The sequence below is a fragment of the Hevea brasiliensis genome, chromosome 8 (genome assembly GCF_030052815.1).
Source record: "Hevea brasiliensis isolate MT/VB/25A 57/8 chromosome 8, ASM3005281v1, whole genome shotgun sequence".
NCBI lineage: Eukaryota > Viridiplantae > Streptophyta > Magnoliopsida > Malpighiales > Euphorbiaceae > Hevea > Hevea brasiliensis.
Genome location: NC_079500.1, coordinates 92,331,974 through 92,404,062, shown reverse-complemented (window position 1 = coordinate 92,404,062; position 72,089 = coordinate 92,331,974). Strand labels below are relative to the sequence as shown.

Here is a 72,089-nt window from a genome sequence, read left to right as displayed (position 1 = left end):
TTTGTATTTGGTGATGGAGCTAGCATGCATTAATGGGCATCAAAAGGGTTCTCTGTTCACATTTCATTGTTCATATATACCCTATCAAAAGGGTTCTCTGTTCACATTTCATTGTTCATATGTACCCTATCATATACGGCAGCTAGTTTTCAAAAAGAGTCGTTTCGTTCCCATTTTAAAAATTTTCTTGTTTCCATTAATGGTACCCATTTGAATTTGATTATTTCTAAGTCTAACTTGGCTATTTTTTCTAATTCTAGAAACAAATGCAACTGATTTTATTTTGCAATCTGATTGAGATTTGAACTGAAGATTTCATAGTTTTATAAACGAAGTTTCCGATGCCACTGAATTAATTATGGATTAAATCTCATTTTCTTTAAATTTTAGTATGATTAGCACATAAATTACTCCAATAATAATTAAAATTTTCTTTAATTTGTGATTTGACTGAAAAATTAGATTTGTTATTAATAAAATAAGAAATAAATCTACTTGGGGATATTAAACTAACCCTAGGATTTTTCTTCTCTCCAATATAGTAAACATGTTTACGTAATTAATTAAGGTCTAAAATAAGCCCAACATAATAGAGCAGTGGCCAACAGCTTAAATTGGTTGACAATGGCTATCATAATGTAGTCAGCAGCTAGCTCATCAGATAATTAGAAATTTTAAATTTAATTATAATTCAATCAATAATCTAAATCAAACCTAATATATTCTCATCATGGACCAACTGCATCTTATATATCTATTCTATTGTACTTAAAAGTCAATCCACATGGAATGCAAAGCTTACTTTTATATTTTCTTTCAATAATTATACTATATATACCACTTTATTAATTAATTATAAGTAATTATTTTTAAGATTTTTCTTGGAGTAAGGAAGTAGAGACTCAAATCTGAATCCATCAAATGAGTAATATGCTTTTAATCACTAGATTAAGTCAAGTTAAGCAATTATTTTTAAGATTAATAAGTTAGTAAACACTTTATTGTACATGCGTGCCTAAAATGTTTTATTTTTATGATTCAATGATAATTAATTTAATTAATTATTAATGCTTTTGACCCTAATGAGTTAAGTCTATCAATTTAAAGAAGGAATTTGTAAAATGCTCTTCTTGACAAAAAGCATACATAAAAGAACAAATATAGTGGAAATTAAATTCTATAATCCACCAAATTAATATTCCAAGTCTACAAAATTAACTTGTAAATATCCTTTGCGTCATGGGTTTCAACAGTAATATTTTCTTGTTTACCAAGCTAGGAGTCCATAGTACCTCTCAACCCTCAAGTCTGTCACTGTTTCAACACTAATTAAGGCTTGCAATTTCTACTCTATTACGTATTTCATTTTCAAGGAGAAAAAAGAAATTAGAATTATAAATTTCATATGGAAAATATATGAGACAATAGTCAATAGAAGAGACACTGAAACAAATGATGGCAAAAAAAGAAAATAATTGGACAGTATTTTGCTAGAGTCAAGTAATTAGTTAGCTAAAATAATGAGAAAAAAGAACTAAAAATTTGTCTACTTGTTTGATTGTTTTTGTGGATTGATTTTTATTTTTCGTCATCATGAGTGACTTGGTAGAAATTAATTAGTTACCACATCATTATCAATCCCAGTTATAGGCAGCTTTTGTTGAAGAATTAAGGTGCAAATTTAGTGGGGGATGATGAAATTTATTCTAGCTAACAATGAAAAAGAAAATGGAATCATCATTTTATTGTCAATCTTATAATCATATGATTAAATTAATTAATTAATAATGATGATGAAAATTGAACATAATTAGACACCCATCATGCATTTAAGGAAGCATAAGGAAATGCTAATTATGTTGCTAAATTATAATTATGTATTTTATAATTACTATAATTAATGGAGAATACTTATACTTAATGAGTCTAATGTCATCATTAAGACTACGCGAAATAATTATCTATTAATAAGTTTTAATTAATTCATTAATTTTAAAATCATTTTAATTGAAAATTTTAAGCTCGAAAGTTGGAGTACAACACGGATTGCAATTAGTTTAATTGACTTAAAACTTTATATTACTCTTTTTTTTTTTCTTGTCGCTGATATTGGAATTCTACCATATTTCTTCTTGTTCGATAATATTAATTGTTTTAATAGTTATTAGCTATTTTTAGTGATTGTCAACTGTTAGATATTAATTGTTAGTAGTTAACTGTTTATATAGTGATTTAAAACAGAAGTACTCGGTAAAAATAGTTATTAAATTAATTATTAGATGTAAAAATAGTGTGATCATTTTGTTAATTTAATCAAAACGCTCCCTCAACTTTTAAAAGTTAGGATGATAACTTTTTATGAGCCACTCTCACAACCTTTAAATATTAATATGAACACTATGTCATCAAACATAATAAATAAGAGATTTCTACTTTAAAAGATGTCACAGAACAAGGTAAAAATCAACAAAATAACTAGATTTGTTGTGTTATCCTTGTCCCCTCTGTATGTTCATTATAAGAAAAGAAAGAAAGATTTGCCATGAAAATGGAATTAATAGCATTACGCGCAAAATTAATGAGATACCAAGGTATGAACTTAATTATGAAATTACTGTCCAGCTACTTTTTCACAGTTTCACACTTACCACCTAGCTATATACATAATAAAAGTTATGAGATATCATGGTATGAACTTAATTTGCATTTACATTGGTTGGCTGAGGAAAGTTAAATATCACTTTCCTACATGAATCCAAGAGAAATTTTAACCTAAACTCAGTTTATCATTTATTCAAAATATAAATGTGTAAGACCCACATATTTAATAGATAAGTCTCATAATATATCTTATATATTGAATCCATAATAGATCAAATTTAGGTAAAAAAAATTTTAAACCCAAAGAATACTGTGTGTATTGTGTAAACATGAGAATCTATCAAGAAATAAGCAATAGTATAAATAATAAATGTAGCACACCAACGAGGTTGGTATGAGCGGTAAAGAACTTTGTATCTTTTAAGCAAGGTTGAGTATGTTTAATCCTGGAGAAAATTTTCGCTAAGAGTACTTCACCTCCATAATGGATCCTCGACGCAAGTAGAATCAACCCTAATCTAATGGGTTAGGAGATACATGTCATTTACTTAAAAAAAAAAAAAATGCAACCCTATGGATTTTAATTCCATATTATCATGTATAACTACATGTTAAACTTGTAGTTATGGCCCAATTAATTAATGCAAGCAAACTTCATGGAAATGGTGATATGGACACATATACAGTTGCCCATCTTCAATGTTTTTGATTTTTACCTATAGGTCAAGCATATTGACTATTTTAAGCTACTCTCAATTTTTTTTTTCTACGTCGGGCAATTGAATTTTCACACCCAACAAAATAATAATGTAGCTAGCTAGCAAATTCTGACTTAATCTTGTATTTTTGCCTTCTAATTTCTCACATTATAATTGACTTAGAGATCAAAAGATATTTTCTTATATTAATATAGAGTAATATTTTGATTGAATATTTAAATTTGTGCACATTAACCAGAAATTATAATAAGAAATATGGAATTATTAATGAAAACTTGATCGTATTTATATTTATACTAAAACTTTAAGTATGTTGTCTGATTGTCTGTACTACAAGGCATTGGAATTTTTAACCCAAATTCAATCTCTGGTCCAAAATCTAGTGTTAATCTCCAAGAGATTCTCAAAAAATTTACGATGAGAATAATAAGAATGCTCAGAGAATGGCTTTTAGGCTTAGGAAAATACAGACAACTGAAATTGTGGGATATTTTTTTTATAAAATTTGTTTCGATTAAAGCTTAAATTTAAAATTTTATAATTATGAAAACGATTTCAATATTATTGAACTAAAGTTTTTTAAGAATTGGATCGGAAAAAATGGCTGGAACAGTATCTACATCAAATTGCCAGTTTTTCTACGATTGAAATACACATTAAATAAGTTGATTTGAACAAGTCCAAAACCATTTTAGAAGACACAGAGATCAATACGTGTATAGATAACATCTCACTGTTCATGCCCCTCTGCGACAGCAACATAGCGGTCGTCTACTGTGGCTTAGACTTTTCCATATACCCCCTTCTGTAATTTCTTCCTTTTTGTTGGATAATTTTTATTTTAAATTTATTTAACTTAAATATTCAATTTTCTTTCTCTTTCAAACAAAGAAAAAAAGAAAAAAGAAAAATATATATAAGGTTGTCCTGTTGTAGTGAAAAGATGCATGGTTGGAGTGCATCACAAATAAGCATCTTAGCATCCATTGTACATTTTTTTTTTTTTAATTGGACAAATTAATTGACCACAAATTTAATAGGAATTATTGTGAGAGAATTTTACTTAACTTATGAATATCATATTATCTTATAAGTATCTAATATTTATAAATTAATTTAAATTTATAAAAATTTAAAATTTTAAATAGTTACGTATTTGATTAATGTGCTTATAATTAACCGATAAGTAAATAAAATATTTAATAAAAAATAATTTATAAATATATTTATTATTAAAATGATTAAAAATAATATTAAATGAGATTTATAATGAAATTTTAAAAATTAAATGAAAATGATATAGTCAAAATATTTGATCAAATTAATTTATAAATATAATATTTATAAGCTCCAAAAATGAAAAAAATTAAATCTTTTTAATTTTTTTTAATTTATAAACTTAATTTATAAGAGTATTTTCGTAAATAGAATTAATTTAATGAGAATAAGAGTTGGGTGATGAAATTAAAATATGAGAATATGTATATATAAAATAGAGTTATTGTAAAGATATTTGGTGGATGTGAGGAGACAATGCACTGATAGGTTCTCCAGCTTTTAACGTAGAACATAAAAATTGTTAAATAAATGAACAAATATATAAAAGAGAAGAAGTGGTGCCCTCGCAACAACACCTTGTATTGTTTTGCTTACAAATCAATGCACACATGTGGGGGGCACGTGATATGATTAAAGTTATAAAGTTTTTCCTAAAGCCGCGCTTCATGTCTCATTTCCCTTTTTTTTTTTTTTTTAATATAACAATATTAATGAAGGATATATTAAAAAAAATTATTATTTTAATTAAATAATTATATTTTAAAATAGAAGCAAGTATTTTTTTATGAGACGTAATAATAATTAAACTTAATTTTTATATCTATTTTTTTTATAACAATTTTAATATTGATTTTGTATTATTGAGAGGAGGAAAAAAATGTCTCATAAAAGAGAAAAGTATTAAATGGTAAAGAATTCTTAGACACGAACAATTTGTAGCAAGAAGTCAAACCTCTTTTATGAAAGTGTTATTGCATCTAAAGTCTGTTCATGGAAAAATTGTATAGTCAACTATTTTATTATAATTACTGGTCGCGGTGAATTCATTATAATCGATAATTATAATTAAATTATTATATGTACAATGATTATATCATAATAATTTCACCCATTAACTTCAGTTACATGTACATATTATTAATAAATTTTAATTAAAAAATATTTAATTATTTTTTTCAATTATAAAATTTTAAATTTAAATCTAATTAAAAAAACAAAATGAAAAAATAAATATACACACATAATTAGGTTCCAATTAATGAGGAGGATAATAGTAAGTTGACGATTAGCGTAAAATTTAGTCATATCTCATAGTATAATTAAGTAATTAAATATAAAATTTATATGAGAAAAAGTTCCATAGAATTTTAATATATATGTAGTTTGATAGAAAAGTCACCAGCCTTCATATTTTAACCTGCATAGACTAGCATAATAATTAATTAGTAGAGTTAGGAACTTGTCTAGAATTTGATCTTTGTTAAGGAATAAAATTTCTCTTTTTAAGTATTACCATTATATCTTAATAAAGAAATAATTTAATTAATAATTGAATTTATTTTATTTTATATTACATTAAATTAGAAATATATTCTTATAATAAAATATTATATTACAAGATTTTATTGTTAGATGAAATATTTAAAGGAGAAATGACTAAGAAAGTAATAACAAATAAAAAGTTAGAAAATATAAACTTGTTGATCAGTTTAGTCAAAATTATTTATTGAAATTCACTTATTCTTAGAATATATAAAAGAAAATTAAGTTTTCATTCTTTCTTCTCATATGAAATTAATTAGTAAATCCATAATCATAGGATTATGGATTTAAAAAATAAATATGAATCTCACTTATTTTATATGTAATCTGATGATACATGTTTTAATCTTGGTTAACGATATATTGACAAAAATTTCCCAATAGAGGCAAACCATCCATCCCTAAAGACTGCATATATGCCATAAGTGAAATAAATTGAGAAATTGGTCAAGAGCTAGTTTGACAAGGAACTCATGAAAAAGACACACATACAAGATAAAATTAGGTCACCAATATATAAAAGTTCTTTGATTCAAGAATAATTAGAGCGCAAATCACCATCTCTCTCTCTATCTAGCTAGCATTAGCTCCTTTGTGTTATGAATATAAATATATGCCTCTCCTTTCCATACCTTAGAAAATTAATGAATACAAGTAAGAAAGCCGCCCCATCAACATCAGTTTCTTTTTCAAAGGTTTCCACTAGTCGATTTTAGACTAAATAGAAAATAATTACTGACTCATATCTAACCATAACTAATTAAATCGACTTTATTGAATATATTTGTTTTCTTGATTTTTTTTTTTTCAATTTCTCATACCCCTTTGAAGGATTTAAATAATTTTGTATTTTGTTCCTCTCTCTCATCATGTCCATAGAGGCTCCCAGGATGTGCCAAAATTGGTCTCATCTAGGAAACAGCTTGTATCAATATATTGTTGCTGCTGCAAAATGGGTTCTTGATGATGATGATGAGATTGAGTCATTTCCATGCAAATCAGAGCAACCAAATTGGCTTGTTGGCATTGCATGTTTGCTACCTCAGCTTGTGCCTTGGCCAGTTGAGCTTGAAGCTCATTTACTTGCCTTTGAAGCTGGCAAATTGCACCTGCACACCCATAAACTGGGTCTCTAATCCTTGCATTTGCTTCATAAACCATGCTGCTTACCGCATCTGCTCTCTGATATTCAGGGAGTTCCTGGAAAATAATATATATAATTAATTCTTGGAACCAAAATTAAAGAAATTAATAATTTGGAATAAGAATGCATGTTTTATGGTTACAGGACTATTGACTTTGAAATGTATTTTGTGTCATTTTTTCCATATTCTCATGTGGCTTGGACTAATTAAAACACATACAGGAACCCATGTGCAGGTTATGGGGTGGAATGATTTTCTTGTTTTTGGATTTATATATAAAGGAGAAGATAGGGATTTTACTTAATTCTGGACAGGAAGAATTTTTCTTAAATTGAGAGTTGCAATTATCAACAAACTGAAGTCTACTTAGAAGAAAGTATACATTAGCTACACCAGTTAATTATTTTTTTTTTTTTAGATAGAAACGCATACATTTCAATGACAGAAATTGATACTTATTAAAATCATAGTAATTTTAATAAGGTACTTATTCTTATATAAGCTAATTAATTAATTGACCTCTAATTTGTTTGGCCTTGGAGACTTCATTTCTGAAGTATGACCAGAAATAGTGATGAAACCCAATTCAACCTCTGAAGATGAACATTTTCTAATAAAGCTGGTGGAATTTGCTGTATTTTGAGAAAGTTACCTGAAAAAGAAATAACCTTTTTTCCCCATTTGACAAAGTTATATGTATATACGCACACACTTTTTCATGCCAACCTTTAAAGGATGGCAATTAGTTCACAGCAATGCAATATTGAAAAGAATAATTACAAAATTATAATATACCTGCAAGAACTTGATGATGTTACTGGCTCCAAAGACTCTATGAGCAATGGTGAACTTGTAAGGTTCGGTAGGAGGAAAATAAGGAGCTAGAACACATTTCTCGGCGCATCTCCGGCGAAGGATTTTGCATGCAGCACAAGGGCTGAGAACAACAGAAGGAGGAGGAGCAGGAGTTGGAGAAGACTGAGAAAGAGAAGGATCAAGACCAGGAGAAGACTGGGAAGATGGGGAAGGAGATGAACAAGGAGAATAAGAGAAAGGAGAAGCAACAGCAACCGGGGATATGGCTGCAATTCCTTTGTCAAGGTTTCCCATTTCGAGAGAGAGAGAGAGAGAAGAAAGAGAAGAGGACGTCGTGGTGGTGGTGGTGGTGGTGGTTGGTTTAGTTACCGCAAAGACCAAAAGTGTGTATTTATAGGAAGAGAAGGCAGACAGAGTACTATTAGTGTCAAGAATGGCTTACGCATTTCAGCTGTCACGGTTTGAATTCCCGTTCCAAGAGCTTGCGGCTAATTTTTCCTTTTTTCCTTACTCTAAATTAATTTTCTAATTTTATCCTTAAAAATTAATTTATTTCCATATTCTTATCAAGATTTTTTTATAAAAATACAAACATGATAAAAAAATTTATATAGCTGATTTCGATTAATTTAAAATTAAATTAATTAATCATTATTATTGAAAATATATACATACTATATATCAAATAATAAATGTTAATAGTTTAAAACACATGTTAGATACAGAGAAAATAAAAATTCTTAAATTTTGAATATAAATTTCAATTTTAAAAATTTAATTAAAAAAATTATTATTTAATCTTATTATTTTAACAAAATTAATTATTTAATCATTATATTTTAAAAAATATATTAATTAATTTTCATAATTATATTTTTTATTTTTTAATTTGTTTGTTTGGTTTAAATTAAGTTTTTGGTAGTAAATATATTTAAAGGAGAGAAAATTATTGAGGATTAAATAGATTTAAAATTTAAAAAATAAAGAGATTATATGAAATTAAGACTACCGTCTAAAATGGTTAAAGAGATTAAATAGTAAATGAAATAAAAATATAAAAAAATAATTAATATATTTTTTAAAAAATTAAATAGTTAAATAATTAGTTTTTTTAAATAAAAAATTAAAAAGTAGTTTTTCATTAAATAAAATTTTTTTTATTTAAATGGACTTAATAAAAAAGTTAAAAGATAATGAAAATTTATAAAGAGGTAACTCAAGTAATAATCCTACAATCTCATCAATTCATGTGAGTAATTAAAAAAAAATTGTTTAAAAAGGGCCCAGCTGGCTAGCTTTGAGTAATGTTGAATGTAGCATTTGGACACAAGTTAAAGGATTTTGAAAGAATTGGGACACTTGTCACCTTCATGCAACTGGAGACATCAGAGAATAAGGTGAAAAACAGACTCCCACCAGCTAGGAATAATTTTACAACAGAGAAATGTGGGGCTCACATTATTAATTTGTATTTAACATCTTAATTAAGGTCCTCTAAATATATATTAAGTATGCCTAAAATAATTAATATGCATATTATAATACTTTAAAATAAACTCTCCTTTGCTTGCCAATTAAATTTATTTAATTAGCCTTAAAAAAATAAAAATAAAAATCAAATTAATTGAATTTTGCTTCCTTAAGTACCTGTTTGAAAGGGGTAAGGAAATGATAAGTAATGAAAATGTAAAATCGGGAAAGACGGGTTGGATAAGTAATGAAAAGGGTAAAAAATGATAAAAAAGATTACAATAAAAAAAATTTCGTGTTTGGAAATGATTGAATTAATGGAAAGACAAGTTAAGGTAAAATATATTTTTTATAATTGAAAAGAGATGAAGAAAGGGTAAATTTAAGGCTATAAAAATAGAAATAGTTATAGCTCATACCTTTTCCTTTTTACCTCTCATTGTAAGAAAAATTGAGATTTGAGAAATAAGAGAAGCTAAAATATATCTTTATTTACCCTTATTTTTTATTAATTCACCGCTTTTTAAACTGAGAGTTATAACTCACTTATCTCTTCTTATATTTATTTATATCTCATTCACTCTTATTTAAAAAGACTCGAAATAAGAAATAATGAAATTTGAGAGATAAGAGAGTAAGATTTACGCAAAAGATAGTTTCAAAAGTAAATTTACATTTAATTATATAAATAAATTTGAGAATTACACAAATTAATTAACTTGAATAATTAAAGCAATGAACGTTGATTGTATTTAACCGGTAGGTAACTCTCCATCATAATAGAATTAAGTAGGTATGAGTCATCAAAAACTTCATGCCAACATTAGTCCAATCAAACGTACCTGAAGGTTAGCAGACACGATCAATGCTGATGCAATTACATTAATACATTGCGATGCACATTTGCTTTAGAATATTATTTTGTTGTTATATACTAGCAATTTTTATTTAGTGAAATCGATATACATATAATAATTTTATTGTAATTATTGATTATGATGAAATTTATGTAAAAACTATTATAATAAATAGTTATAATGAAATTATTGTACATGTATCAGTTTTATAATATAAATTTTTTTTTATAGTAAACCTAGCCATTGGTCGATTTTAGTAAAATCAATTTGTAATCATCAATTTTGGTTAATCTAAAAAGGTGAATTAGAACTAGAACTGTGAACCCTGAGTTGTTGGTTCTGATTTCAATTTCAGTTTGATTCGATCGTGTCCAAATTCAATAGTTCATATTTTTTTCATTTCTTTTTTAAATTTTAAATGAAAAAAATGGTTCAACCCTAAATAATCTTATTTGGTTCCGATTCCTTTATAGTTCGAGTTAAAGACGAGTTTGACCATTTCTGGTTAGCAAACAAATCACTTAAAAAAAAAAAATCCAATTCAATTCTCAAACAATCATATTATTTTTTTATTTTATTTTTTAAAAATAATTTTTATTAAAAATAATTAAAAAAATTTGAATTCTTTCAAAGTTTCCAAGCATGAGAATCAATATAAAAAATGAAATCAATTGAATTGAATTCTTATAAAATTCTAATTTTTAAATATGAGAAATATGTTTCCAATACCATGTGCTAGCTTCAACTTCTTAATTTTTAACCAGGAATTAACAAGCGACAATTTGAATTGGTGAATTATGTTGATATAGTTAAGATTGATATAAATACATAATGAATAATGCCAAAAATTTAAATATTAATAAATCTTTTATTATACGAGTTATATAATATGACATGATTGATTTCAAATCATACAAATTAATTTGATATAATATGACTTATTTAACATATGACTTATTTAACATAATTTAATGTACATTTGATACGATTTGACACACAAATTAACATCATTCATGATATGTTCACCATAATTCAATACTTTCAATTTTTATAAATAAATATATTACATAATATTTATATATTAATTTAAATTATATAATTTAATACTATATAAAAATATAAAATCTAAGCATCAAATAAATAAGTAATATTTTAATATTTAATTAATTAATACTTTAATTAAAAATTTTAAAAATAATTATAAAACAATATAATTTTCATCTTAGTTCATAAGTTAACAAACAATATAAATTTTAATACAAAAATACAAACTAATTATAATAAAATAATAAAATTTCAATATAATAAATAATTAAATTTATATTTATTAATTGATATTTTTTAATAATATTTTTGTGAGTTAATAAATAAAAAAATTAACAATTGGCATGTCTATGCATATTACAAATAATAAAGTATATCATAAGCATGCTAAATTAATTGAATTAGCAAATTAATATGTGACATAACCCAATTATTAACGTATTATAAATGAATCAACACAATTTATTTCGACATAAATATAAATAAATTTAACTCTAATTCTATATTTTCATATTGTGTTGAAATTGAAAGCCTGGGATCTAAGATTTAGGGGCCGTTTAGTACTAGGTTAACAAGTTAATTATTATTCTTATAACTTTTAATTTTTTATTAATATTGTTTAAATATTTAAAGAGAATAGGTTAACTTTTCACTTTACTAATATTTATATTCGGATAAATTTTAACAACCATTTTTGAATTGATATGGTCATTTATTACAGTCTTTCAACTAAAAAACATAACATAACCCTCCCCCTCAACTTTCAAATTTTGCACAATAAGATTCTTCTAACCTACAATCACTAGTTTTCCAGTTAAATACTGATTTGGACAGTTCCAACGTAATCCTTAATCAACATTTTTCTTTCCTCTCTCAAGTTATATATAAATTAAATTATTCTCCTCTCTATAAAAAAAAATAAATTTTCACATGTAAAATAAAATAATTTTACACTGTACACAAGAGAGTTGAGAAAAATGCTGATTAAGCACTACGCTGAATCTGTTCACTTCAACATTTAATTAAAAAATCAGTAATTAAAAGTTAGAAAGATTTTACTATGCAAAATTTAAAAGTTGAGGAGACTTTATATTATATTTTAAAGTTAAAGAACTGTAATGATATAATAATATAAATTCAGAGACAGTTATTGACATTTATCCATTTATATTCTCTTCAAGACTTTAGAGGACTAAATTAATTAATCATAAAAACTTAAACCTTATAAAAATAATATTTAATCCTTTATTTTTTTTTTTAACATTTTACCAACATATCCTTATATTAAAGTTCGCATAATCAACTACTGTTTAGTAATGTATTGTGCTACACACAATTTTGTTGGTACATATGTTTCCAATTAGCATACCATGCATGTCTATCATGTGCTAGCTTTTAACTTCTTATTTTTCACTTTAAGACTTATATCAAAGTTGGTCCAATTGAGAAAACACATATTCCTTCCATCTCTTTACAAATTATGTACATGAATGGGAAAGCATTTTAAAATTAAACAATCAATATTTACAGTTCAAGTTAAAGATGGATTTGACAGTTTTTGATTTTGAACCAACCCTTAATTGGGTGCAGTGTATGGCAAACAAATCATTTAAAAAAAAATATCCAATTCAATTCTCATGTAATTATTTTTTTTACTTGATTTCATTTTTAAAAAAATAATTTTTATTAAAAATAATTAAAAAAATTGAATTCTTTCAAGATTTCCAAAAATGAGTACAATCAATTAAATTAAATTCTCATAAAATTCTAGCTTCCAAATATGAGAAATATATTTCCAATGCCGTGTGCTAGCTTCAAGATTTCCAAATATGAGTATAATCAATTAAATTAAATTCTCATAAAATTCTAGCTTCTAAATATGGGAAATATATTTCCAATGCCGTGTGCTAGCTTCAACTTATTAATTTTTACCAGAAATTAACAAAGTAGCAATTTAAATTGGTGAATTATGTTAACATAGTTAAGATTGATAAAAATATGCAATGAATTATGTGAAAATTTTAAATATTAATAATATTTTTATTATATGAGTTATACAATATCACGTGATTAATATCAAATCATATGAAATTAATTTGACATGACACAGTTTATTTAATATAATTTAATATGATCAATTCATTTAATACTATTTGATATTTGATTCAACATCACTCACGACATGTTTATCTTGATTTTATATTTTTAATCATTATAAATAAATATATTACATAATATTTATATATTAATTTAATTATATATAATTTAATACTATATAAAATCTAGTATCAAATAAATAAGTAATATTTCAATATTTAGTTAATTAATACTTTAATTAAATTTTTTTAAAATGATTATAAAACAATATAATTTTCATCTTACTACACAAGTTAACAAATAATATGAATTTTAATAAAAAATACAGACTAATTATAATAAAATAATAAACCTCTAATATAATAAATAATTAAATTTATATTTATTAATTGATATTTTTTTAATAATATCTTTTGTGAGTTAATAAATAAAAAAATTAACAATTGGCATGTCTATACATATTACAAATAATAAAGTATATTATAAGCATGTTAAATTATTAAATTAATTGAATTAACAAATTAATCCGTGATATAACCCGAATATTAATATATTATAAACGAATCAACTCAATTTATTTCCTCATAAATATAAAAAAAATTTAACTTTAATTCTCTATTTTCATATTGTGTTGAAATTGAAAGCTTAGGTGATACTACTCGCCCAAAACTCAAGTCAAATAATTAAATTTTCACTTGAATGTCCAACGTGGCAATCAAAAAGTCAGACACTGTTTTAGATGGTCAAGAGGTTAAATGAGCTGAATAAAAATAAGAACGAACAAAACTTTGTTCTCCCAATAAGGCAAACAAAAGACGTATTGAGCAATAATCACGCTAACAATCAAGCAAAGAGCAAATTTCATGAAGACAATCTCAGAGATTAAGCCAAGATCACCTTCATAAATGAAGCAACAACTATTTCCTTAAAAAGCTTATAAATATCAATCAAGTAATCAGAAATGGGTATGCATATTCTTATTCTTAAAAATCTCACTAGAGTTCTCTCATTATTCACACATCAAGTTCTCTGACTTAAGCGTCGAAGTGGCCTACCAGAAGACCATCCACCTCATCCTCTTTTGTCTTGCAGGTTTACGTGGCATTAGGACTAGGTCCCTGGAACTCCTAATAGCATCAGTGGCACCGCATGTGGGAAACTCAGATTACCAACTAAAAACTTACATATGAGATCATTCTTTTTCCTTTTAACATTTTTTTGTGCTACCAGCAAGTTTTGATCCTTGGTCCTAATTGTTTTTCTTGATTGTTTGTGTTTTTGTCTTTTTTTTTTTTAATGGTTGCAAATTTAAGAACACCAAACAAAAGTATTATATTCATCACCCCCACACTGGGAGGAGACCCGCCTACAGCAACAATGACTCCAAATGTGGCCACACCCACAATCCCATCTGGTGCACAAATTCCACCACACAATGTTATAATCCTAGATTAATAAAAACCATTCCAAGGGATGACATTAGATCAAGTGTGCTAGCACATCTAAAAGATGGAGGCCCAAATCGCTTTCCTCAAAGGTTTGATCCCAGGGACCAGTGCCCCACTACGGATCGACAAATAATAATTCAGGTAGAAAAAAATGAGCAGGTCACGATGAGCGAACAAGAGGAGCAGTCTGATGAATCACAGTGACCAAAGGTAAACTGGGGTTTGGTAAAAGCAGTACAGAAGTTCCAGAAATAGGTGGAGGAGAAAAACTTTAGAATGGGAGATGAATCTCCACTATCTGGGCCAATCTTAGCTGAACAGTTCCCATCAAAGTTCAAATTGCCCATGCTGGATAAATATAGAACAACGGACCCGAGAAGCCATGTGGTAAATTTTTGAACAACAATGATGCTCCAAAACATTAATGACTATCACCTGTGCTGAGTATTATCTCCCAAACAATAATGCTGGTTGGGTTGGTACAAAAATGGTACCAGCGCCTTAGGCCTGGATCGATCCAAAACTTCCACCAGCTCACCATCGAATTTAAGAATAAGTTTATCTCTTCCATCCTTCCAAAAGGGTTATCCTCAAACCTTCAAAAAATCAAACAATATGAGGGTGAATCTCTCAGAGATTGTATTACTCGTTTTAACATAGAAACGATACAAATTGAGAGCCTGAACTATGAAATAGCATGTGAAGCTTTGAAAAAAGGCACAAGGAATATAAAATTTTTAAATTCACTCATAAAATATCCAGCAGTGGACTATTATCAGTTAATGCAGAAGGCATAGAAGTACATTGGATTAGACGATAAATGACAAGCTCTGAGGGAAGAGAGGAAATCTGGGCAAAATAATGAAAAGAGACAAAACAAGAAAAACAACAGGTCGGATCAGACTTACCATTCTGATAAAAACGAAGAATAAAGCAAAGGGAGATTCCATAATTACACACTTTTGAATGAGCCCAGGTCCAGAGTATTAATGTGGATACAAAAAAAATTGTAAACGGGTCAAATGGCCAAAGAAGCTCAACCCTTATACTACAAAAAAGAGAGATAAGGGAAAATTTTACAAGTTTCACAAGGATCATGGTCACACTACCAATGAATGCAGGCAACTTAAAGATGAGATAGAGTGGCTAATTAGAGATGGTCGGCTCAGGAAATTTACAAGGGATGGTCAAGATAAGAGAAGAGCAACCACCTCCAGAAATAAGGAAATCATCACCGAGAAGGAGGAAAGTCTAATAAGGGAAATCAATGTGATCGCTAGAGGTCCAAACACAGGCAAGGTGGGCAATAAGAGGCCAGCTAAATCAAGCAGTGCTAGAGACCAAGCAATCCTCTCCGTTGACAGAAACGAATTAAGTAAGGAAATAATCACCATAGGATCAAAAGATAATGAGGTAAAACAACCACACTCTGACCTTTTGGTTATGTTTGTGCAGATAAATAGGTATACAATTTGACAAGTGCTGATTGACACAAATAGCTCGGTGAAGCTCCTAACGAGAGAAGTCACGGAGAAACTCAGACATAAGGCAAAAAACCTAGCTAAAGTCATGTACCCCTGATCGGCCTAGGCGACAAGACAATCTCAGTACTCGGAACTATAAATTTAGCTATGGTCCTGGGTGATGAAGGATACAAAAGGGAAATCTATATAAAGTTTGTGGTAATTGATATTCCCTTATCATATAACATTACCCTCAGTTGACTGGTTTTAAACGACAACGACATAGTGATTAGCATGCAATGGCTGTGCATGAAGTTGTCAACTCTTAGATGGATAGCAATAGTTTGAAGAAGCCAAAAACCAGCACAGAAATGCTATAAAAAATCAACAGAGGTAGTTACAAAAGTAACCTTGCCAATTGAGTTACTAGAAAAGCCGAAAAGCCAAATCTCATCTGAACTGGTTGATCCAATAATGAAAGAAGAATTAAAGGAGGGAAAGAAAGTACGTCTTGGAACAACACTTAGCAAGACAAATAGAGAAGCGGTCATCTGAATACTAAAAAATAGAATTGCTACTTTTGCTTGGAAGGCGAAGGACATAAAAGGAGTAGATCCAGCAATAATTACTCGTAAGCTGAACATCAATCCTGAAGTGAAATCGATCCAACAGAAGAAGAGACACTTCGCACCAAAACGTTAGCAGATAATTAAAACTAAGGTTAAAAAATTATTGGATGTAGGTACAATCCGAGAGGTTAAATACCCAACCTGGGTAGCTAATGTCATCTTAGTGAAAAAGGCGAACGAAAAATGGCAAATGTGCATCGACTACACAAACCTCAACAGAACATGTCTAAAGGATCATTACCTACTACCGAGCATCAACAAGTTGGTGGATACAATAGTCGGGCATACAATAGTGTCGCTAGTTGATGCTATATCAGGATACCACCAAAAAAGGATGGATCTAGAAGATGAAGAAAAAACCACCTTCTTGATAGAATCAAGAGTATTCTACTACAGAGAAATGCTGTTTGGATTAAAAATTGCTAGGCCAACATATTAGAGGCTTGTGGACTAGATGTTCAAGGAACAAAATGGTCAAACAATTCAAGTATATATTGATGACATGATAATAAAATCTAAGAGAACGGAGGATCACGCCAAAGACATAGCTAAAGCATTTGATGTACTAGACAAAGTAGGAATGAAACTAAACCCAAACAAATACACATTCAGAGTAAGAGCAGGCAAGTTCCTCGGTTTCACGATAACCCAAACAAATGCACATTCAGAGTAAGAGCAGGCAAGTTCCTCGGTTTCATGATTTTCGAAAGAGGGACACAGGCGAATCTAGAAAAAATTTGAGCAATCCTTGACATGCAGCCTCTGAGTAATAAAAAGGAAGTACAACGATTAAACGGATGAATCACAGCACTCAGCAGATTCATAAGTTGCTCAACTAAGAAGTGTCTGCCATTCTTTCGAGCTCTAAGATCAAGGAAGAACTTTAAATGGGTTGACAAATGCTAGGTAGTTTTCAACCAACTAAAATAATTTTTATCATCACCTCCATTACTTGATTCGTCAAAATCGAGTAAGGTATTTTTTCTTTACCTTGCAGTCACTAAAGAGACCATTACTCGGTCTTTGTAAGAGAAGAAGAAGGCGAGCAAAGACAAATATACTACACCAGTCAAGTGCTGAAAGGATCTAAACTGAATTATCTAGTCTTGAAAAAGCATGCATATGCAGTCTTATTAGCAGCAACCAAATTAATGCCCTACTTCGAAACCCACACTGTCGAAGTCTGAACAAATTACCCTATATGGAAGATCTTACACCGACCAAAGACATCCGGATGATTAGCGACATGGTCAGTTATCCTAGGAGCATATGACATTAGATATGTACCAAAGACAGCATTGAAAGCACAAGTACTCGTAGATTTTATGGCCGACTTAACTCTAGTTCCCGAAAGAGAAGATAAATTCAAGGAACAATGGAACGTATGGTTGGACGGAGCGTTAAGCTCTTCTGACTCAAGAATAGGAGTAATATTGGAAGGACCACATAAAGCAAAGTTGAAGTATGCAGCAAAGCTAACGTTCCGAGCAACAAACAATGTAGCCGAATATAAAGCCATTCTCATGGCATTATGAATCATCAAAGAGACAAAAGCCCAAAATGTTAACATTTATTATGACTCACAACTCGTTGTTAATCAATTGTAGGGAAATCTCCAAGTACGAAACTAAAACTTAGGAAAATACGAGCTATGTATCCAAGAAATGCTAGCACAAATCCGAGCAGATGGAGGAGAAGTAAACATCCTCCAAGTACCGAGGAAAAAAAATCAAGAAGCTGATAGTCTGGTTAAAGCAATCGTAGCAGGCGAACAACACTTTTCACAACCAATCCCTATAGAAGAGATAACAACATCAACTGTAGATAGAGAGGAAGAAACTTTCCCAATCGACATTGGAGAGACATGGATGACACCAATCTTTTGCTACCTCAACCAAGGCATACTTTTAGAAGATCAACTTGAAGCCAAAAAGATAATACAAAGATCAGTAAGATATAGCATACTCAATGGCTGGCTATACAGAAGGTCCTACCTCCAACCATGGTTAAAGTGCATCAGCAGAGAAGACGATTTGTTAGTCTTACTCGAGATCCATGAAGGGTTGAGCAGCACCCACGAGGAAGCAAGAATGATTTCCAAGAAAGCATTTAGGCAAGGATTCTTCTAGCCCACTATAGTATAGGATGCCAAAGACAATACTAGAAATGCCAAGAACATAGTAATATTCCTCGGTAGCTAGTAGAAAAACTTTCAACCATCAATAGTCTTTGGCCCTTTTTCCAATAGGGTATAGACATCTTTGGACCATTTTGCAATGCATCGGGATCCTACAAATACGTCATTGTTGCTATCGATCACTTCACCAAATGGCCAGAGGCCGAACCATCATAGTATGTGACAGCAGACTGAGAATCACCTTCATCAGAGAAAATATTTTTTACAAGTTTGGAGGTCCTAAATTCATCATAACAGACAATAGCACACAGTTTCCCAATGAAAAATTATAAAGCTTTGTACCAAGTGGAGAATCAACCTTCATATCACCTCAGCTTATCACCTACAGACGAACAAAATGACCAAAGTCACAAACTGAACAATTCTTCATGAACTAAAAAGACGATTATGTGAAGCAAAAGGAGCATGGCTCGACCATCTGTGGAATGCCTTATGGGCCTACCAAACTACACCAAGATCAGTAACAGAAGAGATGCCATTTTCACTTGCATATAGTTCAGAAGTAGGAGTACCAGCAAAGGTCAATGTTCCATCAATTTGAACAGAGCATCCCGAGGAAACTTCACAAAAAGAAGACCTACGATTTAATCTCATGCAGCAGAAGAGCTAAGAGAAATAGCTTTCATTCGAATAGCATAGCACGGGCAAAAAATGATCAATATGCACAGCAACAAAGTCAAAAATCGAGCCTTTATGGTTGGAGACTTAGTCCTTAAACGAGAAGACATCATAGGAGGACTAGCAAAAGTGGGAAAGCTTGGACACCATTAGATTAGACCTTATGTTATTTCCAAAGTTATCCACCCAAGGACCTACAATCTAGCCAAGACAAGTAGGAAAATACTACCCCGAACTTGGAATATCTGTAATCTTCACAAATACTATCAATAAAAGAATTCTTTGGTTAACTTTTTTGAATTCAAGGGTGCTTAGCCCATCCACAGCGATAGTTCTCTAGGCTAAATAATTTTAAAGGTGCTTAGCATATTTATGGTAATAGTCCGCCAAGCTAAATAAAATTAAAGATGCTTAGCCCATCCAGGCAATAGTCTGCCAGGCTAAATAATTAAAGGATATCTATCTATAAAGTTTAGTTTGAACCAAGGAAGCTTAGCTCGTCTACGGCCCAGACCACCAGACAGTGACATTTTCTAAACACGTTAACAAGCGGGCAACAAAACACTCATAAACCAAATCACCAGTTCAAGAAGGTAACCATAATTTATTTTTCCTGAAGGAAATTAAATTATTAGTTCGTTCATTATCTTCTAGATTATTTGTGGACCAAACAATTAAGAAAAGTCATTTGTGGAGATTAAAAGCCCAAACATCTTTTACTTTGAAAAATTATTTTACACTTTATTGTTATAAATAACTTCACTTGGCCTGCAGATTCGAGCTTTCAATAATATATTTCTCATAAAAGTAAAAGAAAAAAGTAAGGACGAAGAAAAAGGAAAACTGTTCATTTATGTTAAATTCTTTTAGTGCAAAAGTTTTAGGCAAAGGGGCCTACATCATCACCTATACCCCCTGCCCATCCTCTCTCTCTCCCTCTCTACCTCCAAGGTTCTCAACCCAGGAGAAATCATCTCCTAGGCAAAACTTTTGCAACTTGATGATCATATCATTTTGCGATTTGACATAAATTTTAGCCATCTAGTCATCAAATCATTGCAAGCTCCCCTTCTAGAGCCTCGATTTTCTTATTCAAATCAGCTTGCATGGACAAGTGACTCTCTCGAGCAGTAGCCAATTCATCCTGAAGAGGAACAAATTATTTTTTCATCTGTTAAAGCTTGCCCTCTAAGCAGTCGTAGCATTAGCAAGCAAGTTTAGCTTGGTCTCCTGGGAATCGACTTGACCATCCAACGCCTGATTCTTCTCCCATAAGATTTGAGTGCACGCTAACTACTCCATCAAAAGAGAAACCAAGCAAAGGGCCAGGTTATCATCATGCTTCACCTCCAACCGAGCTCAGTCCCTTAGAAGTGTATATTTCTTAGTGAACCAGTTGGCAAGTTTCAAGTTATCCACAACAGATTTACTAGACAATGCTTACTCGATCGATTATTTACGCGGCGAAGGTGAAGGAGTGACGTTAGTATGATCAGGATCTTGATGGAAAGTTTGGGTCTCTGGCACTGGAACGCTTTAAGGTAGAGAAGAGGGAGGATCAACTCTCACTCTCTTTGAGTCTGAGGGAGAGGCATATTTCGCCAGACTAACAGCTTTCTTCTTCTTGTGGATTAGCTGCTTGATATTTTTTGCTCAGTTGCCCATCTCTGCAAAAAGAAAATAATTTCAGTAAGTAAAAATAACTAAGAGAAAAGCAAAAGTTTTGACCCTCAAGTGGCAAGTTATTGTAACGTCCGACAGCCATGGGATCCCTGATCACGTAGGAAGATTCCCACCATCTGGCCTTAGCCTCAAGCAACACTTTTTTCAAAATTTTGTTCTTCCGAATGATGGTTTTTATTTCCTTGACCACCGCCTTCTTTTTGGCATCCAATCTCAATTTCCCCATTCTTTTGTCTGCCAAACATTTCCAAGACGTCTAGATCCCACCCCAGTGCTTGTCAACTATGTATTCAACAAAGAAAATCTATCTTTCCACTTCTTCAACAAGTATGAAAGAAGAAAAAATAATCCCATCCCCTTCTAGGCATGGAAATGCCAGTACTCCTCGCTTTCCTACACATTTAGCTAGAAGAAAGTAGAACTCACCTCTACACTTGAAATCGAACTAGTGACAGTTGGACCCACAATCCCTAGAGCCTCCACAACTTTTGTCAGACTTTGGTCAAAGAACAATTCACGAGTTCTTGAGTCTTGGCTGTAGACGACGATAAGTGATCGAGGAGTGACACTCGAATCACCATTATCACTCAAATCGCTCATTTTTTGGCATAAAACAAGAAGAAAAAGGAATAAATAAGAAAAAGCTCAAAACAATACCTTCATCAGAGTACCGAAACGCTAAAGACAGAAAGCAAACACCACCGAAAATCGCAGAGAGAATGCAAGAAAATAAAAACGATAATGCAGGAAAGATAAAAAGAGAAAGAATGCAAAAAATGGGATTTTAAAGAAGGAGAAGGGCCAATAAATGGCTTCGAAGTATGAACCGTCACGCCTGCAGCCTTCTCACTTATTAAGGAAAATTTAAATGATGAAAGTTCACATTAAAAAGACCGCCCAAAGAATGCCTGACAACTGTCCCCAAAGGTAAACAAAATAGCCAAAAAGAGCTGCACACAACAGACATGTAATATCCCAACCGGATGAACAATACACACAAGCATAAATGTTCACAAAGAGCGAATTTCATAGAGACAATCTCGGAGATTCATCTAAGATCACATTCATAAATGACGCAATGACTATTTCCCTAAAAGGTCTATAAATACCAACCAAGTAATCAGAAACAAAAATGCATATTCTTATTCTCAAAAATCTCACTAGAGTTCTCTCATTATTCACACATCAAGTTCTCTGACTTGAGCATCGGAGTGGCCTGCCAGAAGGCCATCCACCTCATCCTCTCTTGTCTTGTAGGTTTACGTGGCATGAGGACCAGGCCCTTGGAACTCCCGATAGCATCACTAGGATTTAAAATTTAGGGGGCGTCTAGTACGAGATTAACAAATTAATTATTATTCTTATAACTTTTAATTTTTTATTAATATTTTTTAGATATTTAAAGAGATTATATTAACTCTTCACCTTACTAATATTTATACTCTTTTCAGAATCTTTAAAAACTAAATTAATTGATCATAAAAAAAATAAAACTTATAAGAATAATATTTAATTTTTAATTTTTTTAACATTTTATCAAACACTTCATTATATTAAAGTTCGCATAATCAAATAATGTTTAGTAATATATTGGGTGAACATAATTTTGTTGGTACATATGTTTTTGTTGGTACATATGTTTCCAATTAACATCCCATGCATGTCTATCATGTGCTAGCTTTAACTTCTTACTTTTCACTCAGTAATTAAGACTCATATCAAAGTTTGTCCAATTGAGAAAAAATATATTCCTTCCATCTCTTTACAAATTACGTTCATGAATGGGAGAGCATTTCAAAATTAAACAATCAATATTTATATTGCTTTTTCTATTCTCACATGTTATTCTTTCCGCAACTTGGAAAATTTTTTGTCTTTGACATGGCCCATACTAGGAAGTATGCGTTTGCTTATTTTTTTTGGGCAAATTACTTATCTCATAAGCATTTGCTTTAGAATATTATTTTGTTGGTTTATATGTTTCCAATACCATGTGCTGGCTTAGCTTCAAACTAGTTAGCAATTCGAATTGGTGAATTATGTTAACATAGTTAAAGTTGATATAAATTACGACACGTTTGATGAATTGAGTTAAAAATTTATTATTAATATGATTTTTTATCATATGAGTTATATGGTATGACATGATTAACATTAATTCATATTAAATTAATTTAACACATGCGATACGATTTATTTTATATAATTTAACAAAAATTAATTTGTTTAATATAATTTCACACGATTCAATTTATTTAACACGATTTGATATAATAAACATACTCATTTGATATGTTTATCATGAGTCAATACTTTTAATCTTTAAAAAATATATATATTATATAAAATTTATACATTAATTTTAATTATATATAAATTTAATAATATATAATAATATTAAACATAACATCAATTAATAATTGATACGGTTAATTTAATATTAACTCAGGTTTCAATTGAAAGAATTAACAAAATCAATAATTTATTTCTTATATTTTCAAAATCAAATAAATTAATGTTTCACTTTTTAAATTTTATATTTAAATAGTTAATATATTTTATATTTAAATAATTATATATATATATAAAAGTTTAAATATAATATATACATATATTATTTCAAGTATATAATAGCTATAATCTTTTATTAAAATATCTTTTGTGCATCGTCATCTATATTATTAGAAATAATTGTGTTAAAATATATATATTTATATTTAATTTATAATTTATAGACCCATTAAATATATTTGAGTATAATAAAGAACATTTAAAATTAGGATGGTTAAAAATAACTTTTATATTTTTAATTAAATTTAATTAAATTTAATTATCATTATTATTTTAAAAAAAATTAGATTTGGGATAAATTGAATAAATTTTTTAATTTCAGGCCATCAATATATTTTAATTACATTAATTCATAATATAAAGCATTTATTATATTTTTAAATTAACAACTCCATTTAATTTTTAACAAGCCAATTTTGTTAAAAAAATTAAGTTATTTAGTTTTGTCATTGTAAATTAATAATTAATTGTAACAACTTATTAATTTCCATAAGAAATTCTCTTATCAACTTTTATTTATTAAATGTACATTATTTTTACAAATTACATATTTTATTTGAGCATCTCTAAATTAAATTTATACATCTATCACTAGTCACATATCTATACATAACATAAGTAATAAAGTCTATTATAAATTTGTCAAATTAAATTAACAAATTAATTCACAACATAATACGATTAATAATATATTATAAACCTTCAACACGATTCTAACACAAATACAAATAAATTTAACTTTTAACTCTCTATTTTGGTATTGAAATTGGCAGCCTTGGAGTTAAGAATTAGATCAAAGTTGACACAATCAATTAATGCTGATCCAACTATAGTAATATATTGTCGTGCACGTTACTTTGTTAGTATGATTTTTTTTTTTTCTGTTTAAACTTGGTTTATTATAAATTAAAAATATATGATAAAACTCACTTATTAAATATATAAATATCACATGTTTATATTTTAGATTAATAATAAACTGAATTTAAGCAATAATTTCACTTATTGGTATAAATGTTTCCAATAGATACCATGCACGACTATCATGTGCAAGCTGCTGGTTCTTAATTTTTACCCTGGAATATTAAGACTTAGATCAAAGTTGGCACAATTGAGAAGACATATTTCTTCCACGTCTCTGTACAAAATTACAGTGACTCATTGGCTCAAGTGCTGATTAATCAAAGTACATGAATGGGATAGCAATTCAAAAATAAACAACTAATATTTATATGGCTTTTCTACGCTCATCTGTCATTCTTTCCTGTTTTAGTCTTTAACGTGGCCTATGCTACAAAGCAGTTGCAAAATATATATATATATATATATATATATATATATATATATATATATATATATATTGTATTAGATACAAGATAAGAGTATTAAATATAAAGATTTAAGCAATCTTTTCTTTTGAGTTGATATTAAATTTAGTCCATTTTCTTTGCATGATATTAGAGCCAGTCTTTATTTTAATGTTAAGCCATCTTTATATCTAGATATGAGAGAATGTATCATCTGCATATGTTCATATGTTTAGGCACGAGGGAATGTGTTACTCCACAATAATAGAGCATAAGGTAAGAATGTTAGCTTTTGGGTTGGGTGAAACTTGGTCCCTAGTTTTATCACTGAAGGTTTTATTTTATACTGTTATGAAAAAGTTAAAAATGGAAATTGGAGAAGAAGAATAGAAGAAGGTTGATTGTCATAGTGGGCCAAATGGTGAAACCAACAGAATCTTATCCTGCATTTGATGCTCTGTATGCGAGAGACAGAGCAAGAGTCTTTTGCGTGTGGACCTTAGTTCTTTAGCCTATAATAATAGTAGCTAAATAATTACCAATATAATTGAAAAAGGTAAGCAATGAAGATTCTTTCCTTCTTTACTTTCATATTGATGCTTTTGCACATGATTGACATTAGTCAAAATCTTCTCACCATATTTCTTGAATTTTCTCAATCATAACAAGGCCTATACCAAAACCAAATCTTCAACCAGCAAAGCTGTTATCTGCAAGCATTTTGAATAAAATTCTAATTCTAATTTTAATTAAAGTCTATTTCTTGTAGCTTTGAGCCTCAAAGCTGGGCTCTTGCCTACCTTGCAACCTAGTTTTGTATGGATGCTTAGTGTTTGCTTGCTCTATTACTAGTCAAATTACATATTAATTTATTTTAAATATTAATTTATATGAGTGATTAAGTTATTTTACACATTAAAATGATTAACTGTTTTAATATTATAACCAAATCATTTATATATAGCTCTTTTATTTCATATTCTTTCAATATGGGATTCTCAACATTCCCATCAAATGTAGCCATATAAGTCAAATCTAATTTTACCTTAAAAGTTAGATTAGCGGGAAAAGTTCGCAGTACTTTATACGGAGCACGTTACTCCATCCCAAATCAATATAAGATATTAAATATCCATGTTCATTGCACCAATTGATAACAAGCAATATCCAAAATCAAATCTTCAACTTACTAATTAAATTTTTTTTTTATTTCAAATATGAAAAATGATAAAAAAAAAATTAATTAAATTGAGGGAAGTTTAGATTAAAAGAGGGATGGATAGAAGAAGGGAAATTATGCAAATGTAAAGGTCATATTCGGTAAAAGCTTTTAAGGCAGTACTCAGTGATTTAACCATAGTCAAAACATTATTCGTCTTATTTATATTATTTGATAATATAGTATTTACATTCGTGTTTAGAGGTTGAGAGAGTGGTTTATAAAAAATTACTCATCCTAATTTTTAGAGATTAAGAGAAAGTTTTGATTAGAGTTAATAAGATAATATAACTATTTTTATATTTAACAGTTAATCCAATAAATATTTTTAGCTAATATTTTTATTTTAAATCACTATATAAATATCTAATAGCTAACAGCTGCTAAAATAGTTAATAGTTATTGCAACGACTAATATGACAAAATAGACCTAAAATCTATCAAATTATGCTACTTGCCAACTTGTTTTGAACAATAATCATAAATTGGAATTGTTAGCCGTACGATCTATACTAGTCTAGAAATAATGACTAGGTCGAATATTTTCCATTTTAAATAGTACTTTTAAAATAAATCAACCATGCCATCTATTTATATGATGAGCATTTGGAATTTATGTTATAGTCTTTGAATTATATGAGTTAGTAATTAGTCACATTTATTAATAGTTTTTTCATTATAAAATAAGAAAACCTAACACTCCTTCCCCTTTTTTCCTTTAAGTACTATAATAGAAAATGATTAATTATTTATTGGGCAAAGATTTAGGATTTCTCTGAAGAAGAAAGGGGGAATATTTAGGGATATATAAATTAACATTAATCCAATTTAATTTGATGACTAATTGTAAATCATTCAACTACTAGGCTGAGGTTTGAGCTTCTATTTTTTTATTTTTTATTAAAAAAAATCAATATATAATCTTTTTGTAAGACAATATAGCTCAAATTTAAGAATTTTTTTTTAAAAAAAAAAGTTGAAATATTTTAAAAAGTACTTAAAATTTACATTGATAACAAATTAACACTATTTAAAAAAAATTATTGATACCAATTAAAAAAAAAGCTAGTAAAAAAAAATCCCAAAGGATTTTAAAAATAAAATTGATGAGACATTTTCAAAGTTATCTTGCAAAATTGTCAAATCAAAGGCAGAAAAAAGTTGAAAACACATAAGTCTTATTCTGTTGGTGGGATGGTATGCATTCTTTTTATAAAGAGAAGATAGGAAGGTTCCATATTCCTTATATTATATATATGTATTATTTAAAAAAATATATATCTTATCAAAATTATCTTAATTAATTGATTAATTAATTAATTAAATGAATCTTTTTTCAAGCAAATGGTGATTTCTTTTCAAACCCATTAATTAAGTACGGATTTCAACATCATTCATCCTATGTGTGAGTGACTTGATGTTGAATTTTAAGTATCATCTCATCACTCACCATATTTACTCCATTATTCTCTCTCTTTAATCAATAGCTAACTTAATTAATTAGCAAACAATTATTTTTCACTTTATTTATTAATTAGATTCTAATTTTAATGTTTAATCAAAATAGACTTTTTTTTTAATTTTTTTTCTTTTAATTTTAAACTTTATTCAATAATATTTATTATTCTAATAATTGTTAGCTGTTTTATATTTATCAGCCGTTAGATATTGACTATTTATATAACGATTAACTGCATTATATGATGATTTATAGTAAAAGTGTTCGATAAAAATAGATATTGAATTAACTGTCAAATGTAAAAATAACGATATTATCTTATTGATTATAGTCAAAATGCTTAGTCGACCTCTAAATAACTTTTCATGAATCATTATCTCAATCTCTAAATATTAATATTAAGATTATGCCATTGAATATTATAAAAAAGAGAGGCAATATTTTAATTAGACTTGAAACAATAAATGTTACTTTAAAAGCTATTATCGAATAATAGAACATTAATGTATGGCACATATTTAAAAAAGAGATAATTATTAGGGCTTGTGAAAAATTAAAAAGTGAATTTATTTGTTATTTTATTAATTAATTAAATTTTAATTTGAGTTAAAAAAATAAAAGTATTTTCTTATTGTATTTTTTTAATTTTAATTATATATTCAGAGAGAATTTTCTAACTAGCAAAAATTTACTAGTGCTAGCAATCAACAATATAAAAAATAAAAAAATAATAAAAAATAAAATAAAATAAAATAATCCCTCTCATGCACTAATGAATAAAGTAAAAGATTAGGAGCACCATGTATTAATCACAGCCTAATTAAACATTAAGCAACATGAGGAAAATACTTTAATAGCAAAAAGCAGCTTTATTAGATTAAAGATTAAGTCAATAATATCACACTGGTTTCCATTAATCCTCCTAAGGTCCACGCGTCATTGCTTAGTTGGATTGGATTTTGTGGGGCCTATGCTTTCATTTATTTATTGGTAAATTACTTTTTTTATTGTAAAATTATGTCAAAATTAATATACATTTTTTTAATGTTTAAAATTTAGTGATTTAATTATGTATTTTAACTCTATCAAACTGAAAGTCCATTAATTTATACCTAAAAATATTTTTGAAAAGTTTGTGACATATATATTAATTTTGATATAATTTAATAAAAATGATATACTTTTAAGGGTATTTTTATATTTTTAAATAATTAGTAAAAAAAATGGGATATAAAAATTTTTAGTTTGATAGAGTCAAAATATAAAAATTAAATCATTAATTTTTAAAAAATCAATGAACATATGCATTAATTTTTTAATATATTTATTTTGCTTATTCTTCTATTTTAAATAGGCTCATTTTGAAGGAATAAGCTGCAAATGGGATGACACCCACCTGATTCAAGATTTTATTTTTCATATATTGTATAAATATATTGAATATTATAAATAAATTGGCTTGAAATTGCTATCAATTAGCTATTCATGGTATGCTAAAAGCATTAAATTTTGATTTAAATTTAATCAAAGTTAAAAAAAAAAATAAATTTATAGATGAGAGTTTAATGAAAAAGGAATCTATTTTAGAATGTTATGGAAAAGGTCAAGTAATTATTTTTCTTTGTATTTTCTAGGAAATTTAGCATTCAACCATGGATTGATGGAAGGGAAGACAACTACATTAGAAATTCCCAAGCAATTGATTCCAGTTGTTTTGGGGAAGAAGAACAACTCAAGAGTCTTACCATGTTGACAACCTTAAAAAAATACTACTAAATTCAATTCATGTACAAGAAAAATGTTGATTATCATCTCTTAAATCTTGACATGAAGAAATTTTGATAAATTTTTTCACTATTCCAAGTCTTGGCTGGAAAACTGTGACTCTAGTGTTTGGCATTGTGGAACATGTCAATCAATCAAGTGCAAAGTTGGATGCCACTACTCCTAACCCAACACACAAGGGTCAAGACCCAACTTGTGGGAATATCCATTGGCTTGGCTTGCTATTTTTAAACCATTTCCTTTAAATTTACAACAAAGATTAATTTGTAAGTTTTATTAAATCTTAAGAATTTTATTATAATTTATTCTTTTAAAATTATAAAACTTTTACGATTAATCTATTTCATTTGGATTTTTCTTTTAAAATTAAAATATAATGCAAACAATTGCCTTAACACTAGAATGCTGTGTGAATCAAAAAGGGATTATGGGAACTTCTTGCTGCCTGAAGTCAAATAGTGAATTAATTTAATAAATAAATAAGTTTAGAACAAAGTTCTCTCTATAATAGTTAGTTAACTATTGGGTACCCACAAAGAATTGTTAAATGCAAAGAAAATAAAGTCATTACCCACAAAGAATTGTTAATTGGAAAGAAAACAAAGTCATTACCCCAAACAGTTGTTAATTGGAAAGAAAATAAAGTCACTATCTAATTGTAGATAAAGAAATAGATCCTCAAATGGGGATATGGGGAAAAAGGAAGGTGAAATTGGTAGGCACATTAGATACTTAATTGAAATAATTAAAATATATAATCTTTCTGGGGAAGTGTTCTTAAGTTGTGACTTTAGAGCAACTATACAAGAGAGTTGGTGTCTTTGGTCTTTGACAAAGTATAGCTCAGTTGTTTAGATGGTGATTTTCATTCTGCTTGACTATACACAAATGACAAATACTTGGTACCACAAACCTTCCTAGTAAGGACACAAACTACAGTACAAAGTCTGCTTTTAATATTATGACCAAGTGATATCTTTACTATGGAATTTACATCTCATTCACCAAGAGAGACAGTTAATAAGACTAGAACTCAAAGCGCTTAATGAGTCTTACCAACTGAATCAGTTAATAAGACTAGAACTCAGAGCGCTTAATGAGTCTTACCAACTGAATCAACCCTAGTTGACTAACTTTAAGAGATATTTTATCATCATTCTTCAATTTTAATTAATATCACAAAAATATTTAAATATCTATTTAATGTTAACCAAAATGCCTTTGGCTAGATTTCATTAAATATTTTGATTAAAAATTGTTATGAACATGTTTAGTGGATTAGACACAATAAATATATATATATATATATATATATATATATATATATTGAAGTCATCAATATTAAAAATATCAATAATCTCTCTGTTGAGACCACTGGCATAAAAAATTTAACAATTTTTTTTATTGCACTAATCTAGATATGTGCAGATCAATTTCTAGTGAGAGTATCCAATGAAATCTTACTAGAAGAATTTTGAGTGATATTAAATTAAAATTTGAATTTTTTTTTATCCAATTACAAATTGAAGTTGAAAGATGGTAATAAAATAATCTCAAAATTAAGAGACAGTAGCAAAATTAAGCCCATAAATAAGTTTGGACAGAGTTAAAAAAAAAAATTATGATTTAGATAAATTCATGTAAAATTTTATAATTTTGATAAATCAATACCTTATAGTTAAATTTATTAACAAAAAAGTATAAACATTTTAATGTTGTTAATAGCTACTGACATGGTATTATTGTCTGCTTGCCACATTAATTGCCATTAACAACTTTGTATTTGAATCTTCTTCAGTAATGAATTTAACCACTGGATATTAATTTATTAAAATTTACATCATAAGACCTTAATTAAAAATGGCTCAAACAGTATGACAATTAGATCACCAATTTTTCTGGCATTAAGATTGAAATCTTGAATCTAGCAAGATCAACCAAGATTATCAAGTGTAATGATTCTTTGTAATGTCAAGTCTAGGCTACAATAAAAAAATAATTAGAAAAAAATAAGGGTAGAATGATGAAAAGCAATAACAGACTTAAAAAGGGGTTAACAAGAGCAATCACCTCTTAAAATTTTAATTTTTGATTGGTAGTGTGTTGAATGTGTTAATGTATTTAATATATTTTTATATTTGCCCTCCCAACAAATTTTCTAACAAAGTCTAAAATGTTATTTTTTTTTATTGATCTAATTTTAAAAAATAATAATAAGCTCATATTTTAAAAATGAATTATTTTTTATTGATCCAACTAAATTAAAAATTAGTGTTTCACATACTGACTACAGTTCATTCTTATTCTTCTCCTTCCCCTTCAATTCTTGCTGAGGCGCAATATTTTCTGCCATGGTAGGCTCAATAACTATAGAGACCAAACAATGAACAATTAGATATTGTTAATTCAAAATATTGGTGTCTCAATTTGTCAACAACTACTTGCAATGTTTCCCATTTTTAATAATAAAAAAAATAGATTAATGACTACAATAATAATCATAAATCCATCAAAAATATTTCAAGAAAATAAATATTCATTTTAAAAATAGCATATTCTAAATTTTACAGTCACAGATTTTATCTTCCAATTTGCTGTACAATCCTCAATTTCCATTATCTTTTCCTTCTGCATGTTCTGCTGGCAATATCAACAATTTTACTTGAAAGTTCTTTTATGTGCTCCAAACAAATTGGAGTAGTACACTCTATAATCATAAGTAATTATCTCAATCTATTGAATAATACCAATTTCTTCAATCATCCTCTCATACTATTCAATGATATGGCCATATCAAGGTGCTTCCATTCAAGAAGCTAAAGTCTAATTTTTTAGGCTCCTTTAATCAACTACCAGAGACTGAAATCAATAAATTCAAATCATTTGAAGGCATTTCGTTTTCATGCTTTCAAAGCCTGTGAACTACTTGTTAATAAATTCTAGGTTTCATTTATTGGTTTGCACCTGGTGGTGTCTGCACTCGCTTATATGGATGGAGTTAATTTACACTTAAATCGAGAGTAGTATTCAGATAAAGTCATCCCAAATAAAGAAATTCAAAGCTTAATACATACAAGATACATACAAGATAATGATTTATGTGCAAATAATATAGTAACTTTTCAATTATCTCTTATTATTATTTTCATAAAGAATAAAAAAGAGAATTAACTATAAAGCATAACCAACAAGTTATAACTATCGCTAAGTGATAGTGAGCTCTCGAATTCAAGCTCAATCACAATCAACTATAGCAAAAAATAAAAAAAATAAAAAAAAATAAAGAATAAGATATGAGAAAAGGTGCAACTATGAAAAGTTCGAACTCATACAATGATAAACTTAATATTCATGAGATTAAATTTTTGTATATAGATTCGTGCATTCATTATATACATTTTTATTAATTTTATAATGATCTCAATATAAATATTTGATCTGACAGTTATTAAGCTTATTCTAATCTAGCATGGGTAGGCAGAAAAAATAGAGGGAAAACATGAAAGAATCACCCAATTCAAGTTTACAAATAGCAAAATCAGAACAGGGAAATTATGTAGGGGCAGGCATAAAACTGTTGTTCAATTACAAGAGAAATATCATGTAGTTCAAAAAAACAATGATAATACAACTATCAGGAACAGTTCAAACTATTGTTGAATTACTCCATTTAAATAAACATCAAAAATTGAATAGCTGGAGGAACTGTCAAAGGTCCCAAGAGATTGAAACTCTCTTCATATTGGTGTGATTACATCATCTGCAAAGTTAAACACCCACTTTCCAAGTAAGATTCCACTTCCTAGAAGTATATATATATTTTGTTTGGAGAAAAAAAAATTGCTATATGCTTTCCATCATATTGTTCAAGTAAATATAAGGCATTAAATAATTTGCATTGCACAGAATCTTCATCTCCAAGGAAATATTTATATTCTTGTATAATTAAAATGCATTTAATGGAATCTCTTCCCAAACATTCACCATCGGCCTGACATTCTTAGCAATGCACAAATAACAAATTCTAGTCTAGCAGATGCAGAGACATGTCTACGAAGAAATCTCACCTTGAAAATATCACCCAACATCCCTTGCAGGGGATTTCTACGTTTTACTCCATAGAACTTTTCTGCAGTTTCATCAAGCAACTGAAACATAATCACGTTAGAACTCATATATCCGTTGATGTCAATAAAAGGCCAAAGAAATAAGAACTACTGATACTATCTTGCAGCTAGTCAAAATATTTACATAAAGAAATGCCAAAAACAAGTGGATGGATAACATATCCGCTAGCAATCTGGAAACCGGTAACAAATGTTCTAATAGCCACCACACGCACCTCATTAAATACAGGTTCCTTGTCTATACTTGACTTGTAACTCACTCTCAACATATTAAAAAGAGGCAAAGAATCTCTCTGCATCCTGCTCAGGAAAGAATTTGTACAAATATTCAATATCAATGATCTTCAAATTAGACATGCCAAAATGAGAGTCTATTTAAGTACCCAGGCTATGTAATGGATAAACTGAAAAAATGACAACCAGAGTAACTGTTGTTGGACTTAATGCAAGAATAGCAGCAGATATCTAACAGAGAAAAATAGCGTATCTGAAGCCTTATAGAAAGATGTTCCAAGAGTAATTCAAGTTCACACGAATTTGCATGGCACACAAGGCTCCAACAATCAGAAAGAACAGAGACAGATAAATGGCAAAAATTTGAAGCTTCAATGTATTGATATTGATGTAATTGACATGTGGAGAGACAACAGAGAATTTTTTTTTTCTCTAATTTTTTATTTGTTTAATTATTGTGATAAGATGTGTATAAAAGTAAGTAGAGTGGCGTAAATTTATGGTTGCATATATGTGCAATCAAATTGTCTGTAAAAAAAATCAACCATCCTCATTCTTTGAGTCTCATGTTGCTTTTTTATTCGATCAATTCTAGTACTTACCAGCTTGCATTTTTCATTTTTCCCCTTTAGGGTAGTTAATCCTATTAGGTTGACAACACCAAAATGATACTTTTCTTCTGTTGTTTGGCAGTAAGGTTGAAATTTAAAATATGTTGTTGCAGAAAGCAATTTCAAACTGATTTCTTTTTTTTTTTTTTTGAACAAATTTTAATTGCTTTTAATCAACACATTTAAAAAATAATACTTCTCTCTATAGCAACTACAATAACAATGCTAAATAAACCATTATAAGAAGCCAAGTTTCCTCCATAGTACAAAAGAATGGAGGCAATTTTAACAATACTGAATCAACTAGGTATACCTCTTCACTGAAAAAGAAACATGGGTACAACTTACGTTGGCAAAAGATAGTTGATATATCGCATCAAATCCGATTTCGGAAGCTCAATCTTCTTAGATTCCACTTGTTTCTTTATCTCATCCAACAAACAATTAGCATCTCTCAGATTACCCATAGCCAAATACCTACCACAGTAGGAAATGTAACCTCATAAATTGAAAGTCACATAACTACAAATACATTAAGGGGAATTACAGGGTTCTATAATCATTATCGTCGCATCCAACAACAGCATCAATAAGAACAGCAGAACCGTATGCAAACGTGCAATTTTCAAGCATGCTTACAGTAAAACTGCCCGTGCAATAGCCAGATCATCTTCACCAGGATAACACTGCATAGTTGAAAAGAATACCAGTTATTAAAATACTGTCCAATAAATTGAATTCCTAACCATAAAAAAAAATGGGGATCCAATTACTGATTTTGTAGTTTTCAGAATTGCTGAGAATAGCATCAATTATAACAGCCACAATCTTGAATAACTCAAGAATTAGTTTAGATATTAGCAGAACAGAGTTTTGAGGTCAATAAGAAATTGAAGCATATCGAAAAAAGAAAATGGAGATCAAATATCTGATATCACCAACAGTAACGAGCAAATTATACACATCACAAAATATTATATAACCTATTAAGAATAAATATTGAAAAGTATAACATATAACTGCCCATTTCAGTTAATTTATGTTGTGTCATCTTTACCATTTTTTCGAGTACAACTGTCATCCTTATCATTTAATTTAGAAGACTAACCTTGCCCATAAAATTGACTATAGTAGACGCAAACTTCTTGGGGTCATCGCCTCGAACAAAATGATATGATATTCTAGCCATGTCCTGCAAAGAAGCATTATATGGTTCCATGAAAAGATAACCCCAAGATTACGTAAGGCATAATCTCGACCTCTAACAAAATGATACCCCTCTAGCAATAAGCTACAGAAAAACAATACATAACGCTGGCCATACCAGAGAAAAAAATAACCTCAGCATTACACAAGGTATGATATGGACCTTTAAATTATAGATCGCAATGAAACAATTTTAATGGGAAAAAATATCAAAATAATTTCAAAGAAATCAACAAAAATTTGATAACTGAAATATCATTGCACTGCATTCATTCAAGCATTTTAAGGCACAAAATATTTTATCCATAAGAGAATCTATTATGCAAGTGATTCTAAAATACTATAAGAACATCTGCTTGTCCCCATAACAGAATCTATTGCAAAACTGATTCTGAAGAACTGTAATAAACATCAGCTACGGGTAAGCCAAATCAAATGAACCCAACATACATCCAACCTTTCTAAGGCTATAAACTAAGCAATGTTTCCTAATTGGAACAGAGTGTCAGACACATAAAGCCACATCTGAAATGTGAAAGTATTCAAAAAAAACCAGAAGTAGAAGATAAATATGGAAAAATAATGAAGTATACAAATGCAGAGGGATAATATCCCAAATATGGGTGAAAAAACTTATGTTGATAAGATTCCACATGCTATTTATCAATGAGGAAAATTTACTTGCGAATTGCTAATATTCATTAGGTTTTGTACTACCAATCAGGGCATGCTTTGAAGGAAATCTCCATTCAGACATCATCAAGATGTGATATTAAGATGAAAAATTGGCCATACATTAGACTCTGAAGGAACAACACAGATTCAATTTATTCAAATAGATAAGTAAAGAAAAATAACATGGACATGTTCAATGAGTTAGCATGACACAAGGTGTTCAGTGACATAAGCATTTATTCCCATTTCCGTCAATGCATTTAAGTTTGCAAGAATCTAAGCAATTTTGTATATCCCTTAACCTCATCAATTTCATCTAAGAAGAAATAATTTGTGGAACATAATCAGGATAAAGCAGGCAATAATAGTTAAGTGAAAATAAGAAGCAGCAGCGACAACCCTAGAGACTTAAAACTTCATGTCAAACCTACCAACTCGGGAGATTCAGAAAATAGATATTCAGCTAGCATAGCATGCAGTTGTGGGGATCCATTCTTATGAGCTCCAAACTCTGCAGACCACCTAAACAACAAAATAACTAAAAATTAACAAAGCATTTAAATGGAGTGCCACAGAACAGTCACTAAATGTCTTTATAGCGTAGTCACGTCCACACTCCACAGTCCACAGTTCCGCATATATCCATTCTTTGCACAAGTAGTCATGGAAGCATATTTCTTCCTCCATCCCTATGTCCTTCCTTCCCTCTTAAACATCCCTCTCCCATCACACCCTCTTTATCACAACCACTTTATCCCATTTTATACTTTACATGCTCCTCACCATTTTTTATCCTCCCACTTCTTCCATTCTCCCAGTTAGAGCATCTAAATCAAACTCTTAAAAGCCATGCATGGTATAAATGTAGACCAGTAGAATATAAAAAATGAAGTCATTATTAAGCAGTCTAAAATGCTCCCATGCACATATACTCTTCCAGTTAGAGCATCTAAACCAAACTCTTAAAATCCATGCATGGTATAAATGTAGACCACTATAATATAAAATGAAGTCATTGTTAAGCAGTTTAAAATTCACCCATGCACATATGCACCCAACAAAAACAAATGATTTTCACCAGTCCAAAGAAACATACACAACGCAGTTGACATAGACTATTTACACGTAGTCAAAAAAAAATTCCCGATTCTACTCCCACATTAAAGCATCTAATAACAATTATTAGAGGCAATGGATAGAGTGGTCCACTAAAAGCATAGCTCCATATCAAAACTTTTCAGAAACAACATGGGACCCTATAGCTCTAATAACTATAATAAATAAATGGTGAGGAGGCCATCTTATCTCACAAAAACACAGTTATATGACCTTGTAAAATAAGAGAGCAACATATCTTACCTAATAGCAGCTTTTAAGAAAGAGGAGCAGCATTCTACTCGTGTTTTTGCTGCACCAATGGCTTCAGTGAGTTGCTGCACATCATCATCATCCCCCAAGTCCCCCAAGTGTTGTGGCAGAGGAATTTGAGGAAACATCTTGTAGATTTTCCTGACGCGATCTAAGATGGATATTTTGTCACAATCACAAAAAAAAAAAAATGCATCTAAAAAACTAAATGGGCAGTCGCCATCACTATAAGAACTGTAAATTACAACCAAAGAAAACCAGATAGCATACTTCTGCTGAGTTATTTTTAAGAAAACTTGGAAGCCGCTCAAATTTAAATGTTGCAACACCAGTTGTTAGAGACTTTAAGTCTACATATTACAGAAAGAAATTTAGGAAATAACTTACATTTGAGTATTCTAATTATTTAGGGTATTTTTGGCATTTGACTCAGTTATTAAGGCTAGGATTAGTTTATCACTCAATATAGAAGTCTTATGAAGAGCTTTTAACATTAGTTTTGATATTTTTGAAGACTGAGAATTAAATAAAATTTGAAAGCAATTGTCCATCATTTCATTCCTTTGTTTGTTGTGGCTGGTTCTATATCATTAAATCAACAGAAGACCAAGGGAGAGGTAGAAAGCATTAACATTTAACAATCATTTCACAGCATCAACTGTTAACCAAGGAAGAGTTAAGGGGAGTACACTGACCAAGTGTATCATCATCATAAGGAACTTTTCCCTTAACAAGTGTCTCCACAAACAATACAGCAAGCTCTGATCCGCAAGTTACCTGAAATTATTGCATTTCAAACAAGAGAACAATTGATAATCTTGTAACATATTTATTCATGCCCAATGAATAACGCTTTATTGTTCTCCCACATAATGTACAGTTATCAAGTTTTGTCCTTGGGCAAACAACAAGTGAATAAATGCACCACAAAATAGAATGTTTGGTGACATAAGGATCAAGCTTGGCTTGTCTTTTTAACTTAGAAGAATGCTCTCATGCCAAGAAAGTTTTAAGTTGACTATCAAATCCCATTTCGCTGGGATCACCTCATCTAAAATATGCATAGCTGTTTTTTAACTCACAGGAAGGTAGTTATTTGTATACCCATATAAGCATAAACTTATCAACCAGAAAAATTCATATTTCTTAGTAGAAAATGAAATTTCTGGCAGACAGCTGCCTGATTTATGGGCTTAATTTGTTCCAATGTGCTACTCAACCATCAACATTTCTTTTATCCAACTTCAACGTTAGCCCATATTCATCACCAAAGTCCAACAAAGTGTCTTAAGATCATCCAAGTTTAACATTGATATTTTCATAATTCAATGAACATCCAAACAGCCATAACATAGGCCAGTTATCAACTCATGGAAACAAAATAGAAATGCCAGCATCCAGATCTAATATTAAATGGATCGAACTATGTAGTCTCATTGGCTTCAACCATGGTTTTAAATACAACGTAACGGCTATTATTTAAAGGAAAATAAGCTCAGTGTTACCATTACAGCCATTATATAATGGATTTTTAAAATTGCAATTGTAAAGGCCGTTATCTGCATTATGCAAAGGTAACGGCCGTTAAGGCCATTACTCTTTTGGTAGAGAATCTTTGGCTTTTTTTTTATTAACACTAATGATGTCTAAGAATAATGAATTTAATCTCTTTATTCGATATATTTATCCTTATTATTTAGTTGTATATCTTAGTTGTAATTACATTTTAAGTATTTATTTATTCTATGAACTTTAAAAACCAAAAAGCAAGCCACTGCACACAAGCTATAATCAATCCCCAAGTCCATTTTCAAGGGAAAAAAGTACACAAAAGTTAGGCATTTTGCAAAGATTTTCAAGATTCTTCTTTCTCTATCTCTCTCTCTCCCCCTCTCTCTCTCTCTCTCTTTCTCTTCTCATAATCTTATCCGCTTTCACTTTTTTGACATTATAGATTAGACCAGCTTTTTCTTTTTGAAAGTGAAAACTACCCATTTGGTTTTTTTCCCCATCTGTTAATTATGGCTTTCTTGGGTGTATTACGAGTGTAATCCGAGTTTTTTTTTTGGCTTAAATGAGTTACCAAGTTTGGGTTGTTCCTGGTGATGTGGATTTGTATGGGTGATAGATTTGTCGAGATTGATGGACACAAACACTGGTGTTTGGGTTCTGGTGTGGATGATCCTGGTGGTGCCTCCTTTTTCAAGGATCTCTGCAAATATGGAAGGTTCTTAATGGCTTCTTCTTATTTTATGTAATAATTTCTGGATTTTTGTTTTCTCTCTGTGTCTTTGAAAATTTGTCATTAGATTTTATTAAAGTGCGTGGAATTATGAATATCAGTTTTTAATTTCTGTGATGTTGACTGCTATATAGTGTTATGCTTGATGTAATGGTTGTGGTTCACTGGAATGTTATATTAGCATGTTTTTATGAGCTGAATTAGACTAGTTGTGAAAATTTTGTAGCAATTTACTGTCGTGTTGTGCAATTGAGGAATCTTTTATATGCATCTTACCTGATAATGACTATTGACTGGTATATATATTAGATTATCTTTCACGAATTGATATGTTAATTTGTTATCGATAGGACTGTCATTTTCCAATGATATAAAAGAGGTTATGTTTATTATTTTGGTTCAAATTAATTTTTTAATCTCCTTAAAGAAGATAGTTTGTTTTTCAAGGGTAAATACTTACAATGAGAAGTTTTATAAAGGTGGTCACTTATTTTCTTTGTATGGTTCTGGTGCTTCAACTAGTCATTACCGAAGTTAAGACTTTTGACTTGTGATCTACTACGTTCTTTTGTATTTTACCTTCATAAGTTGGGAGTTTGATTGCTGTGAGCAATTTGGTTTACATTTAAATGGAGATTCAAGTGAGATTAGACAATATAGGATCAGGCAAGCAATTTGTTTTCACCATCTGGTCACTTGTTCCAGGACCCGATTTAGTTGAAAGATACATGTTCCTATTTTTTTTGGGGTATAACCATCCTTGGCAGAACTCCGCCTAAGTAGTTTGCGCTTAGCCGATCCCAAGCCCGGATAAAGGAGGAGGGTTGCGGTAGGTGACAACCAGCGTAAAAATTTCGTCACACCCTATGATATGGATTCAAATGATATAAACATTAGGGCGTCTTCTACTAACGACGCGCTACATCGGAGCCCAGGTGTAGTGAGAAATATGCAAGGGTGTAGGACGTTCACCGAAAGTGATGCGCCATGCCGGCGCTCGGGTGTGGTGTTAAGTGAGCAAAGGTTCCCACATCATGGACAGGTGTGGGTAAAGAAGTTAGTCCATATGACAGATAATAGAATAAATAGTGGAACAGAACACAAGATAGACATAGAAAACAATAGAAGATATCATAGAAGGAGACCAATTAGGAAGGAGCAGGATAGGAGGAGGATCAGGATTGGTACTTGGAATGTTGGATCACTTACAGGAAAATTAATGGAGCTTATGGATACCTTGGAAAGGAGAAAGGTGAATATTGCTTGCATTCAGGAGACTAAATGGGTAGGAGAGAAAAGTAAGGAAGTGGGTAATTCAAGATACAAACTGTGGTTTACCGGAAAGGAGAGAAACAAGAACGGAGTAGGCATAATCATAGACAGGACATTGAAAGACGCAGTAATAGCTGTGAAAAGAGTAGGAGATAGAATTATACTAGTAAAGCTAACACTAGAAGGAGAAACAATAAATATAGTTAGTGCTTATGCCCCACAAATAGGGCTAGACAGCGAGAGTAAACAAAAGTTTTGGGAAGATATGGATGATTTAATGCAAAGCATACCGAATGAAGAGAATGTTTTCATTGGTGGAGATTTGAATGGGCATGTAGGAAGTGATAGACAAGGTTATGAGAATGTTCATGGAGGTTTTGGTTTTGGTTTTGGCAGTCGAAATAAGGAGGGAAAAAGCATCATGGATTTTGCTATGGCATACGACCTAATACTAGCAAATACCCACTTTATAAAAAGAGAGTCACATTTAGTGACTTTCAAAAGTGGGCAACATAGAAGCCAAATCAATTTCCTCTTAACTAGGAAGACAAATAGAGCTTTATGCAAGGATTGCAAGGTCATTCCAGGAGAGGCTTTAACAAGTCAACATCGGTTGGTGGTCTTAGATGTCAAGTTGAGGAACAATTCAAGTAAGGTCAGAAGAAATAGTGTAGCTCGAACAAAATAGTAGGAGTTCAAAGGAGTAAAGCAAGTGAAGTTCAAAAATGAGCTTCTCGAATCCGAAGTATGGAAGCTGGATATGGAGGCCAATGATATGTGGATACAGATGGCATCAAAGATTAGAGAAGTAGCTAGAAAAGTACTTGGAGAGTCTAAAGGACATGGACCACCCTCAAAAGAGAGATGGTGGTGGAATGAGGAAGTACAAAAGGCAGTGAAGAGAGAAAGAGAATGTTATAAGAAATTACCTAAATATGATAATAATGAGGCATATGAACGGTACAAGATAACAAAGAAAGAGGCAAAAAAGGCAGTTAGTCAAGCAAGAGCACAGGCCTTTGAAAAGTTATATGAGAAACTTAGAACTAAAGAAGGGGAGAAAGATATTTATAGATTAGCAAGGATGAGAGAAAGGAAATGTCAAGATCTCAATCAAGTTAGGTGCATTAAGGATAAAGAAGGAAAAGTGTTGGTGAAAGATGAGGACATTAAAGAAAGATGGAGAAATTATTTTAATGATCTCTTTAATAATAGTCAAAATGGTAATAGCGTGAATATAGATTATAGAACAATAGAAAAGAATGTGAATTATACTAGAAGGATTAGATCTTTAGAAGTAAAGGAAGCACTTAAGAGAATGAAAGTGGGTAAAGCCTGTGGATCCGATGAATACCAGTTGAAGTGTGGAAGTATTTGGGAGATATGGGAGTGGCATGATTAACTAAATTATTTAATAAGATTCTAAACTCAAAGTAAATGCCTGATGAATGGAGGAAGAGTATTTTAGTACCTATTTTTAAAAATAAGGGAGACATACAGAGTTGCTCAAACTATAGGGGAATTAAACTCATGAGCCATACTATGAAGTTGTGGGAGAGAGTTGTGGAGCATCGACTACGTTATGATACTTCTATCTCTCTCAATCAATTTGGATTCATGCCCGGTCGTTCAACTATGGAAGCGATCTTTCTCATTAGAAGCTTGATGGAGAAATATAGAGATGTGAAGAAAGATCTACACATGGTTTTTATTGATTTAGAGAAGGCTTATGATAGTGTTCCAAGAGAGGTCTTATGGAATGTGTTAGAACAAAAGAGGGTATCTATTAGGTACATACAAGTATTGAAAGATATATATGAAGGAGCAACTACTATTGTGCGCACAGTGAAAGGGGACACAAGAGATTTTCCGATCTCAATTGGATTACACCAAGGATCAGCCATAAGCCCTTACCTTTTTACATTAATTTTAGATGAACTGACGAAACATATACAAGAGAGTATTCCTTGGTGCATGATGTTTGCGGATGATATCGTTCTGATAGATGAGACACGAGAAGGAGTCAATAGAAAGCTAGAACTTTGGAGAAGTATTCTAGAGTCAAAGGGTTTTAAGTTAAGTAAAACGAAGACAGAATACATGCATTGCAAGTTCAGTGAAGGCCAAACTGTTGATAGGGAAGGAGTTAGTCTGAATGGAGTGATACTGCCTCAAAGTAATCACTTTAAATATCTAGGCTCAGTCCTTCAAGTAAATGGGGGATGTGAGGAGGATGTTAGTCATATGATTAAAGCCGGATGGTTGAAGTGGAGACGTGCCACGGGAGTTTTATGTGATCGTAAGATTCTCAATAAATTGAAAGGAAAATTTTACCGTACAGCCATACGACCGGCTATGTTATATGGTAGTGAGTGCTAGGCACTGAAAGAGTCGTATGCATCTAAGATAAGAGTTGCAGATATGAGAATGTTAAGGTGGATGAGTGGCCATACTATACTAGATAAAGTCCGTAATGAGAGTATTAGAGAAAAGGTAGGAGTGGTGCCAATTGAAGATAAGTTGAGAGAAGGGAGATTGAGGTGGTTTGGTCATGTGAAGCGTAGACATACAGAGGCTCCAGTTAGACAAGTAGAGCACATTAGGTTAGAGGATAGAAAGAAAAAAGGGGTAGACCTAAATTGACTTTGAGGAGAGTAGTACAACATGACCTAGAAGCATTACATATTTCTGAGGATTTAACCCAAAATCGTTCAGAGTGGAGAAAGCGAATCCATATAGCCGACCCCAAATTTTTAGGATAAAAGCTTAGTTGAGTTGAGTATTTATTCCATGAACTTTGCAAATTAAAAAAAAAAAAAAATTAGTGATAGGCTGTTACCATTAACTTTGGCCTTTACAAGCCTAATTCTGTTCATGGTTAACCAGAACACGAAAGGACTTGGATCGTAATGCAGGTACAGTACGCAATTCGTCACTTATCTAGTATAATCTCTATTCTAAAAATAACCAATAAAATAATTTTTTTTTCATAATTTTTAATTTTTAATATTAGTAAAAGAAATTTTCAAAAATCTAATTTTTTTTATAATATACTATTAAATTTTTTTATCAATTAAATTTTAAAAAATAATATTATCTTAAATAGAATAGGCTTTTAATTGATATTTAATGAGTCTTATAATTTAGGGCTCAATGATTTGTATAACACATTATAATTACAGCCTTATTAGACTTAATAGCATGTGAAACCAGCAACCCCTTTTCACTATCACCTAAGCCAACAAAGATTATAACAGTCATGCAGAGAGAGAATGAGAGATATCAGGTTTCTTCCAGAAAGTTCTCTTTCTTCCTCTTCTCAAGGCTTCGCGGCTGCTGCTGCTTATTGTTCTTTGTTCTTACTTCTTCTCTTCCTCTTTTTTTCTTCTTTTTATATTAACATCGCAAATACTCTTATTTTATTAAAAAGAAAGAGAAGAAAAAATAAGAAGAAATGAATAGGATCTTCTTCCCTTTGATTATGTGTTGAGCATAGTGAAATGGGATCACTTGATTTAGAGACCCAGAATACGTTCCTAAGCGATTTGGGACCCAAATGTCTCGCGTTTTAGAACGCGCGATGGTCGCGGAACCTAGGGGAGCTAGGAGAATGTGGCAACTATGATTCTGTTACTCGTGACTGCAACCACGGTTCAAAACCATGGCTTCAACTGGTTAGTTAGCATACAAAACTGCAAATACATAACAGATTTAGAAATGAAGTTGAAAGAGGATAACCTGTCCATGTTCAAGTTGGAGGCATGCACCTGAATGAAGTAGATCCAAAGCTTCAGAACATCTCTGAGCAGATGAATATCTATAAAAGTGAACATGTTTATTAGTAAACCATATTATATCACGGTTGAATGAACAAACAATCATATTACATGATTATACCGCGCACTGATTGATTTGTACATCTGTTGTGCTCCATAGCAGTTACCCTCATTTATGACTTTCTCCAACTTCTCAATGTTCTGCAATTAACAGCCAAAAAAAAAAAATTCTAAAACGATTGCAAGAAATCTTGTCCATTACATTACAGCTGAGAAAATGAATCCACAACATAAATAAAATCATTTCATTTTTCCTATTAGAAAAATGAAAACATGTTTATGTTATCATAAATTCAGAAGCAAGCGATACATGTTTATATTATCATTTAGAAAAATAATAATGGTACGATCTTATTCTAAAATTTGATTTCCTTAAAAATTAGGCTCATTTTGGCTCCAGAGAAAAATGTTATTAATGGAATCGTACTAGGTTCCAGAGCTAAGTCCGGAGAAACAATGAAACATAAAAGTAAAGAAACAATGGTTTTCTCAGAAACCAAACAGAGCGGAGAAAGACAATTTCGCAATTCATGTACCTCTTGAACAGGAGGCAGATTGGCTCTTCTCGATCTTTCTCGCGACATGTCGTCTCCTTCCTTCTTCTTCTTCTTCTTCAATATTCAATGACAAATCGATCTAATTAAGCTCGAAGGTGTATAATGTATTACCAATCAAACCAGCGGATGAAGTTAAAAACAGAAGAGACTTTAAACGATGCCGTTTTCTTTGGGCACATATATTATTCTTTCACATGGGCTGTTGGTACCAGATTAGGGCCCAACCCGTTACCTGTCCGTGTTTTGTGCAAAACTCGACCACATGGTCCAAATCAGGCGAGTGTGCCGAGTACACTCGCCGAATCGCCCGCCGATTCAATAGAAGAAAAGCACTCTCCTTCAATGACCAGGTCGGCTTCTGTGTAGCTCTAGGACCAGCAACTAGCAACAAACAGAGCACTAAAGGTTCAATTTTTCGGTTTCTATTTCTATTCTTCTCTCTGATTGATTGTGTATATGTTTTGAATTATTTTAAGTTCTCCAATTTTGGGATTTAATGGGATGCATATGCGCACTTCGGATCCTCTATGTTTTTTAAGGACGTTAAAGGGATTCTTGCTAACATTCAGAAGTGAGAATTATAAGCAAAATATGGAATTGAAGATGGACTGTTCTTTCTTGATTACCATTGTTTATGTTGGAAAATAGATGCCTCTTTTTAATAATTTGATAACAGTAATCACAAAGTGACACAGTCTATAATGAGATTGGATTCAAGTCCCAGTAGTAATAATTGGTTGTAGATGCTAATTTTTGGAAGCTTGTACTGCTTGAGCAACAACTGTGATTATCGTCTTTTGGCATTTAGTTGTAGCAGATATTCTTGGTTTTGTTATTTGCTGGATAGGGGTTGACACAGTTTCTGTTCTATGCATTACCAAGGTTTTGTTTGGCATTGAGGGTAGATTATCTTTTTCTTTTTTTTGCTTCATTTTGATGAGGTTGCAAAAGCAGTCATAGACTGCCTTGCGATGATTTTTTTTTCTTAATAGCAGCTATAACAGCAATGTCAAACATACCCTAATTTTACCTCTGATTCAGGGATTGAACAACGAAAGAGGATTTGATAAGTAGTCAATGGTGTTGGAAAATGAGTTCTGAAGCTGTACTTGCTTTGAAGGTTTATCGACAGCTTCTCAGCGCTATTAATAAGCACATTGGCCAAGAAGATTACAAGAATCGTTTTGGTGAATTCATAATGCAAGAATTCCGGAAGAACAGCAATCTGTCTGACCAATCATCCATTCGGCAGAAAATCAAGCTTGCTCGTGATTATACTTTGTTGCTTAATAGTGTGCACCATCACAAGGTAATGCTCTCTTTCATTGCTCTAGAGTTCTTATATTGTTTTGTTCTCTGGTTTTATGTGAAAGAGAATTTTGATATGGTCAAATATATTACATTGCATGGTTTTAAGTGGCATTGAATTGGTAGTTGTCTTCTTTTTTATCTGGCTGGCCAATGAGATCTTCGTCACACTATATGGGAGTAATGTAATGTTAATTCTTTCTGTCATAAGATTGATGATATTAAAAATTTCCATCTCCATGTCCTCAAAATAATCAAGAGACTGAGAAACACCAACTGTTGGTAATTGGTTTTGGTATGTGATGTAGTTTTTTCCCCCTGTTATGTGGCTTTCATAGATTTTCCTACTAGCAAACACATAATAGTTTTACTTGTTCCTCTAATTTTATAATTTAGGTTGAAAATTATCTTATTGTTATACTTCATTTTGAAATCGCATTAATGATTTTGCAGGAGTTGTTATTTTCTTACAACATTGCTGTGGATAGATCAGATGAAATGAAAAGAATACTAGGAAAATCAGCTGCAAGTGTAGGTCTTCAGCTTCCTGACGTTTATCATCCTTGATGGTCGAGAAGTTTTGCTCTTGATACTATTCATTTCAGGAACTGCGGCTTCCAATGTACTTCAGAACTTGATTGGAGAAGATATACCTAATCCTAGAGTTGGATTGATTGGTTTATTCACCAAAATCGGTTCAGTAACTCGCTTGAGCCAGCTGTTGGACATATTTTATCATTTTTTTTGGAAAGATATGTTAATGGAAAACTAGAAAAAAAAAATCATGTAACTGCTTTTTCTCAACTTTCCATTATGATTTGCCTTCTTGTTCTTCAAAGGCATTTTAAATGTATCTGTCACTTTATATTAGCTAATACTTGCAATCACCAATGGCTTCATGTCTTTTCACAGTAAATTTGCGTTCTATATGATTGGACCACATTTTGATAGCTGATCAACCACTTTTAGGAAAAAAAAAAAAGAAACCTAATGAACTATGTGTTTTCTCGTTCCCTTTTCCTTGACCGCATCACTAGCAAGATTTGACCTCCTACCAGAGGTCTGAAGCTTTTAGCATTTGGATGCCCTTGTTGACCACCAAATCAATGAAGTTCGGATCATCATAGAATTGTAGGTCTTTATGGTTCCAATTGTAAAAATTTTCTTCTTTTCTGCATGATGCTGCTATAATTTGGATGTTTCTTTGAATTCACTTTAAAGCAGCAAGTGTCATTCCTATTATTACTTGAGCAGCCTTGTCCTAGTTGAACGGAATGTTTATCACTGAATTGAGATTTAACGGGCGGAGGTGCATGAATGGGCCGAGTCAAGATTTCGTGAAGTTAAGATGGACTTTCTTGGGCTTTGATCAATCATTGCTAAAAGGTTAGAACTAATTAATTAGGTAGTTAACCATTCACTCTTATAAACCTTTGAATTCTTTATAATCTTTAGACTTTATCACAATGTTCTAACAGTATTCTTGATGTTAATCAGATTTATAAGTATTCTTGATGTTAATCAGACATGTAAGTGTATGTCATAACAGTTTCTTAGACATTTATTGTGAACATTTTTAGTGTTCTTGTATGGACTTTATAATGGTGACAATACACCACTAGAGCCAATATCTGAGATAAGAAGGGTTTGGTTGATTAGGCCAGCCAATTTTTCAACGCCTTAAGACTAATTTGTGGACTTATTATAAGAATCTACAATATGTATCTGAAAAGATTAAAGTAATTCTAAAATAGGAATTATCTGTTGTGGACTTGTGGATCATATCCATATCCAGCATCTATTTAAGTCTGTCAACGATTCCATCTTAGCTTGTTTCTCTCCTCAACTCTCTTTCATAAAAGAAGTTGCTAGCTAAATTTAGCAGCAGCAACCAAAAAAAGAAGTGTCTTCCCAATTTAGCCAGCAGCAACACAACCATCATCATCATTATCAACAAGAAGAAGATGGGTTCAGAGACTTTCCTAGAGGTGATATTGGCCGTTATCCTACCTCCTGTTGGGGTCTTCCTGCGTTATGGCTGTGGAGTAATTATTTCTGAACTTTTAAGCTATGCCCTTTTCTTTTAACTTTAATCCTCATTTAATTATCATTCTTCTTTTCTGAAATCTCATTGATTATGTTATTTGGCTAATTGAAAATTAATGCAGGTGGAGTTCTGGATTGATTTGTTGCTGACCGTATTGGGATATATTCCAGGGATTGTATATGCCATTTATGTATTGGTCGGATAGTTAAGGTTTTATTATTTTTTTTCTTTTTTTTTTTCTATTAGTTGGGGAACATGTGTGTGCTGTTTCAGATCAATGTCTGTTCAATATGGTTTATAATTAATCAAGATTTTGCTTTTTCTTAATTTCATTGTCTCAAGACTTTTCTCTTGTTTCAAACCTTGTTTTCTATATGAATTGTGATCATTAAATGGTAATTTACCTCTTGAATTTCACTCTACTAATTACTATAACTGATCACAATTAAAGATTTGAATTTAATACTTGCATCTCCATGATATATACCATCTTTTCTTTCATTTCCTGCAAGTAGCAGGACCTTGAAGCGCTTGTAAAGATGCATTCTCATTCTGCTGAAGACAACAGAATTTACAAGTTATCTAATTTAGAAGGAAAGCTTAAATGACCTATAAATTCGTTTAATGCAAATTAATCCAGAGAAGTAACAGAGGCAAGAATGAAGGGAACTAGAATTTTAATTATAGAAAAAAAAATCAGTATAGCATTTATTTGGGCTATAATAAAATCAAAGAATTAGAGAAGCTAAATAAATACAGAGTAATACCATCAAGAAACCCAGGAAACTGAATATGCTAACCAATATTGAAGAAGAAACAACAAATGAATGCAAAAATAGATGAATAAAGAAAAGAGAAAGAAATAAAGAATCAAAATTTACAGCCACAGCAGAGATAGAAGAAGCAGAGGGTAGAGACAAGAACAATAGCTTCAACAACATAAAGAATCTTGAAGACCAAATTATCAATAATTTTCAACTGAAAATCAAGACGTTTCCACTTGAAAGAAGAGATTGAGATTCTCCACGGCCATAGCTGATCCTTGCTGATCCCTACCTTCTTCAAGAACCATGCCTTCTTAGCCATCACAGATTCTTTCCTTCTCTCTCTCTCTCTCTCTCTCTCTCTCTCTTGGGTTTGATAGAAGTTCTTTGGAGGTTTGTGTTATGTTATATACATGAGTGGAGGAACAAAGGTTGGCTCTGGCTCTGGCTCTGCCTTGGTTTCTTCAAGGAAAAAGAAAGAGACGCTTTTTGCTGGCCGAAGTATCTTTAGAAATTCCAACTGTACATTTCTTTTTGTTATAATCAGCTCCAAGTTTTAGAAACAATTTCAATATCAATTGAGCTGGAAGCTTATTGCTCATTAATTCTAAATTTATAATTTTAAATTTATATTAAATAATTTTTTTAATTAAGAAAATATTAATTTAATTTTGCTAAAATTTTCAATTTGGTGGTTTTAGTGATTTGGGCATTCTCAATGATAGAATTTTGTTGCTGTTGATGATTTGGTCAAAAAATGACGTGCAACGGCTAGCTGATAAATTAAATAAATAAATGAATAAAATGTTGGCTAAAGGTTGTTAAGTTTGGTCCACTTCATCATGCCACATGTAACACTTTACCTGCTTTAATGCTTTTTTTTTAATTTCATAAAAAAAAATAAAAAATTAATGGATAAAAAAAATTTGACAAACGAAATATTAAGAGGTGATTTTACTATTTATTTTTAATTTTTGATGTAAAATATATTTTTTAATTTATAAATTAATTTAAAAATAAATAATTAATTATTTAATAGAATTATTTAAATTTATTTTTAAATAATTTAAATATTTAATTAAATTGTGTTTTAAATAAATTTAATTTGTCAAAATAATTAAAAAGGATAATATTAATATTTTTAATAAATATCAAAATAATATATTTTTTATTTAATCAAAGTGTAATTTTAAAATAAATAGATACTCTTTATTTATAACTTTTAAATTATTTTAAATAATTTTTTTAATTTATAAATTAAATTAAATATTAATTTATTTATTATTTTTTATTAATAAATAAATTTATCTGGCTTATAAATAAAATTAAATACCCTCTAATACTCTTAAACTATTTTAAAGCGGCATTTATAAGTAATAAAATTGTTAAAATGAATTAATGAAATTTAATAAGAGTAATTTATATAACCATAAACTTTTTAATTTGAGTCACAATCAAAATTAATTATAAAAAAAATACATATATATCAAAATGAAATATATGATTTATTTATGATTTTATTATTTAATTATATTTTTTAAATAGATTTATTTTGTTAAAATTATGAGTTTAAATGTAATTATTCTTAATTATTTATAAGATGAGAGTAATATTATTAAAATATGTAAAATTTAAAAAATAAATTTTATTATAAATATTATATCATCATTATATTGTAATAAAAAATTATGATAGTTGTAATGCAAGAACGGTATAAAGATGGCGATAATTAGTAAAGTATAGCCCTTTTCTAACGTTCGACATTGACCATTTCTTTCCTAACATTCTATTTGTCATTTCAGCACCTTTCCAAATTGCGCTTCGTACGATTAATTAAATTGAGAGATGAAATTATCAATGGGCTAGCTCATAGAATTAGGGTAATTTTTAAAATTGTGGAGTCTTAAATTTAAATCTTAGATAAAATCATTTATATTATAAAAATTAAAAAATGTACAATGAATTTTTTTTTTTCATGTTTATTGAATTTTTAAAATCACAATTAATCATGTATTAATAATAATTTTTAAGAATTTTTGAATATTTAAATTGGTGCAATCATAATAAAATAATATTAGGCAATCAAGATGATTCAGCAAATTTATCAAATTATATACACTCTCTTTTATATACTTTTTTTATTATTTCTATAAAAAAAATTTCATTATTGATTCAAATTTATCTTATTTAACTTAAAATCAATCTTATAGGTTGAGTAAAGTATTATTCTTAATTTTTTGCTAATTTTAAATGTATTTGTGAATTTTTATTATTTTATTTACTATATTAACTTAAACTTTTTAATAAATTAATATTTTATTATTTTATTTATAAATAAATTTATCTAACTTATAAATCAAATCAAACACCCTCTAAACCCGTAAACTATTTTAAGGTAGCATTTATAAGTAATAAAATTGTGAAAATGAATTAATGAAATTTAATAAGAGTAATTTATATAATCATAATTTTTTTAATTTGATTCACAATCAAAATCAATTATATATATATATATATATATATATATCAAAATGAAATATATGATTTATTTATGATTTTATTATATAATTATATTTTTTTAAATAGATTCATTTTGTCAAAATTATGAACTTAAATGTAATTATTCTTAATTATTTATAGGATGAGAGTAATATTATTAAAATATGTAAAATTTAAAAAATAAATTTTATTATAAATATTATATCATCATTATATTGTAATAAAAAATTATGATAGTTGTAATGCAAGAACGGTATAAAGATGGCGATAATTAGTAAAGTATAGCCTTTTCTAACGTTCGACATTGACCATTTCCTTCCTAACATTCTATTTGTCATTTCAGCCACCTTTCTCAAACTGCGCTTCGCACGATTAATTAAAATTGAGAGATGAAATTATCAATGAGCTAGCTCATAGAATTAGGATAATTTTTAAAATTGTGAAGTCTTAAATTTGAATATAAGGTAAAATTAGTTATATTATAAAAATTAAAAAATGTACAATGAATTTTTTTTCATGTTTATTGAATTTTTAAAATCACAATTAATCATGTATTAATAATAATTTTTAAGAATTTTTGAATATTTAAATTGGTGCAATCATAATAAAATAATATTAGGCAATCAAGATGATTCAGCAAATTTATCAAATTATATACACTCTCTTTTATATACTTTTTTTATTATTTCTATAAAAAAAATTTCATTATTGATTCAAATTTATCTTATTTAACTTAAAATCAATCTTATAGGTTGAGTAAAGTATTATTCTTAATTTTTTGCTAATTTTAAATGTATTTGTGAATTTTTATTATTTTATTTACTATATTAACTTAAACTTTTTAATAAATTCGAATTTTTTATTAAATTAATTTTTACATAATCTAATTAAAATAATAAAAAATATTATGTAGCAAATTTTATTGCAATATATTTTCAAGTTTTTTTTTATTAGAGTAATATATTTTCAAGTTATATATGATAAGATTTGAATTAATAACAAAGTAATACTGCTGTAATATAATCGTGATTATATTAGATATTTAATTATTTTATTTGATAATATAAAAAATTAATATGATGGAATGATATTTACATAATATAATCAATTATAATTTAATTACTATAATAATTATTATGTATAAAAGTGGATTACTTATTTTAATTATTTCACTAATTTCATTTTTACCATCATTACTACTCAATTACCATTACTATTATTACCATCATCACTACTTAACTATCATTACTATTACCACTACTATCACCTATCATTACTTAGCAACAATGACTACTTCATCACCACCATTATTACTTAACTATCATCACGCTATTATTATTATTATTATTATATTTTTTATTTTGCAACAAAAATAAAAATGTAATAATACTTATATTACATTATTTTATTGATTTCATTAATTAATTACATTATATTATATTGAGTCATACAAAATACATCATAACAATTGAAAAAGAAAGTGTATGAGAAAGCATTGTTAGAATTTCTCAAACTCAATTTTTTTTTTAAAGTAATATAATAAAAAAAAATACTCCACAAGTCAAATAGTGTCAAATTTTTGAATTTTCTCTCGTATTCCATGCTTAGTGAGAAAATTATATAACCATCAAAATTGAACAGATGAACAATCATCTTAGTAGCTATATATAATGGCAATCACATAAAAGGGGGGAAAAGGGCCCAAAAGAGGTGAACAATAATCCTTTTATCTCTTAAAGATCATATCTCCTGAAGAGAAATTGGATGCAATGGATCAGAGGAATTTCTCTACAACGGCCGAATCGATTGAGTCCGAGACCAAACTCTCTGTAGAACCAATCCACCGTTCCCAATTCTGTCTAGGAATCAACTGGATTTTATATTCTCCATTTTACTAATTTGAACGTCATTGATGATTAAGAAGGTGTTAATTGGCCAAACATTGCTTCACGATCCAGAAACATAGCCAGGTAGGGTAGCATTTGGTACTTCTTCATTGCTTTTGTTGCAATGCACAATATGAATCGCAAGATGCCCATGCTTTTAGCAAATTGAAAAGACATCAGCAGGCTGATTTTCTTTTACCATGGGTCTAGGATGCAGCTGGGAGCGAAGGAGTTTGATATTGGATTTTCAATTAGTTTGATTCGATTTAGTTAGTTTTTATTTAAAAAAAATTAATTTTTCGATTTGATTTATCTATTTTACTTAGAAAAACTAAAAAATTTGATCATCAGTTTTTTAATTTATGACTTTTTTTTTTAGTTTTATGAATATTATGTAATATAACGTGTAATTTGCTGTACCATTGAATCTTCTTCCCTAGTGCTTCAGTGAGAACGATCTTCTCCTGGCTGCAGTTTGACTCGACGGCGTGGTGGTGCGGCGCGTGATTTCTTCTGCTTTTGGTCTTCCTCCGCCAGTTGGAGCCACCCAAATCTTTAGGGTTTCTGATTGTAGACTTTGGCTGTTTGTGGGCTTTAGCCTTTCATTTTAGTTTTTCTTTTTTTTTTTGGCTTCGTGCATCTTTTTATTTTAAAATTAATAAATAATAAAATAAAAAATTATATTATCTTAATAATTTTTAAAAATATTATCATTATTTTTATTTTAACAATTATACACTTAGTTACATATTTTTTTTTGATAATTTAATTAATTAAATTATTTTTAAATATATTTTAATTAATCATTTAAATTATTTAAAAATTATTTTTAAATAATTTTATTAAATAATTAATTTTTAATTTGATTCATAAATTAAAAAATATATTTTAAATAAAATATTTAAAGTGAGTAACGAAGATTATTATTATTTATTAACTTAAATTTTTAATTATTTTAATTGGATTAGATTCAAAGTATGCACAACCCTAATTAAGCCGGCAATTGTAATCCGAAAATAGCTACAAGAACCCATTAAACAGGAACCGTTGGATGAATGGCACGAAAACTAACAAGGGCAGAACCGTAAAAGAACACAGAACTAGGCAGACCTAACTATATAGCTCCAGGCATAGATGGAAATTAGGGTTAGTTGTCACTTGGCCGGCTTCTTTCTCTGCCCATCAAGCTCTCTCCTTCAGCCTCTGATTCGCAGCCATAATGGGGTTCGATTATCTTCTACTTTCTCTTCTAATTGTTATTTTTCAATTTGTTCTTTTACTGGTTTTAATTGATTTTAGCTTCTGAGACTGGTGTTTTAATTCTTCCGAATCTGCTTTGTGTTGGTTGGTTTCTGAGAAAACAGCGGAAAACAGTAAAGAATGCTGTTGCAAACAACCTGAAATTTCATTATTTGAACTGCGTTAATTATCTTTTAATTTGATAAGTATTTGTGTTAGATGATTTATTCTTAGCTGCCACTATGTTAATGTTAGTGCTTTTTTTAAGTGTATAATCCTCCTTTTAAATGCGGTTTTCCTCCATAGATTTTGAATATTTAGAAGTAGCCTCCATGGATTTTGAATGCTTAAAAGTCGCCTATGATGGTTAATCATATGTAGTAAGACTTGGTCTGTGGCCAATTATTTTCAGTTGAATGTGTTTGTCCCATATTCAAGCTTTTTAGCTTACTGTTTGGTAAGGTTTGTGTTTACTTTTATTAGTCTCTTCATCCATATTATGGGCAAGTAGAATCTTATGATATGTGAATTTAATGCAGGAAAACAAGGGGAATGGGAGCTGCTCGTAAGCTGAAATCCCACCGTAGGAGGCAGAGGTGGGCTGACAAGGCTTACAAGAAGTCCCATCTTGGGAATGAGTGGAAGAAACCTTTTGCTGGGTCATCCCATGCCAAAGGCATTGTTCTAGAAAAAATGTGAGACTTATTTCTCCTTTTGTCTTGCTTTAATAATATGTGCCCCATATAGACAATGCTTATAGAATATTCTCTCATTGGCTTATGCAGTGGAATTGAAGCTAAGCAGCCAAACTCTGCTATCAGAAAATGTGCTCGTGTTCAGCTGATCAAGAATGGGAAGAAGATTGCTGCTTTTGTACCCAATGATGGTTGCTTGAACTACATTGAGGAAAATGTAAGTTTTCAATGTTTAAAAGAAGTGGAAAGTTTCTTAAGGAAGAATATATATATATATATATATATATATATATATATATATATATATATATATATATATATAAACACAAATTATGTATATATGTATATGCAAACACTGCATTGATTCCTCCCATATGACTATTGTCTTCAACTTATTTTGCTAGTCTTTGTTATCTCCCATAAAATTTTAATAACACCCTCCTCTAATAACATTAAGGATTTTGCTTTCAAAATTTTGGTTCTTTTGGGAAGGAGTTTCTATATCTTTTTTTTTTTTTTGCTCTATTTCCTGTGCAATTTTCCATGCATATACATTTCAGGATATTCTGCCTATGCTTTATTTATGCAGGCTTGGAATGCATTATTCCTGCTAGATTATTGTTGGATTTCTCTTTTGTGCGAGACCTAATAAGAGCTGATTGGCACAGGATGAAGTATTGATTGCTGGATTTGGACGGAAGGGGCATGCCGTTGGAGATATTCCTGGTGTCAGGTTCAAGGTTGTGAAGGTTTCTGGTGTCTCTCTTCTGGCACTATTCAAAGAGAAAAAGGAAAAGCCTAGGTCTTAGGTTTTGTGTTACTCATTCTCTACTCAATTTGTGCTTTCATAGAGATGGTAGTGAGCATTATGTAATGCAGAAATCTGTGAACAACTATTTCTTGCCCAAGATTGAACTGGAGCCTGTTTTTCTTGAGAATTCAAAATTTTGGAATAGCAAGCTGTTGATGTTATTGATGGACATGGCGTTACTTTGTTGGTTTTTATGTTTTAACTGATTGCTAAAGTAGTAATAGTCACTTCAGATCTCCAGCATGTTCATCGCAAACTTGAGCAAAAATGGAGCATGAACATTCTGATTGATGTCAGATATCCAACTGGAGACTATTACATCCATGACTAATTCTGATACATGGATTCATAACATTTACTTGTTCAGTGCGAGTTCATTTTAAATTCTTTTAAGTATGAAGGATATTACATGCTAGATTTCTGTTCATGCATGTGGGCATATGGTACAAAGAACTACCAATGCTATCTAGGAAAATAAAGAAAGAAATATTGATTCTGCTGGCAACTCAAATAATCCACTTTAGTTGCACATACAATCTTTTTGACAGCCAGTGAAGCCCTTCTGTACATAAGAATAAAAGCTTTACATAAATCCTCAAAGAAGTTTGCCGCCACAGATGGAGATATTCTACAAACATCAAAAGAATCCTTATTTCATTTTAACACTGTATTAAAGTCCCTGCTAAAATCAATGGCTCCCATGTGTCGACTGAGGTCATCAACTTGCTTTGTCAAAGTACCTATATATTCCTTGTTATTTTCACTAAGTCTATGCACATCATTTTCAGGGCAATGTACCCTGATATCTTCATGCTCTTTCAGAGGTTGCTTCTTATCCCATAAGTAGATCTTCTGCTCATCCTTCACACCTGTTTTACTCAAAAGTCCTCTTGAAGAACTTGCCAACCGATGATTTCCATATCTTGTTCTATTTACTAATACACTAGCATTGCTGATGCCACTTCCAGTTTTGGAAGAAGTTCCCTGTAGACCAGAATGAAATTTCAGACCTCCATTTTGTGCTGAAGCAGGAGAATTTTACTGTAAATAGAAAATTTATTTATACAATAACAAGTGCTGATTGATAAAGAATATATATAGTTAAATGAGAAATTTAGATTCCTACTTATCAGGAAAAGAGATTATAAATGTAAAACTAACCACATCAAAATATCCCTTTTTGGGTGAAGGCATTCGAAGAGCTGAAGGTATCAGTTTTCTTGAAACATTAGCAGAAACAGGATTTGTACACATTGAGACATTGTTGATCTGTGGATTCCTGAACTTGGTTTCCTGAATTTCATTCCCCAGGGGTTCATCATAATAATGCCTTTCAGAATATGATGCTTTAGAGAAATCAATATCAAGAGAGATCTCTCTAAATGGAGTATTTACAAGACTAGCAGCAGAACTATTTGATCTCTGTTTGATAGATGTTGATGATGATTCTGAGGACCATCCATCAATGGAACTAGCAGGTGATGCATAATAGGATGACTTGGGTGTGGACAGTAAACACCTAGAGTCGCTAGAATTTACCAGCTCACTGTTGTTTCCAACCAAGTATTTCAATGGAGTCCTAAAGCTTGAACCACAAGCAGTCATCTCGGAATCGATTGTTCTCCTTAGAGAGTTCGAAGGAGATTTACCCGTGAAATTAGCTGCAGCATGACAAAATCCAGTAAACTCGTTTGTTCTGGCAGGCAAAACTGAAGAAGGTGATTTTGTGGATGGCTTTGAACTAGAAATAGTATTGCAGGACTCCCGCAAACACAATTTCTTCGACATGGGTATACTTTTTCCTGTAACAATCAAACAGAAGTTGTTACTAAAGATTAAAGAAAGTAACTTTACTTTCCTGTTGTATCAGGGAAAAACAAAAGTAACTTTCCGTGAATGAGAAATCTGAAATTTTAGGATCTTTACCGGAGGCAGATTTGGTAGCTTTATTATCCATTTTAACATGTTTTGCACCCAAGGAAGCACTTTTGCTGGGAACTATTGGCGAAGGGTTAGCACGACCAGATATTTTTGGTGGCTTAACAGATGATGAAGGTTTGGATTCTCCACTTGAACCAGCATGCTTCATTTGACCAGCATGTAATTGGTGTTAATTAAAACATGCTCGGAAGCAGTCCTTCCATTATATAATAACACTGGGTACTCCCCTATGCATCAATCTGGTTAATGGGTAACAGCAGAAGCACACCTCTTTAATGGCTATCTAAAGCTAAAATATTGTTGGTTTCAATCAAGAGCATTTTAATTGGTGTTAACTGAAACATCCTCAGAAGTAGTCCTTCCATTATACAGTAACACTGGTATTCACCTATGCATCAATCTGGTTAATGGGTAACAGCACAAGCACAACTCTGTAATGGCTATCTAAAGCTAAAATATTTTTGGTTTCGATCAAGAGCATTTCAGATGATGCATAGGTGAGTCCTCCATGCCACTGTGCCAATACAAAGTGACACAAGAAATATGAATCATAACAGATTAAAGAAGATCATGTCAAAAACTTACTCTTACTCGAGATGAAGTGTCTGCTAATTTTGAAGCTGAAAAAAAAAAAAAAAAGAATGAAATGAGCACATGAAACTGAGTGCAAATGATCAACACACATACCACAAAAGAGAAAACACAACTCTTTGAAACTCAAGTAGTTTCCACATCGCGAATAGCAAAAGTAAACAAATAAGTAAAATAAAATAAAGTTTTGTCATGGCCCAACTGCCAAAAACATGGATGGTAAACATATAAAAGGGGAATAAATATGTGGTAGACCTTGATCACCAATGATTTTAACTCAAGCCCAAATGGAGAAAATTTTTTTCTTGCACTAGCTCCGGTGAACATGGTTACTGAAGAGAAATGCCTCACCATGGCCATTTTGTCTTCCTTTTTCTCTTTTCAGTTTGCAAGTTGAAGTTGCCCCATTGGATGAAGCATCATGTGACTTGTGAATATATGCTTTTATATCATCAAAAAGATCTGTCTCAAGGCTTGCAAGAGAGTAGGCATCGCTATTTAGAGTAGAATTTGATTCAGCAGACCTCCAGATTTCCTCTTCAATCCCAAGTGTTTCTGGCTTTTTAAATCCTCTATTCATGATAGACAACTCCTCAGCATCCAGAACTCCTAAGGAAAAAAAAAAAAAAAGGAAGCTTAACAAGTATAATGATTATGAGGAGCAATCGACAAATGAAATCTGAAATGGGACCTCTTAAGCATGCAAAGGATACCTGCACTTGTAGAAAAGGCACTATCCCAAGCTAAACTTTTGCGCAAACTACCAATTCGACTTGTTGTTTGTAATGTGAATTCAAAGGGTAAAGACTTTGGTTCCATGTGCCCAGTTATATCTGCTCCACTATCCCCTACTTGAAAATTAAGAGTCTCAAACAACTCTTCTGGATCCAGAACTCCTGAGCAGGTATGGAACACATCATAATGAAACTGTAATCTACATAAAATTTGAAGAATTGAAATCGATATAGTGCATTCAGTAAGCAAGTTTCTTCAGTCATAAATTGAACCTGGACTTGTAAAAAAGGCACTATCCCATGCCAAACTCTTGCGCAAATCGCAACCTGATACAGGTTGTATAGAATCTCTCTCCCTTGGATAAAGTATATTGGAAGCATCCTCCATGTGTTGAGGATTTGGAGTCTCAAGCAACTGAATGTCAACCTTATTTCTTTTATCTGAAAGTTCTATGAAATTAAGGCATGGGAAAATTAATTTAGGCAGCAACAGAAAGTGTGAAAGAAGGGACTGAGGTACAAAGGCAAGTGAAAACAACTATTGAATTCACATCTGCTATCTCTCAGGTTAAAACCATATAACACCAACTTTTTGCTGCAGCTAAAACCAACTATATTATTGAATCAGAGAAAATTTTCTAAATAGCCAGTAATGCAAAGTGCATAAAGAATTAGATTTTTAACTCATGGTCTATCTTACCATATATTCGTGACAAATCTAGTATTTATCTTTATGATTGTACTACAAAACTAAGGCCTAAAACCAATGGGTGTAATGATCACTCAGTTGTTGGCATTTGCAAGGGTAAAGCAAATTCAATCCTCCCTAAAGAGATAAGGGGGCAAGGTCAGGCACTACAAAATCTAAAGGGTATTCTAATATGTAATGAAGAAGAAGAAGATATTCTATGACAAATACCCCATACATTAAGTGTACGAATGAAGACAGCAACAGGTCTTGATCTTAATTTTCTGAAGCATTTTCCCAATCCCCTTGTTGGAAATTAGAATTTTATAAGAATTCAATTCAATTAATTTCTTTTTTATCAATTCTAATGTTTGAAATGAATGAATTCAATCTTTTTTACCTAATTTTCATTTTAAAAGAAATAGAAGTAATGCATAATTGTGATCGTGTGATTGTAAATTCTTTTCTTGTAAATGATTTATTCCAAGGAAGACTTTTGAAATATATTTTGAAATGGGTTTTGGAATCAGAAACTATAATGATCTAAAATCAACTAACTTTGATGTGAGAACTGTATCAAGAGTCCCAAAACCCCTATTTCCATCACTTGTTTGGCAGTTAGATAAGAAATTTTTTGAAGCAATCCAGAATTCAACTACCAAGAGAAAGTATATATGTTAGTAAAATCCACAAACCAATTCTTGGCCGTCTATGAATCAACAATTCAAAAAATCAATACAGAAAGAAGAAAAGAAGGATACAAGAACAATTCAAAAGATTAATTTCCTTCCTTTCTTGATTGGGAGACGGAGCCAAAGAGGGAGAGAGAGTACCTGGGAATTGAACTTGTTTGGAGGACATTTTGATGAATTGAAGCTTCTTCTTTGTATTGCAATATATAAATACAAATTAGAGAAAGAGAGAGGGAAATTTCAAATATTGAGAGAAATGAAGGAGCAATCAAAGAAGGTAATTATTAGTTATCAGTGAAGATAACTGCAAGGAGCGGGACTAGCAGATTTTTTTTTTTTTTCTCCTTTTCAAAATGGAAATATAAATAGAAAAATTATTATTTAATTAATATTTAATATTTATTTTTTTATTTTAAAAATATATTAATTAGTTTTATATTTTTATTTTGTTATTCTTTAAATCCTTAAATTATTTTAAATTTCATTTAGTTCATATAATTTAAAAAATTGCAATGATAGTCTTCATATCTTCCAAAGATAATTTTTCTTTTGTAATAAATTAATTAATAAAAAAAACTTGATTTAAACTAGATAAAAGGATTAAAAATTAAATAAAATAAAATACATAGACTAATAAATATATTTTTAAATAAAAAAGGAATAATTACAAGAAAAAAACTCTAAATTTTTTAATTCTCATCAATTTTTTTTTACCATTAATAAAATTATTATTTATTAACAGAATTGCCATGTCAAATACCACAAAGATTCCATGCTAGCATTATGTCACATGATATGATGTGGTTTAATTGACGAGAGTTATAAAGTTTAAAGTTTAATCGGTAATTATTATAATATGGGTAGAATTACAAAATTTTAAAAAGTAAGAGTTTTTTTGATAATTTTTTCAATTTATTTTAATTTATATAAAATTTAAAATTTATAATAAAATAGTGATAAAAAAAATAAAAATGAAAAGAGAGATACCTAAAATGATGTAAGGAAGTAATATAAAAAAATTTATAACCTTTAAATATTAATACGAAATTGATTTTGAATATAAATGAATGATGGAAAATAATTTATATAGTCAACTTTAACTAGTTTTAGAGAATTAATTGTTATAGTTGTATATATTTTAATTAATTATATATAATTTTATAGTAAATATTTATGAAAAACTTATATATAATTTTATAGTAAACATTTATGAAAAACTTAGTCTTTAGATTATATTAAGAATGACAATAAATAAAATATTCGTGAAAATTATCCTTTTAAATTTAACTCAAATCAACTAAGCCTTTATCCCAAAAATTTGGGATCGGCTATATGGATTCGCTTTCTCCACTCTAAATGATTTTGGGTTAAATCCTTAGAAATGTGTAATGCTTCTAGGTCATGTTGTACTACTCTCCTCCAAGTCAATTTGGGTCTACCCCTTTTTTTCCTTTCTATCCTCTAACTTAATGTGCTCTACTTGTCTTACTGAAGCCTCCGTATATCTACGCTTCACATGACCAAACTACCTCAATCTCCCTTCTCTCAACTTATCCTCAATTAGCACCACTCCTACCTTTTCTCTAATACTCTCATTACGGACTTTATCTAGTCTAGTATGGCCACTCATCTACCTTAACATTCTCATATCTGCAACTCTTATCTTAGACATATACGACTCCTTCAGTGCCCAACACTCACTACCATATAACATAGCCGGTATTATGGCTGTACAGTAAAATTTTCCTTTCAACTTATTGAAGGAACGGAAGCGTGAAAAACACAAGATTATACCATTGAATTCAAAAAATTTTCACCTAGGGTCACATGCACCATGCAAGATTTATTTTTATCTATTTGATTTCAATGATAAACAACATATTAAAACTCTTTTAATATGTTTTTGGATCTGTATTTGCCATTTAAGATTTTAAAATTAATCAGATTAATTTTAGAACCCTAGATTAAATCAAGAACGATTACACTAACCTCTTGATGTCTTTGCGATGTCTGCGCCTTTGAGATTCGTCTTCAGGACACCAGATGTTGTCCCTCTAGCTTGTCCACACCAAGAACACCTATGGCAGCCCTTGAACAGCTTCTAAAGCCTTTTCTATTAATTAGAAATTCAAGTTCTGCCTTTTAAGAGATTAGTGATGTAAACAGGACACTAAAAACAATTTCTAGTGTTCTTAATTCAAGAGATTGATGGCTAATCTCTTTGAATTGATGAGAGATGAAGAAGAATGGCTGGAGAGGCTCAAAGTGGCGTGACAATTGAGAGGAGAGGCTGCTGGTTATGTTTTCCATTCATAACCACACTTAAATAGCTAGGTTAACACATTAAACCCTAGCCACATGTCACCTTTTGATTAGCTCTAGGTTTAAGTGACCCAATCACATTGTGCCAAGTGTCAAACCTATATTTAATCTTGATTTTAATCATCTTACATGATTAAAAAATATTTGGCAAGCTTATGTGTTATGCCATGTGTCACCATCTCATGGTGCCACGTGTCACACTGTGAAATGACCAAAATGCCCCTGTGTCTTAATTTTGAGTTCTTAACCCAAAATAATTATTTTCTTCTTCTAATTAATTTATATCAAATATAAATTAATTAATTAATCTCTATTAATTAATTTCTCATCAATTAAATTCATATTTAAACACTTTAAATATAAATTTAATTTATACTACACATCCAATAATCTAGATTTGGTTTCAAGTCATGCTAGGGACTTTGCAATTTTATTGCAAATCAAATCTATTTAATTAATCAATTAAACTCTTTAATTAATTAATTAAATCATATTTAATTAGGTGATAACTTGTGTATGTGTGTGACTTACTAGGCTCATCACTAATTGGCAATGAGAAATGATATCAACTCTTAATATCATCAGAACTCTTTCTTACCATAAATGATTTCTCTAAATCATTTTATGAACCTCATAGACCATGGTTAACACCTAGCATAGCATGCCATGGCCACCCAATTAGTAATAAGGTTTACCTTAAATGAACCTATAATCATATGTTACCATGCACTAGAATCTCTGTTACAAAATCCCAACTCAAGCCGAGTCATGGTTTATGTCAAACTCCATTTGCTATGAATATTATGTTCTCTTTTAATTCCAGTTCTTGATTAAAAGATTTTTCTCATCGTAAACTCTTTTACGAATAAATCTATCTGTCTGGCAGGAACTTGAAACATCAAGAACAATTAAATGAACATAGGATTTTATCTCTATTTACTTAGAGGCAGATTCCATCTTGATCAACACCTACCTCCATATATAACTAGCAGGAGCCAACACATGCCCATATACCCATACATAGTACAAGTATGAAAGCGATATCAAACTCAAACTACCTATATACAAGATAAGCTGTGCTATCTCAGTCTAAAGATTATATGCACCGATATGATTTATGACAAAATATTGACAAGAGTAAACTCCATGTGCTTGTCATAAGTGTCCTGGTTCGACCTACTTATCATTTATAAGTGCCTATCATGTTTGTTATATGGCATGAGACTCACCATTCCATCTTATTTATATCTCATATAAATAACTTGGGAACAAACATGAATACAATCTTTTGGATAAGTCATGTCCTTATTATGAAGTATCCTCGATTGTGAACCTATTTATGATACTTTGTGCTAGAAATATTGTCACTCATATTCTTAACAACTTAAGAATAATATTTCTAACAAAATATCAATGGACCTTTTCTATTACACATAAATATATTATGTAAACGGAAAAGTGGAAATGCCTTTTATTATTAAAAATATGTACAAGATACATACTAAATGATATGCTCTAGGGCATACTACTAACAATCTCCCACTAGCACTAGAGCCATTCATTACAATATCTTAGACCTATCTTCTCAAGATGTCGGTCTAACGAGTTTGTGACATAGGCTTAGTGAATGGATCACTGGATTTTCGGTGATGCTATTTCTGCATGGCTACATCGCCGCCCAACTATTTCTCGATAATGTGGTAGCGCCTTTCTATGTGTTTGGATTTACGGTGAGACCTTGGTTCCTTAGCTCAGATGATCGCTCCATTGTTGTCACGGTGTAATGGGCTGGCGACTCAATGGAAGGAACTCTGTAAGTTACATCACGAACTTCTTTATCCAAACGACTTCCTTTGCGACATCGATGCACAATATACTCGACCTCGATGAGTGGAATCTGCGATGCGTGCTCTGTTTGGAACTCTTCCAACGATCGCACCTCCATTACAAATGAACACATATCCAGAGGTAGACTTTCTATCATCGATATCGATTGGAAATCGAATCAGGTATAACCATCCAATTGCAAGTCTCCACCTCCATAAATCAAGAATAAATCCTTAGTTCTTCTCAAGTACTTAAGGATATTCTTGACAACTATCGATGTTCCAAACTGGATTGGATTGATACCTAGTCAAACTAACGACATATGCGATATCAGGCCTAGTACACAACATTGCATACATTAAACTTCCAATAGCGAAGCATATGGAATCTGGCCATCTTATCTCTTTCTTCAGGTGTCTTTGGAGACATCTCTTTAGAAAGGTGGATACCATGTCTCACTGGTAACAATCCTCTCTTGGAATCAAGCATGTTAAACCTTTTAACACCTTTTCCAAGTATAGACTTTGGGATAAACCAATTATTCTTTCGCTCTATCTCTATAGATGCGAATCCCAAGAATATAGGTTGCCTCCCTAAGTCTTTCATGGAGAATGTATTTGACAACCATACCTTTATAGTCGCCAACATACCGTATCATTACCCATCAACAAGATGTCATCCACATATAAGACAAGGAAAGTGATAGCACTGTCACTAACCTTCTTATATACACATGGCTCATCCTCATTTTTGATAAAACCAAAAGATTTAATGGCTTCATCAAAACGGATGTTCCAACTCCTCGAAGCTTGTTTCAACCCATAAATGGATCGCTTTAGTTTGCATACTTTGGAACCATCTTGGGATTCAAATCCCCTAGGTTGTTCCATGAAAATGTTTTCTTAAATGTATCCAATGAGAAAAGTCGTTTTGACATCCATCCGCCAAATCTCATAATCATAGTATGCCTATTGCTAATAAAATCCTAATTGATTTAAGCATGGCAACAAAGAGAAAGTCTCCTCATAGTCGATTCCATGCCTTTGGCGAAACCCTTTCGCTACTAGCCTTGCCTTATAGGTCTCTACCTTTCCATCAGAACCAATTTTCTTCTTGAAAACCCATTTGTTCCCTATAGGTACAATACCTTCAGGAGGGTCAACAAGATCCCAAACTTGATTCTTATACATGGAATCAATCTCGGATTTCATAGCTTCAATCCATTTTGAAGAGTCTATATCTGATATAGCTTCTTCATAGGTAAGTGGATCATCTCCATGATCTACTTCTTCATGAGTAAACAACTCTTGTTCTTCTTCTTGAATAAAATCATATCTCAATGGTGGGTGAGATACGTTGTTCTACGAGGAACAGTGTAGATGTTTCATCAACGGGTATTGGTTGACTAGATGGATCTATATCCATCGACCATTGGTTAGTCAGAATTCTCCAATTCTAACTCTATTTGCCTTCCTTTGCCTCCTTCTTGAACAAACTGTTGTTCAAGAAATGTGGCATCTCTACTTATCACAACCTTTTGTGAAGTAGGCAAATAAAAATAATATCCAAAACTATCTTTTGGATATCCAACAAATCGACCTTTTACGATCCGGTCTCCAATTTATCGTGTTCACTTTTGATATAAGTCGACACCCTAAATCTTAACATGCTTAAGACTTGGTTTTCTTCCATGCCATATCTCATAAGGTGTGGAAGAAACTGATTTTGATGGAATCCTATTCGAATATACAAAGTCGATTCTAATGCAAATCCCCAAAAGGAGATTGGCATATCAAGATAGCTCATCATACTACGTACCATATCCAATAGGGTACGATTTCTCCTTCAGATACACCATTCACTGTGGCGTTCTGGAGGAGTCGGTGAGAAACAATGCCATGCTCTCTCAAGTATTCATCAAATTCAAGATTTCAAATATTCACCTCCACGATCTGATCGAAGAGCTTTAATATTTTTTTCTGTTTGATTTTCTACTTCAGATTTAAATTCTTTGAACTTTTCAAAGGATTCATGTTTGTATTTCATCAAATACAAATACCCAAATCTTGATTTATCATCAGTAAAGGTAATAATATAATGAAAACCCCCTCTAGCCATTTCTTTAAATGGACCACATACATCACTATGTATTAGCTCCAAAATATTTTCAGCTTTTAGTCCTTGTCCAACAAAGGGTGATCTAGTCATTTTGCCTTGAAGGCAAGATTCACAAGTTGGAGTAGGCTCAGAGCCCAATGAGGATAGAATCCCCATTTTCTCCAATTTTGCAATCCTATCTTCTGCAACATGACATAACCTTAAGTGCCAAATATATTTTGAACTTGAGTTGGTTTTCACCATGGCATTGTATTCATTTAGATTGCTATACTCTGGCCAGTGGAAACACTTTCTTACTGGCAATGGAAACACTTTCCTGTTGGCAATGGAAACACTTTCCTGTTGGCAGTGGCAACACTTTCCTTTGCATTTATCAGCTTTAGTCTTCTTGTTCTGTTTAGCTATTTTCTTGGAAGGACCAGGAATCTGAGGTTTCTTTTTCTTATTGCCCTTCTTCTTGTTGGACTTTCCAGCAGAAGAAGATGCAACCAAAGCTACCTCTTTTCCTTTATTGCCTGGCATATTCTTTTGGGCAATAACCAGCATGTTGAGTAATTCAGCTAAGGTGCATTCCTGTTTAGTCATATGGAAATTTGTCACAAAATTCCCAAAAGACTCAGGAAGGGACTGAAGGATCAAATCCGTTTGTAGTTGGAAATCCATGTTGAAGTCAAGATGTTCCAACTGCTCAATCAGCCGAATCATCTTGTGGACATGATCCCCAACATTCTGTCCCTCAGACATCCTCATACGGAATAACTGTCTAGATATCTCATACCTAGCATTCCTGCTGTGCTCACCATACAACTCTTGTAGGTGAAGGAGGATCTCACTAGCACTCTGCATGTTCTCATGTTGCTTCTGTAACTCATTACTCATGGAAGCAAGCATGTAACACTTAGCTCTCATATCATGCTCCTTCCACTTGTCCAAAGTATCATGTTCCTCTTGTGTGGCCTCTGGAGGTAAGGGACCAGGAACATTTGAATCTAGAACATATCCTATATGTTCAAGGTTCAGACAAGTTTCAAATTTCTTAGCCAATCGCATGATTAGGTCCTGTCAACCTGTTGTGATCAAGTATGCTTGCAAGGATATTGGATGGTGGTGGTTGTTTTGTGCTCATTTTTATCAGAAAATTAACTGCAGAAAATAACCAGATTAATTAGTAAATGTATCATGTAATTAACCAAAATGATTATGGTCTTTTAATCAAATTGGTCCTCCCACTAACTTAGCGAATCCTACACTTCCAAAGTAGAAAACGGAAATCCTAGTTGGATGGATTTCTAGTGGGTGATTGAATTCTTATAATTCTATTGATCATCCTCAGGTACATCCATTATTGGAATTACAATAAACTATAAGTGAGCAACTCCTTGCCCATCACATCTCATGTGAGGTTCAATTCTTTTGCTAGCCCCTAATGCTCAAAATCTCGTACATCCAATATTGACTTATCTTGCATTAGTTAAGTTGATTCCATTGAGCCAAGAATTATGCAAATAATTTTAATGTCCTCAGGTACATCCAATATTGGCCACCAAACCATTTACATATTTACAACATCACATGCTTAACAATTATTCTTAAGAAAATCTCTTAAATTAATTGCATCTCATGCAACTATTTAAAATTTCTTAAAATAATTGCCCCAATGGAGGGCTTATGTTATAATTACTTTAATTATAGCATTTCCAACTTAATCATTTGTTTGGAAGATTTTATAGCCATCCTAATTACTATTAAGGTCTCACTTTGCACATTATCCATTTAGCATGCATATATCATATAATTGCATACATTCCCATACATCTCATGCATTCATGGATAAGCGAAATATGGTATGATCATGGACTTTCTAAGGGATTCAATTCGAGCCACCAAGAATTGAATCGGGCATTCCTAGGTGCATTTCATTCATTCATTTTACAAGAGTTGCTGAAGGAGTACATAATCAACACTTGATATTGAATTCCTCCCACTGGTCCCACCAATGCTCTTGACCTCCTTGAACTTCTTGCAATCCAATATTACATAGTAATTCTTGGCATACCAAGGCGAATTTACAAGAACTTAAATAAATGAAATTACAACCCAAAAAATATTACAAACTTAATAATACATGCCCAAAATAAATTAAAATAAATTAATTAATTTACAATCCCAAAGAAACATAAAAGAAATAAATCCAATCACATTGGTCTTTTATAGTCCATGATCATCCATCATGCATATCACTATTTAACAATTAAATAAAACATACATTCTTAAATTAAATTGAATATCTCATATTCAACTTAAAAATCCAGATTTGAATATGATTCAAATAAATTTAAAAATTCAGATTTGAATCTCATTCAAACAAATTTAAAAATTCAGATTTGAATCACATTCAAACAACTTCAAAAATTCAGATTTGAATCACATTCAATCATTTTTTAAAAAATCAGATTTGAATCACATTCAAATATTTTTTAAAAAATCAGATCTGAATTTTATTGAATCAATTTTAAAAAATCAGATTTAAATATGATTCAAACAACTTTAAAAATTCAGATTTGAATCTCATTCAAACAACTTTTAAAATTCAGATTTGAATCACATTCAAACATTTTTAAAATTCTGATTTGAATCATAATTTAATTGTGTGATTAAAACAACTAATTAAACACTTTAATTAGTCAAAGAATAGGCCTTAGATCATACAACAATTGCAGAATTAAAAGCCAAACCTTGAATCACCCATGGAACCATTGTTGCCGCCACCAATGGTGGCTTCTCCATGTGTGACGCCACATCTCATGATCCAACCAGCAATGAATCTCTTGATCTCATGATCAAACACACAATTAAATTATATAATCAACAATCTAAATGGCAAATATAGTGGCTCTGATACCAATTGAAAGAACGGAAGCGTGAAAAACACAAGATTATACCATTGAATTCAAAAATTTTCACCTAGGGTCACATGCACCATGCAAGATTTATTTTTATCTATTTGATTTCAATGATAAACAACATATTAAAACTCTTTTAATATGTTTTTGGATCTGTATTTGCCATTTAAGATTTTAAAATTAATCAGATTAATTTTAGAACCCTAGATTAAATCAAGAACGATTACACTAACCTCTTGATGTGCCGCAAATGCGCTTTGAGATTCGCTTCAGGACACCTGTTGTTGTCCGTCTAGATTGTCCACACCAAGAACACCTATGGCAGCCCTTGAACAGCTTCTAAAGCCTTTTCTATTAATTAGAAATTCAAGTTCTGCCTTTTAAGAGATTAGTGATGTAAACAGGACACTAAAAACAATTTCTAGTGTTCTTAATTCAAGAGATTGATGGCTAATCTCTTTGAATTGATGAGAGATGAAGAAGAATGGCTGGAGAGACTCAAAGTGGCGTGACAATTGAGAGGAGAGGCTGCTGGTTATGTTTTCCATTCATAACCACACTTAAATAGCTAGGTTAACACATTAAACCCTAGCCACATGTCACCTTTTGATTAGCTCTAGGTTTAAGTGACCCAATCACATTGTGCCAAGTGTCAAACCTATATTTAATCTTGATTTTAATCATCTTACATGATTAAAAATATTTGGCAAGCTTATGTGTTATGCCATGTGTCACCATCTCATGGTGCCACGTGTCACAATCGTGAAATGACCAAAATGCCCCTGTGTCTTAATTTTGAGTTCTTAACCCAAAATAATTATTTTCTTCTTCTAATTAATTTATATCAAATATAAATTAATTAATTAATCTCTATTAATTAATTTCTCATCAATTAAATTCATATTTAAACACTTTAAATATAAATTTAATTTATACTACTCATCCAATAATCTAGATTTGGTTTCAAGTCATGCTAGGGACTTTGCAATTTTATTGCAAACCAAATCTATTTAATTAATCAATTAAACTCTTTAATTAATTAATTAAATCATATTTAATTAGGTGATAACTTGTGTATGTGTGTGACTTACTAGGCTCATCACTAATTGGCAATGAGAAATGATATCAACTCTTAATATCATCAGAACTCTTTCTTACCATAAATGA

At 30.6% G+C, this 72,089-nt stretch overlaps 7 protein-coding genes across 9 annotated transcripts; 3 read left to right on the top strand and 4 right to left on the bottom strand.

The window, feature by feature from the left end:
* Nucleotides 1-6,422: 6,422 nt before the first annotated feature.
* On the bottom strand, nt 6,423-8,256 carry LOC110664196 (LOB domain-containing protein 1). Its single transcript, XM_021823771.2, has 2 exons — nt 7,862-8,256; nt 6,423-7,121 (listed from the first exon to the last, which is right to left on the bottom strand). The coding sequence occupies exons 1-2, from the start codon at nt 8,174-8,176 to the stop codon at nt 6,789-6,791; spliced, it is 648 nt and encodes a 215-aa protein (XP_021679463.2). The 5' UTR covers nt 8,177-8,256; the 3' UTR covers nt 6,423-6,788.
* A 24,973-nt stretch (nt 8,257-33,229) lies between these two features.
* Nucleotides 33,230-45,996, bottom strand: LOC110649861 (protein GET4). The gene is made up of 12 exons (XM_058151632.1): nt 45,837-45,996; nt 45,362-45,441; nt 45,203-45,281; nt 38,646-38,727; nt 37,942-38,101; nt 37,014-37,104; nt 35,810-35,893; nt 35,341-35,387; nt 35,050-35,178; nt 34,072-34,156; nt 33,797-33,877; nt 33,230-33,489 (listed from the first exon to the last, which is right to left on the bottom strand). Exons 1-12 carry the CDS (start codon nt 45,882-45,884, stop codon nt 33,481-33,483), a joined length of 975 nt encoding a protein of 324 aa, XP_058007615.1. The 5' UTR covers nt 45,885-45,996; the 3' UTR covers nt 33,230-33,480.
* Nucleotides 45,997-46,106: 110 nt separating this feature from the next.
* On the top strand, nt 46,107-48,081 carry LOC110649862 (uncharacterized). The gene is made up of 3 exons (XM_021804593.2): nt 46,107-46,262; nt 46,899-47,166; nt 47,619-48,081. The coding sequence occupies exons 2-3, from the start codon at nt 46,948-46,950 to the stop codon at nt 47,730-47,732; spliced, it is 333 nt and encodes a 110-aa protein (XP_021660285.1). The 5' UTR covers nt 46,107-46,262; nt 46,899-46,947; the 3' UTR covers nt 47,733-48,081.
* Nucleotides 48,082-48,211: 130 nt separating this feature from the next.
* Nucleotides 48,212-49,836, top strand: LOC110649865 (salt stress-induced hydrophobic peptide ESI3-like). The gene is made up of 2 exons (XM_021804597.2): nt 48,212-49,210; nt 49,334-49,836. The coding sequence occupies exons 1-2, from the start codon at nt 49,130-49,132 to the stop codon at nt 49,415-49,417; spliced, it is 165 nt and encodes a 54-aa protein (XP_021660289.1). The 5' UTR covers nt 48,212-49,129; the 3' UTR covers nt 49,418-49,836.
* A 51-nt stretch (nt 49,837-49,887) lies between these two features.
* LOC110649864 (uncharacterized) lies at nt 49,888-50,564 on the bottom strand. The gene has a single exon (XM_021804596.2). It carries the CDS (start codon nt 50,296-50,298, stop codon nt 50,083-50,085), a length of 216 nt encoding a protein of 71 aa, XP_021660288.1. The 5' UTR covers nt 50,299-50,564; the 3' UTR covers nt 49,888-50,082.
* A 4,865-nt stretch (nt 50,565-55,429) lies between these two features.
* On the top strand, nt 55,430-57,271 carry LOC110649868 (40S ribosomal protein S23). The gene is made up of 4 exons (XM_021804603.2): nt 55,430-55,585; nt 56,140-56,295; nt 56,386-56,512; nt 56,964-57,271. The coding sequence occupies exons 1-4, from the start codon at nt 55,581-55,583 to the stop codon at nt 57,102-57,104; spliced, it is 429 nt and encodes a 142-aa protein (XP_021660295.1). The 5' UTR covers nt 55,430-55,580; the 3' UTR covers nt 57,105-57,271.
* A 310-nt stretch (nt 57,272-57,581) lies between these two features.
* LOC110649866 (uncharacterized) lies at nt 57,582-62,052 on the bottom strand. Of its 3 annotated transcripts, none has more exons than XM_021804598.2 (8): nt 61,894-62,052; nt 60,646-60,822; nt 60,352-60,534; nt 59,990-60,247; nt 59,633-59,667; nt 59,033-59,189; nt 58,268-58,908; nt 57,582-58,090 (listed from the first exon to the last, which is right to left on the bottom strand). In XM_021804598.2, exons 1-8 carry the CDS (start codon nt 61,919-61,921, stop codon nt 57,761-57,763), a joined length of 1,809 nt encoding a protein of 602 aa, XP_021660290.2. In that variant the 5' UTR covers nt 61,922-62,052; the 3' UTR covers nt 57,582-57,760. The 3 variants fall into 3 exon arrangements, with proteins under 3 accessions (XP_021660290.2, XP_021660291.2, XP_058007613.1); XM_021804599.2 differs by having other exon boundaries at nt 60,646-60,813; nt 61,894-62,039; XM_058151630.1 differs by lacking the exon at nt 61,894-62,052 and adding an exon at nt 61,619-61,870.
* Between the last annotated feature and the right edge of the window lie 10,037 nt (nt 62,053-72,089).

What these genes read in the sequence shown, in the direction of transcription:
- LOC110664196 (XM_021823771.2), bottom strand. Translation starts at nt 8,176, where the DNA reads ATGGGAAACCTTGACAAAGGAATTGCAGCCATATCCCCGGTTGCTGTT. An exon ending in ACATCATCAAGTTCTTGCAG is followed by an intron (nt 7,122 to 7,861) that starts GTATATTATAAT and finishes ATTATTTTCCAG; the next exon opens with GAACTCCCTGAATATCAGAG.
- LOC110649861 (XM_058151632.1), bottom strand. Translation starts at nt 45,884, where the DNA reads ATGTCGCGAGAAAGATCGAGAAGAGCCAATCTGCCTCCTGTTCAAGAG. An exon ending in TACAAATCAATCAGTGCGCG is followed by an intron (nt 45,282 to 45,361) that starts GTATAATCATGT and finishes TCACTTTTATAG; the next exon opens with ATATTCATCTGCTCAGAGAT. An exon ending in TAGTCAATTTTATGGGCAAG is followed by an intron (nt 35,388 to 35,809) that starts GTTAGTCTTCTA and finishes TCAACTATGCAG; the next exon opens with TGTTATCCTGGTGAAGATGA.
- LOC110649862 (XM_021804593.2), top strand. Translation starts at nt 46,948, where the DNA reads ATGAGTTCTGAAGCTGTACTTGCTTTGAAGGTTTATCGACAGCTTCTC. An exon ending in ATAGTGTGCACCATCACAAG is followed by an intron (nt 47,167 to 47,618) that starts GTAATGCTCTCT and finishes ATGATTTTGCAG; the next exon opens with GAGTTGTTATTTTCTTACAA.
- LOC110649865 (XM_021804597.2), top strand. Translation starts at nt 49,130, where the DNA reads ATGGGTTCAGAGACTTTCCTAGAGGTGATATTGGCCGTTATCCTACCT. An exon ending in TCCTGCGTTATGGCTGTGGA is followed by an intron (nt 49,211 to 49,333) that starts GTAATTATTTCT and finishes AAATTAATGCAG; the next exon opens with GTGGAGTTCTGGATTGATTT.
- LOC110649864 (XM_021804596.2), bottom strand. Translation starts at nt 50,298, where the DNA reads ATGGCTAAGAAGGCATGGTTCTTGAAGAAGGTAGGGATCAGCAAGGAT.
- LOC110649868 (XM_021804603.2), top strand. An exon ending in GGCATTGTTCTAGAAAAAAT is followed by an intron (nt 56,296 to 56,385) that starts GTGAGACTTATT and finishes TGGCTTATGCAG; the next exon opens with TGGAATTGAAGCTAAGCAGC. An exon ending in TGAACTACATTGAGGAAAAT is followed by an intron (nt 56,513 to 56,963) that starts GTAAGTTTTCAA and finishes TGATTGGCACAG; the next exon opens with GATGAAGTATTGATTGCTGG.
- LOC110649866 (XM_058151630.1), bottom strand. Translation starts at nt 61,664, where the DNA reads ATGGAAATAGGGGTTTTGGGACTCTTGATACAGTTCTCACATCAAA. An exon ending in AGCTACCAAATCTGCCTCCG is followed by an intron (nt 58,909 to 59,032) that starts GTAAAGATCCTA and finishes TGATTGTTACAG; the next exon opens with GAAAAAGTATACCCATGTCG. An exon ending in AAAAGGGATATTTTGATGTG is followed by an intron (nt 58,091 to 58,267) that starts GTTAGTTTTACA and finishes TCTGGTCTACAG; the next exon opens with GGAACTTCTTCCAAAACTGG.